At 33.4% G+C, this 71,159-nt stretch overlaps 7 protein-coding genes and 1 pseudogene across 11 annotated transcripts; 5 read left to right on the top strand and 3 right to left on the bottom strand.

Moving 5' to 3' along the window:
* The first annotated feature begins 1,539 nt into the window (after nucleotides 1–1,539).
* On the top strand, nucleotides 1,540–5,521 carry LOC118033298 (transcription factor MYBC1). Its single transcript, XM_035038227.2, has 2 exons — nucleotides 1,540–3,090; nucleotides 5,028–5,521. The coding sequence occupies exon 1, from the start codon at nucleotides 2,107–2,109 to the stop codon at nucleotides 3,082–3,084; it is 978 nt and encodes a 325-aa protein (XP_034894118.1). The 5' UTR covers nucleotides 1,540–2,106; the 3' UTR covers nucleotides 3,085–3,090; nucleotides 5,028–5,521.
* A 2,192-nt stretch (nucleotides 5,522–7,713) lies between these two features.
* LOC118033299 (uncharacterized) lies at nucleotides 7,714–12,319 on the bottom strand. Its single transcript, XM_035038228.2, has 4 exons — nucleotides 11,950–12,319; nucleotides 8,906–9,527; nucleotides 8,231–8,516; nucleotides 7,714–7,969 (listed from the first exon to the last, which is right to left on the bottom strand). The coding sequence occupies exons 1-4, from the start codon at nucleotides 12,053–12,055 to the stop codon at nucleotides 7,919–7,921; spliced, it is 1,065 nt and encodes a 354-aa protein (XP_034894119.1). The 5' UTR covers nucleotides 12,056–12,319; the 3' UTR covers nucleotides 7,714–7,918.
* Nucleotides 12,320–19,432: 7,113 nt separating this feature from the next.
* On the top strand, nucleotides 19,433–22,625 carry LOC118033300 (bZIP transcription factor 17). The gene is made up of 2 exons (XM_035038229.1): nucleotides 19,433–21,377; nucleotides 22,038–22,625. Exons 1-2 carry the CDS (start codon nucleotides 19,604–19,606, stop codon nucleotides 22,478–22,480), a joined length of 2,217 nt encoding a protein of 738 aa, XP_034894120.1. The 5' UTR covers nucleotides 19,433–19,603; the 3' UTR covers nucleotides 22,481–22,625.
* A 6,559-nt stretch (nucleotides 22,626–29,184) lies between these two features.
* Nucleotides 29,185–37,513, bottom strand: LOC118033334 (disease resistance protein RUN1-like; annotated as a pseudogene).
* A 5,100-nt stretch (nucleotides 37,514–42,613) lies between these two features.
* On the top strand, nucleotides 42,614–45,911 carry LOC118033329 (exocyst complex component SEC15A). Its single transcript, XM_035038266.2, has 2 exons — nucleotides 42,614–42,858; nucleotides 43,327–45,911. Exon 2 carries the CDS (start codon nucleotides 43,342–43,344, stop codon nucleotides 45,709–45,711), a length of 2,370 nt encoding a protein of 789 aa, XP_034894157.1. The 5' UTR covers nucleotides 42,614–42,858; nucleotides 43,327–43,341; the 3' UTR covers nucleotides 45,712–45,911.
* Nucleotides 45,912–51,964: 6,053 nt separating this feature from the next.
* On the top strand, nucleotides 51,965–54,403 carry LOC118033330 (protein NRT1/ PTR FAMILY 3.1). Its single transcript, XM_035038267.2, has 4 exons — nucleotides 51,965–52,184; nucleotides 52,266–52,483; nucleotides 52,855–53,414; nucleotides 53,504–54,403. The coding sequence occupies exons 1-4, from the start codon at nucleotides 52,067–52,069 to the stop codon at nucleotides 54,357–54,359; spliced, it is 1,752 nt and encodes a 583-aa protein (XP_034894158.1). The 5' UTR covers nucleotides 51,965–52,066; the 3' UTR covers nucleotides 54,360–54,403.
* Nucleotides 54,404–55,923: 1,520 nt separating this feature from the next.
* LOC118033326 (ubiquitin carboxyl-terminal hydrolase 5) lies at nucleotides 55,924–65,356 on the top strand. 5 transcript variants are annotated; one of them, XR_004684843.2, is made up of 16 exons: nucleotides 55,924–56,467; nucleotides 56,938–57,186; nucleotides 57,477–57,621; nucleotides 58,171–58,230; nucleotides 58,359–58,454; nucleotides 58,545–58,977; nucleotides 59,362–59,432; nucleotides 60,201–60,341; nucleotides 60,442–60,612; nucleotides 61,489–61,746; nucleotides 61,835–61,983; nucleotides 62,142–62,717; nucleotides 62,895–63,168; nucleotides 63,597–63,812; nucleotides 63,964–64,134; nucleotides 64,915–65,356. XR_004684843.2 is itself a non-coding variant. In XM_035038263.2 (16 exons), exons 1-15 carry the CDS (start codon nucleotides 56,322–56,324, stop codon nucleotides 63,774–63,776), a joined length of 2,841 nt encoding a protein of 946 aa, XP_034894154.1. In that variant the 5' UTR covers nucleotides 55,925–56,321; the 3' UTR covers nucleotides 63,777–63,812; nucleotides 64,915–65,356. The 5 variants fall into 5 exon arrangements, 4 of the variants coding, with proteins under 4 accessions (XP_034894151.1, XP_034894154.1, XP_034894152.1 ...); XM_035038263.2 differs by lacking the exon at nucleotides 63,964–64,134 and having other exon boundaries at nucleotides 55,925–56,467; nucleotides 58,545–58,575; nucleotides 58,684–58,977; XM_035038260.2 differs by lacking the exon at nucleotides 63,964–64,134.
* Nucleotides 65,357–66,344: 988 nt separating this feature from the next.
* LOC118033332 (cytochrome P450 CYP94D108) lies at nucleotides 66,345–68,139 on the bottom strand. Its single transcript, XM_035038271.2, has one exon. It carries the CDS (start codon nucleotides 68,039–68,041, stop codon nucleotides 66,542–66,544), a length of 1,500 nt encoding a protein of 499 aa, XP_034894162.1. The 5' UTR covers nucleotides 68,042–68,139; the 3' UTR covers nucleotides 66,345–66,541.
* Nucleotides 68,140–71,159: the final 3,020 nt, after the last annotated feature.

The raw sequence follows: 71,159 nt of genomic DNA, 5'->3' as shown, positions 1-71,159 counted from the left end.
ACTAATTTGAAAGTGATTAGTTTGACTAAAACAGGATTACAGTGAGATTTAGTGTATATATATATACCATAAATGAGAGTTAATGAGAGAATATTTGATTGTTGAGAAAAACTAACTTCAAAGGGTTTGTTTCATATATTGGTGAAAAAATTTATTTTTTTCTTTAATTTATTACATTTGTGATTAGTATGTTAAGATTTTATGAATATAATAAACTGATATGAATGCATGAATTTTGTTTTGTGAAAAGTGATTTTTTGAAAATTATTTTAAAAACTTTATCATGTTTATTTTCTATTAGATACAATCAAAGAAAATTTTTTATTTATTTTCTAGAAAAGTATTTTTTTTTTTTACTTGGGGTGAAATATGTTTTTTAAGAGTGGTAAGAAATTCAAGAATATCATTTTATTTGTTGATTATATGATATTTGATCCGCAATCTTTTAATTGCTATATATTTTATTTTGAATGTTTTTTTTTCCTCAATTGCATCCCTTAGAACTTGATTTAATTTGATTTTTATATCAACTTTGATTAATTTTTATTGTTATTTATGTTATCCTTTTTGTAATTGAAATTTTTTTATTTATTAGATTTGATTTCTCATTTGTTTTATTGTTATTTATTTTATCTTAAAATAATTTATGAAATTATTTTTTTTTTCAATTTCATCATTCTCCAACATTTTTATCTGTCAAATTTAGTCCTTATTCTTTTAATAAACTTGAAAAAAATAAATCAAAGCATTAATAAGTTATTTTTTAGTTTATTTTTCATGGCATAACCTAATATTAAAAAGTATTATTTAATTTATTTTCTATAATACTACCAAACATCAAAAAATAATTAAATTTTAAAGAATTTACTTTTTCTTAAAACTATTTTCCAAAAGAAAATTATATTTTGGCAAACTAATGAGTCATTTTAAAATAACTTAATCTTGATTACCAAATAAAAAAAAATAGTTAAAATATATATTTTATTTATTTTATTTTAATTTTAAAACCTGACTGAAAATAATCAACTCAATAACATGTTAGATCAACATATGTAATAATGCATTTTACACATTATTTGTTAGGGCAAAAGGAAAATTTAAAGAGCCCACCAAACAAAAAATTGAGTTATCATCACAGCAGAAAAACGGCAACAAAAGGGGATTGATTCCCTCATCAACAAACCCGAAGAAATCTATCTCTTACAAAGTGACCAAACTTTGCACTCTCTCTCTCTCTCTAATTCCATATATCCCCACTCTCACCCTAAAGCAAGTACACCTCACTCTCCTGTACGACCTGATCTACAAAGCATTGCAGACAACATTAATGGATAAAATGAAGCCCAGAGATTCTCTGCTTCAACTAGCCAGTCTTGCACACCAAACACCCACCTGGCTGAACAGCTCCACATTAACAGCTGCGCGTGAGAGTCACGTGACACTACCAAAAAGTTTGTGAAAAGGTTAGAAAATCCTTAAAAATCCAATCTTTGCAACACTCACTCTCAAGAAGTATGTTATGTATCATACAAGGAAAGAAAGTTAACAAATAAAGAGCCTCAAATCCCGGAAAAACTAAAAAATAAACACATAAAAATCATCATAAAACCTTTAAAGATAATAGATAAATAAAATTTAAGCATCAGCAACAGTACTCGTAATAAAAGCTGAAAAGAAGCAAACAAGATCCACCTCGAACCTCTCTCCACTTCTATCATCTCCCTCCTCCTCCTCCTCCACAATCCCTCCCCCTTCCCCCACCACTTCCACTTCCACTTCCACCTCCACCTCCACCTCCACCACCGTCTTTCTCTCTCTTGTCAATAATTTGTTCTAGGGAGATAAAAATAGGTGCCCATATCTTGAAAATCCAATATTTTTGCACTAAAACAAATAAAAATCCCGTCTTTGTATGGAATCTTACTCTATTCCTTTCTTACACAAGTTCCCACATCCTTATTTTCCTTCCTTTTTATTTCATTTTTGTTCTTGTTTGTGTTCCATTTAATATCTCATATTTTGTCATAAAGATCAAGTCTTTTTGTAGTGTTTTTTAGGCCAGAAAAATAAGTGGAAGAAAATAGTGAATTGGGTTTTTTTGAAAAAATGAGAGAGGATGATTCTAATTGGTTTTCAAGATGGGAAGAAGAGCTCCCATCACTTGAAGAACTCATGCCTTTATCACAAACCCTAATCACTCCTGATCTTGCTCTTGCTTTTGATATTACAAACCCCACTAATACCACCAATACCAATACCAATAACCATAACTCCTCTCTGCATCAAAACCAGCCTCTACCACCACCTCCACCACCACCGGCTGCGGTTTCTCCAACCCCAACTAATCCATTGGCCTCACCACAGCCTAATTCAGGGGATTTTGCAACGGATTCTGGGGAATTGGGGTCAGGGGCTGGTGGTGATGAGCCTGCAAGAACCCTTAAAAGGCCAAGGCTTGTTTGGACTCCACAGCTTCATAAGAGGTTCGTGGATGCTGTGGCACACTTGGGGATAAAGAATGCTGTCCCTAAGACAATAATGCAGTTAATGAATGTGGATGGGTTAACTAGAGAGAATGTTGCTAGTCATTTGCAAAAATATAGACTTTATTTGAAAAGAATGCAGGGTTTGTCTTCTGGTGGTGGTGGTGCTGGTAATGGTGCTGTTGGTGGTGGAGGTGGATTGACTGGTGGCACTGATGCTGCTACTGATCATTTGTTTGCGAGTTCGCCGGTGCCAGCCCATTTTTTGCATCCAGGGAGGCCTAATTCGGATCACTTCTTGCCGTTTGTGCCTGTAGCTGCATTGCAGCACCACCATCACCAGCAACAGATGGCGGCTGCAGCAGCTGCAGTGGGACATCCCCAATTGCAGGGTCAGTATCATAGGCCGATGGGGCACTTTGGGTCGCCAACAAATGGTCAGTTTGAGCATCCATTTTTGGCTAGGCAAACGCAGCAGCCTGTGCATAGAATGGGGGCACCAGTGCACAATGCAGTTCCTGGATATGTGGAGGATTTGGAGTCAGCGAATGGGAATGAAGGAAGGAAAGTTCTCACTTTATTTCCAACAGGGGATGATTGAATTTGGGTAATTGTGACTCCTTCATTGATCTTTCTCTTTATGGTTGATTTGGCTCCTGGGTTTTTGTTAAATTGGTATTTGCTGGTAGTTTTGTTAGAGTTCAATTTAGAAACTTTGTTGTCATTACTGCATTAGCTGCCGCCGCTGCTGCTGTCGTTGTTAGCGATCTTAATGGTAGATATTGGTATCGGGCTTCCATCTACAAATCCCAAAAATTCCTTCTTAATTCATTGTAATATCGGTGTCTCTTGGGGGTAACTGGGAGTGATGGATTGTGTCATTTATGGTGTCTTCAATTCTACGGGCTTCTACATGTGTAATTAAGATGTTGGTAGCAGTCTGTATGTCCTGTCAGCTCCTGTTGACAGATTGAGATGTCATTCTTGGCGGAAAATAATGTAAGCTTAATCCATGTCAACAGTTGTTACAGTCTTGAGATACTGGGTCAGCCTGGATTTCGGAGAGGGTTTACATCCCAAGGTTGTATGGGAGTCGGCGCGATGTTGTTCTATTTTTAGTCTTCTTCTTCATTGAGGCTCTATTGTCATTGTTCATGATGGGCAGCTAGAGCTTTTGTTCTTGCTGATGAGGATAAATAATGGTGGCAAGTGCATTTTATGATCTTCAGAAATCTAAGCATGGGTTTGGTAATTGATATCCTTGGTTGGCACATTGGTACTCGGTTTCTCGGCGAGGTCCAAAAATCTCTCTACTATTAGAGCCTTCGGCCTTTTTTCTGTTTATTACTCCTGTGTTGTAGAGTTGAGTGGTCTTGTTGTACATTGTGTGACTCCATAGAAGACTTAAGACCCTGAAGAGTGGTTCTTTTAAAATCTGATGTTCTTATAATGTTTAATTTAATTTAATGTCCCAGTTGAAGTGGCTGGAGTTTATTTGTGCCCATGACGATGTCTCTGTTTATTGTGTTAACTTGTATATGTTTCATGTTGCATGAATTAAGCACTCAGGTTTGTTCCCCATTTAAAGAATGCAACTGCTTATAAGCTAAGATATTTCTGATATGCCCTTTTTTACTCTTGTTGCTCTTGTTCACAACTGAAAGATGAACAGTAAAACAAGCAGTAGGTATGAAACAACTTAGCTAGTAATCTTTTCCCTTGTACTCAACTGAATTTAAAGAATTTAGAGAATAGATGATCGAAGATTTCGGTGCTGAGATTATGGATATTAAGGTAAGAGTCATTATTCAGTTTATAATTTTGCTAAGATTCATCTCGGATGCTCTTTCTGCTGAGTGTGCACTTTGCATCTCTATGGCATGGTTCTTTTCAGTTTCACAAATTTTGAATAACACCAATATTTCTTTCTATATAAACTCTCAGCAGCTGAAAGTTAATTTTCCATGGATTCTGATGTTTAGAATGTGGATTAAATCTCGACATGCATTGTTTAAACCATCAGCACAAATGTCCCCGGGTTTGAGAAACTTCCTTTGACCTGTTTTTGATTTTGATGCAAAATGAATTTTCACTCATATTTTTACCAACCAGCTCCAGGCTTTTTTGCTGGAGCTACTTCACAATTTCTTGTGACATGCCTGAAATTTTGTGCTCGCTCTCAACATCAACAAGGTTATATAAACTGTTCTTGGTGACCCTTAATTGGCTTGTCGAGACTGTACAGTCTAATATGTTCATGGATGTTGTCCCTCTCAATGGTTTTGTTTGTTCTTCTTTAGTAAATTTGACTCATTCTTAGTAGTTGTTCAGGTTTGAAATTGTAGCTATTACAATTTTCCACTTTTCGACACTCCATGTAAGAACTTCCTATTTAAATCAGTAGGTCAACTTGACAGGAAACTTTGCATCATATTTAAAGAGGGTTTCAGTTGAAGTGAATGTTAGCATTTCTGATTTCCCCTTCCCGCCCACATCTTCACACATACTTCTATGTTCCTTCATTTTTCTCATGATCTCTTACAGGTATAGTGCATCGGGATTTCAAGGTTTCTTGGATGATACTATTCTTGTATGAGAGACAGCAACATGCTTCTTTTTATCAAATTAGTTCTCCTTTCACATAGATTGTCATGCTTCCAACTTATCAGAACATTAAGAGATCTGAGATCCTGGTCCCTTAATAAGCTCCTCGGCTGCTGGTTGATCTGTTGGGGGATCTTATCTTCATTGCCTACCCTAACTTTGTTGCTCTTCTTTACTTCCAGTTGTCTATTATTTCATCCAAGTTGCCAGTTCATTTCTCCACTTTGTTGGATTTTGTTAGTGCATGTACTAGCATGTCTAGCTAGGCCTATATGTAGCTCACAAAACCGTGTCATTTCATGCTCCACCCTTTTCCCCCCATATTCCTTGAAACAGATGCCATGGAATCTTATTTGTGTTGGGAACATAATTGATATTTTTCTAATGCTGAGAATGTGAAGTGATAGCAGGCATAAAAGATGCATTTTGTTGAATTCTTTAATCTAAGATAGTGCCCTTTTTATTTTACTGCTGGCATTCAATGTTTCTATGTGCACTTGAGCATGCTCTCAGCTACCATGATTTTTTTATGGGGCACGTTGAGGTTCAGAGCAAGCTATATAAAAAGGAAAACCCTAAAGTATCTAGCTTGAAGGAAAAACAAGAGCACATGGACAAGCTGGTGAGAGAGGTCACGCGTATGCATTACCTAGGTTTGTAGTTAGTCATAGGTTTAATTGGTCTTTGTTTTAATTACAGGATTAATTAGCGGTAAAGTCAGCACTGTTTAGGTTTTGTGGTGTTTTTTTTCTAGTCTTGGGATCGGATCTGCTCTTCTTGAGGAAAAGACGCTTATTTGAGCTTCGTTTCGTGACTCGCATGATATCTTCACAGAGCTCAAATCATCCATGTTTTTTCCCTTAAAAATCTTAGGTCTTCTAAACCCCAAAATCTTATATTGATGATCATAAGCTAAAAAATATTCTTCATTTATTTTCTCTCATTTCTCTCTCTCTCTTTACCACACCATTTCTCAAATCCGAATCCAACCAAATATTTTAAAAGGTATTTTTATTCTATGTAGTGATGATCCAATTCAATATATCATGCTAATATGACTCCTTTACTCTCATCAGCTGCGAACAATAATCTCATAGCTGTCTAACCACTGATTATAAATTGCATGATTTAATCTTTGGCAAGATAAAAAAATAATCTGAGCAGGCTATACATTTGATTATAAGAAAAAGGAAAAAAAAAAAAAAAACTGGGATTTTTTATAATGAATTGTGCTAGAGAGAGATGTGGCCCACCAAATCATCTTTCAATTTCATGTGTGACTCCCAAAGCCTGAAGGCATGTTTCCTTCTCCTCCATGTAGCAGGTAAACAACAACCTGGATCCCACCAGATTATTTAGATATTATCAGAAACAGTGGTCCGGCCGGCCATTACTAGGTACCAAGTCCTGATCAGATGTGGAAAGAAAAGTTAAAGTATGCCAAAGACAGGCTGCCCCATTCTTGCTTTGTTCTTACCTCCCAGTTTCCTGGTCATGTTTTTGTTAATAAGAAGATTGCCACGTAGCCCCCCTCCCATACTTGTTACATTGGTGGTTGTGGCTTGGTCAACACCAAAAATCTTAAAATGTTCCAATTTGGTCCCTGCGTTCAGAATTATTTCATAATGATTTTGCATTCGATGCCCAATACTTGACGTATTTGTTTCCACCATTTCCTTACGTCGATTGGTTTTCAAGTTTACCTTGATATTTATATACCTCGAAGGACGTACTATACGATTTTTGATTTCCAATAAGTTTCTAATTATTTTTCTTTAAAAAAATAAGTCAATGAGGTTTTTAACCCAGATCAAATTATTACAAGTCAACTCAGAATTTTTATATAGTTGTACCTGTCAATTCTCCCTTTTATTTTCTTGTGAAATCAAGTTCTGGTTCAACTTGTTGAATTAACGTTTAACAACTGTGGTAAGAACTTCAGGGTTATCATTGTTATATAGCACAAAGCATGTTAGGTCATGAATTGAAGCAAAATAATGATGATAATGATAATAAAATAAAGAACTTTGTATTTAATTAATTTAGCTGCAAGAGGTTCTCATACATCATTCACCCGTTTTCTTTTTCTTTTTTGTGAGAAATAATTAGGTCACTTTGATTTGGATCATTGGCAAATGAAAGGCAAGTTCAGATACCCCTACATAATTTCAGAACTTTAATATTGGGAATATCTGATCTGATCTGATCTGATGGCAACTCAAGATCACACAACACTAATTCTTATATTGTATACTTGTCTGGCAGCAAGAGAGCACCTCCAACACCGTGACAGTTCAGAGTTCAGACTATTGATTAAAGCAACTAACAGTGCATTATCTACAAAGACGACATGTGGGATTTGTTTAAGACAATAATCATGGAATTAATTGGTGGTGATCAAAGCATGATGGGATTGGAGCTGGCAATGATGTCCCTAACCCATGTGATTCCATTACCTTTATTTCACTGGTCAACGTATTAGATATTTGGATTGGCTGATGGCCATCGCTTTAGACTTAAGCAAATCACCATATTGGTCATTGCCAGTGCTTGATGCCTAACCAATTATTATTAGATCTAAGCATCATCCCTTTTAAGTTTTTAAGTATGATGCTGGAAAGGTGAATGAGCAAATAAAATAAGTATCATCATTACACACACTCCTTACTAATTTTTATAAGATTCACAAATATAAGCAGAGACCACCTAGAACTGGAATTGAAAGAGGTTTATAACGAAGTCTTTGAACAATCCTAGCAACAGGGAGTTTCCTAGTATAGAGAAATCTGCATGTAAATCAGTAACACAGCAATTCCCACCTGGCTGTGACATTAATGGTTTTGAGAGTAATCAAAGCTAAGAGGTTGCTGACAGAATGGAGCCTGCAAAAAAAAAAAAAAAAAGTAATTTAGCGAGCCAAATATTTTGGCTGCGAGGAAGTGATTTATGGGGGATCACTTGCCCCACACAATAGCTTGCAGACTTTTCTTCCCCTTCTTTTTAATCAAATAAATATGGTCAAATTTGAGGTTCTACCCCTGCCCCACCACCCTAAGGGCGAACATAAGGGTAGAAACAAATAACAGAAATTCTAAAAAGAAATATTCAAATTCAAGATTGTAAATAATAAAGTATAGCCCTACCTGGAAAGTAGCATGTCTAAATTGATCGTATGAATGTGCATACATCATTGCAGTGCTTGGCCATTGAACATATGCAGCATCCCTTGAAGTCTGATTTGATCCCATTGCACAGAAGGGGCTCATAGCTGGGTTTGCAGCGGGGTGGTAGCCAAGGGAGGCTTGTGTCCTTGGCATCTGACCCAGCTGAGGAAAACCGGGATCATACTGCATATAAGGAAGTGGAATCTTCTGCATATTGAATGGTGTCAGGCTAAAGCTCTGATTAGCTGGAAGGCTCCTAACATACCTGCACAACGTTCAAAAGCAATTTAGTTTGAATAATAAAAAGCAACCTTCCATAAAATAGAAAATGCAATTGAGGTAACAAGAGATTCAATTGTTTCAAAAATAATTTTAAGAATTGAAATTTTTTTGAGAATCAATCTATGTCCGATCTCATTTTGGAGGAAGTCTTGTTCTCTCCATGTGTGATTGTTACAATTTGTTTATTGACAATTTTTCTACACGGCAAATAGGGAGACCAGCTAAGAATGCATCAAGGCCTCAAATCATCACAAGCTAGCAATCCATCATATTAAAATAAATAAGGGTCATCACTAAGGTGATGTTCAACACCATATTTTGTCAATCGTTTTCATGGCAATCAGCCCACAAATATAATGAAATATTCCTTACCTTTCATAACTCCGATCATAATCTGGGTCAGTGCGATCCTTCTCCCTATCTCTGAAAATGGCAACCCGAGATGACATACCATCCCTTACAAAGACATTTTTTTCTGGATCAACTACAGAGATCCTGCACTCTTCATTCTCATCCTTGCTTGAACTTAAATTTTTGCTATCTGTAGGGAGCTGGGGCACAGTATCATCTGCAGTGGGGCTGCTAGGGCTACTGAAGATGCGAGCTCGTGCCCTATCATAATCCTCCTTCCTCTCTTCCACACTTCTCACGGGACTCCGTTTGATCCCGAGCCCGTTAGGATCATTTATGGACCCTTTGTTAGGCCGAGGTTTAATTGCAAGCTTAATCATCTCAGGTGTATCACTTCCCGACTGTTTAGCAGGAATTTCAGATAGGCGAACTGCAGGATATCTGCATTCAGCTGTTTTTTGCACCAGAATCTTATTTGCCAGACCATCAATGCCATTATCCTGTACCATGGTTATCAGCCCATAGTGTTGAGCAACACGATGTGCTGCAAGCCTAAGATAGGAGGTAGGGAAATGCTGGAATTCAAATAGTTGTTGGTCAGGGTTTTGCAAAAACCTCTGAATATCAAGTTCCATCCGCAAAACTGATCCAGAAAATTGAGAAACAAAATAAATCTTAGAAGTCCATAAAGAATAACAGAAAAGAAAAGAGAACACCATAATAGTTTTCATAGGAAAAAAAGGAAAATAACTACAAAATACTAAAAAGCAAAATCTGACTACCACCAAGGCCCCCAGAAATAAGACTACAAATTAACCAATAAACTACATTAACTTCATAGAAAAGCAGACATTTTAGCTAGCAAAAATGTAAGCCAAAAGGCAAACTAAATTGAATTCATTTGGCCTTAATCTATAGTTTTGTTTTGATGCAGCTTGATAACAGAAAAAACTGTTGAATTAGAAAACCAAAATGCATGTGCCAATATGCTCATGGGTGCAAAAGACCATGCCCTATTCAAAACTTAAAAACAAGATAACTATTCAAAAGTATGCATAGAGAGGAGAGGAAAAAACTCTTCTATCCATCAAAAAAATAACTGTCATTGAATTGAATTCTGTACCTGACAAACACAATTAAACTATATATCCAACAATCCAAATCCTAAGAAAATTGCAAGGGTTTGAAGAAAAAGCTCAGGGAAGAATACAGGCTTTTTTCTTCAACCCCCGCTCTCTTGTCAATTGGAATATCAGAAGGGAGTTTTGATGCCTAGAACTTTCAAGTACAATGATTTCCCTAACATCATCTAGCATTTTAGGTTTTCATCCTAATGCATTGCTCCTATAGTTCTTGTCAGTGTCTTGATTTGAAAGGTTGCCATGGTTGGACATCCAACAGGCATATATGCACTCAACAAAAATGTCCATGTCTGTGTACAAAGGGTATTAATCCTGAATCTATCTTGTTTGAAACCCTATTTCCGCTATCTTAGTTGATTTTGCAGTGTTCTCGTTTTTTCCCTTGAGAGTTGGATCCTGGAGCACCTCTGCAGGCCATTGAAATATAGGAGTGCCCTTCATTCTATGACAGTTTCTCTGCTTTACCAGTGTCTAACCAAGACCAGTGGTGGAACTACATTGAGGCTAAGGGAGGCCCCCCACCCCCAACCAAAAAACAGTTGGGAATTACCATTTTATTCCTAACAATTCTGAAAATTTTAAGGCTTGGGTTATTTCATATTCAAATTGGCACTATTCTAAACTAGCACCCCACTCATGAAATTCTAGTTCCACCCCTATTTACAGGACCAAAACTGTGTTACACAGCAGCAACATCCACTTTTACTTAATAATCCTAAACAATCAAAACTGTCTTTCTTCAAATAGAATAAAATGCTCTCTTCTAGCCCAACCACAAAGGGTATTCTGAACAGCACCTAATTTGTTAAACATAACAGGCACATGAGATTTGAGAAAGTAAACGGAAAGTAAGGTTGAATCCTATTTCATAATGTGATATCAGATCCCCGATTCTGTCAAGGTCCAATGTGGATATCTTTAATCCAATCACTTTGCCTCGCATTTGAAACGTAAAAAAAATCCATAACACAACTTAATCCTAATCAAGGCAACGCATCCACTTCCAAAAATACACCAGGTTTACATAAGAGCAGGCACGTCCAGTGCTCCAAGGCCTCGGACTTTATTGGAGTCACAAGGTCTGACAACAAGGGGGATGTTAGTTGAAATACCATAACTCATGTCATTTATCAGTAATACATGCATTTAGTTAGTGGCAATAACAATGCCTTGATAACAGAGTAGTCATTTCCATATCTAAAATGCACCAAAGCCCTGTGAGATGCAGTAGTGAACTACAATAATAATCAAATCGCACTTAAATCCAGAAGACTAAGAAATCAACACCTGATCTATTCTACATTCAGCAGCAAACTATTCCCTTCTACAACATCACTTACCCCAAGTAAGTGAAAAGCAAATCTTATTAGGGGCATTAAGACACCCCGGTCAATACCTAATTCATTATAAATAACACACCTATCGTCACTAATTAGAGAACTATTAAAGAAGTTGGAACCGAATTTAAGCCCCATTCAGCACCAATCCATTCCCTTCAGCAGCACTTGCCAAAAAGAAATTATCACACCAAGACACTTAGGTTAGTAGCTGACAGGATTAGAGATAGCTAAGCTAAAGTTATAATTTTTGTTCATGTCACATTATACTTTCCTTAGCAACAAAACAAACCTATAATTCTCAATTATTTAGCAACAAAACAAACCTATAATTCCCAAAACTTAAAACGCAGATCTAATCTGTCTAAAAGCTCCTAGATAAACCAATTTCCAAATCAACCAAACCTCAATTCCCAAAGTCAAAGACAAAATCACAAACCCTAAAAAATCCATAAAAACGCAGAATTCACCAAACACATCAACAAAATTCCAGAAAGACAAATAGCCAAACAGATCCAAATAAGCTAAAAACTCAAATTTTGAGCAAAACCAACAAAAACCCAAAAAAAAGAAGCAAAGAACTAACTGGTGAGACGGTGACGTGGGTTCTGTAGAGCCTCAACTAAGAAAGGATCCATCATTGACTCCTTCTCATTAATAGCTGCCACTGCTTGTGGTGTTGTTGACTCCATGATGACGATAATAATAATATATCACCACTCCCTTTGATTCTCTCTCTAAGAACTCCTTTTTCGAAACCTCTTCTTCTCTTGCTTCTTCTTCCCTGTGTGTATAGAGATGGAGGGGAAGCGAGAAGTCAAAGAAGGGGTAGAGGTGTGTGTTAGAAAACAAAAGGTTTCATTGCTAGATTTTAGAGAGAGAGATAAGCCAACCCTTTGTTTTGTTGTGTTTTGTTTTATCTCTCTGTGTTTTCTAACCAAAGAGGAAGAAAGAGGATGGCTTTGTGTAGACTTTATATTGGTGTATTTATTTATTACTATATACTTTTTTATTGTTTTTTTTTAAATCCAATATTATTTACTTTATTTCATTTATTTTTATTTGTTATGTTTTCTTATATTATTTTGTGGAAAAGAAGGGAAAAAATCAAAGTCTTAAGCCTTAAGTTATAATGCAGAATTTGTTGCTTCTTGTTTTTTATTTGAAAATTTTAATTTTTAAAATTTATTTTTAATTTCATTACATCAATAATTTAAATGCATATATATATATATATATATATATATTATTTCGACGCCTAATCACTACCAAAGTTTTGGGTGTTATATTTTGGAATTTTTGGTTTTTTGCCACTGTTGGGAACTAATGGATAAAAAAAGTGTTTAGAGAGTTTGATAATAATATTTTTTATTTTTTTATTTTAAAATATATTAAAATAATATTTTTTATATATTTTTTTAAATTATTTTTATACCAGAATATTAAAAGAATATAAAATCATTAACAAAAAGTAAATTGTACAGGTCAGCCGACACACCCAAGAGTCACAATCCACAAGGCACCAAGATATCTTGCTCCTTCGGTTTTCATTGGATGCTCACTGGATTTTTATTTATTTTTTTATTTTTTTCCTTTGTAGTGTGGTTTGCTTACAAAATTGTATAGTGGGATTAGTTGATAAAAGAGACCGGGATGGGCCAAGTTGCATAATGGGCTTAAGGCCATGAAAAGTACATAGATCAGGCCCAATCCCTTACAAATATTGCTTGCAAACATCTGTGAATGCGTAATTTTGTATTGTCTTTTCTTGCACCGCAAGTTATACTAATCTTCCTCTCTTTCGTCACAAGGCTCGTAGGAGAGGGTAGGAGTTGCCACGCCTTTGGAAATACAAAACCCCCCGATGCCATATGGCTATTGTTTAATTCTAGATTTTGTTTCTTACCTTGCAATGCAAGTTTCCTAAATACATTTAGGTTTATTCCAAGATATATAGATGACGGTATAGATTCCTAAATTGGCTTGATTATTGTCTTCATTTTTAAGAGGAGAAGCAAGGTGAGATGGGAACATGCTTTGCCCCCTTTAAGAACATAGTGAAAAGGCAAAATAACATTTATAGAAGATTATGCTCCTCGTTGCAGCTGATGTAGATTTTAATTTTTATTTTTTGCTAAAATTGACTGTTTATGTCGTTTTGAAAAAAAATAATTTTTAAAAATAAAAAAAATGTAAAAAGTTTTTTACATCTGGATTATCGAAAAAAATTCTGAACAATTTTTAGATTAGTAAATTTAAAAAGTTTTTTAAAATAAATATACTTTTTAAAACCCGTGAGTTAGATTAGAAAATAATTTTCTGGTTGTTTTGATTGGCTGACCAAGGGCCGGGATGTTTGGATGATTATTTTTTAACTAGTTTTATATGGTGTCTGAATTTTTTTTAGAGAAATTCAGAAATCGACTATTAAATTGAACTGAAATTTTACAAGGAATCTTAAAATATATTAACTAAAATCTGGTTAAAATTTTAGGATAAACAGAGATTGATAATGTTAACAAATAAAATAATCGTGTTAAATAAAAGCAAAATGACTTATTAAGAATAAAATGATTATTTTCCAACAGAACATAAAACAAAAATGAGAGAGAAAAAGAGAAAAATAAGGGGAAAACATATAAAAAAATTAAAGAAAAAAAATAAAAAAATAAAAGAATAACCTTGTAAACTTACAAAGTTCAACTTATAAAACACTAATTTAAAGAAAGAATCAAGTGAAGAATGAGGAATTGAGAGAAGAAAAAAAATTTAATTACTTTATTTTTCAGTTGACATGAAATTGTTATTTTATATTGGTTAAGAGGTTGTTATAATATCGATTCAGATTCGATTATAGATGAATTATATTTCACAAAACATCAAATGATGTAACTTTAATTGTGAATTTATTTTTACTTTCATTTTAATTTTATGTACTTTTAATTTTATTTTTTTAATATTTTAGATAATGTATTTGAATTAAAATTTTACTGTTGACTTTAAAAATTTATATACATAAATTAATAATTAATCTTGAAAAAAAATCAGAATTTTTTTTTTGATTCCGCTCTTGGTGGCGATTTGGGCCGTTATGGTTGATTTGGATAATGGTGGAGGTTGCCTGGCTGGGAGGCTGAATGGCTGATGAGAGAAAGAGGTTGTGCTGCCGTGAGAGAGGTTTTTTCCAAAAGATAATATCTTGACTACAATGAAGGCCACAACAGCTGCTAAATATTTCCAAAAGGTTTCATTGACTATAAAGTCAAGCTCCTCCACTAATTATTGACCAAACACACACACAAAAAAAGAAAAAGTCTTTGCTTACCAAACCTTTCAAACGGTGGTAGAAAACAGCTAAAAGATTTCAATGTTAGTACTGTACTCAAGCCCCGTGTTTTTGAACTATTCTCCCCAAGAATACTTATCCCATATCTCCTTACCTCTCTGCTCAATACAGAGTTTTATTTGAAAATAAAAAATCTAAGTAAGAGATTTCAATTTCAAGCATATTATTTGATTTAGGTTTGTTTATTGTTAGTCAATTAAAATATATGAACATAATTAATTGTATTATATTTTAAAATTACTTAAAATATTGAGAGAGAGAGAGAGAGAGAGAGAGAGAGAGAGATGGCTTACAAATTTTATCTACAGCTCTGAAAGTTCTAGCAGAGGACCAAGAACCAATATCAGTATAAGGTTGCATACTTGCATCCATGAACATTTAAGAAACTCCAGTGTAAGCACAGCATTTATCAGAGAAAAAAAGAAACAGCCTGAAGAAGAAGAAGAAAAGGATGCAGCAGGGCAGCATAAAAAAACCCAGGAAAGAAAAGGCAAGTGAAAAGGGAAAAACTTGAAGAACAAACAACTGATAAATATAATTGCAGACAAACCGAGCACACAAAAAACAGAATCACAAAGCTCAACTGAAGAACAACAAAAACAGAGCAGCACAGCCCAAACAGAGCTTTCTGGACAGACAACAAACCTTCAGAGCAATCCGAGCAAGTTGAATAACACCAGAACAAATGTTGAGATTATAAGAGAAACAAACGTTATCGGACTCCATGAGTATAATAATAATCTTTACCTCGCAAATCTTTAAGATGCCATTAGAATATAACAGGTGCACACAATTTCATTTCTTGTTAGTTCCACCATCTATTGGGGTTGCAGACCCTTTAATTTTCTGGGTTTGATAAGGAAGACATCGAGGATGAATTTTCTTCCAGAATGTATGGGGATAGAAACAATATTGGCCAGTAGCTTTCAAGTTTCAGCTCTGATTCCGGATCTTACCAAAGTGAAGGCTTGAAGCTATAAAGACAATTAATGTACATAGAAGCTCTGTACTACTCCAAAAGTGTTCGTGCACCCACCCAACCCCGAGCCAAAATCCCGGTTTCCTTCTATCTATATACTTTCTTGTTGATGCCCCTTTTCATTCAACAGTGATTATGGTGAGAATCTCTACTTTCAATTTGATTCTGCAAACAGAATTGAATCCTTAACCTCCCACTCAGTGCTCACCCACCCTCCTGAACTAAAATTTCTTTGTTTTGTAACTTGCAGTTGTCCTTCCATCACTTCCTGGCAAGGCACCACATTCATATTGGATTTTTGAAGGCTGCCCTGCTCCTACTTCAATCTATATGAATGTTAACCCAGATGCATTTGCACACAAAAACGCAAGCATATAGTTGATGTAAAGTGCATGAACAGAGCAATATATCCCCGGCATGTCCCATACGATGACCTGGTGGCGTTTTGGTGCAGCAACGAAGGTCATAACAGGCTTCCCAATCCCACTTTCCTCTCCATAATGACAGATGGTTTTGAAAGTGTAATTATAATTGTTTTTTTAAAATATTTTTTATTTAAAATATATTAAGATAATATTTTTTTTAATTATTTTTAATATCAATGCTAAAATAATATATATTAAAAAATATTAATTTGAAAAAAAAAATTATTTTTTTTTTCAAAAACACTTTTGAAACGTGAAAAAAACAGAATCTTAAAACTCATAAACAACATCTCATTATTAAACTATCTTTTATTTTAAAATATATTTAAATAATATATTTTTTTATTTTTAAAAAATTATTTTTGATACCAATATATTAAAACAATTTAAAAATATAAAAAAATACTTTTATACAATAAAAAAAAATTAAAAATATAACTTCAATCATGTTTTCAAATACTACTAGAGAAAATTAAATAGTCATGTGCAAACCGAGAATGTACATTTAGTATTATCATCATTGTATTTTTGAAAGATATTTTTGAAAGTATAAAAGAGAGTGGAATCCTCTGGATTATAGTATTTAAAAAATAAATAAATAAATTGGACCGTGCTTATAATTTTGCAAGTCATGATATCTTTGCAAACAATTGGATCACTCAATACTATGATCTCGATTTCTAGAAAGGGAGAAGGTGACTTTGTTTTGTTTAATTTTGTTTATAGCTAGCAATATCCTTAAATCAACTTTTACCCACTGAGATTAAGGTTTTTTTTTTTTTTTTAGTTTCATCCAAAAATAATTTTTCAATCAGCATCTTGACTATATCATTTATTTATGAGATTTTTTTTAAACTTGTTCTATGGTTTGAACTATCATGATTAATAAAGGAGTATACCCATTAGTCATCATACCAACCTTTAAATTATTCACATTGCTCAGTATCTTGCATTCAAATTGGAGAATTAAATAAAATATATAATTTAACTATATTACTAATTATTAAATTTAATTTAATATACCGGGTTGATTCGAATTATAATTTAAAATCTAATTTAAACTTGAATTTTTAATTAAATCAAATAAAATGTTATTCTAACTAAATTATTTAATTTCCCTCGATGTTTAGATCAAACTTGATTTTATTAAATGAATTAAAAAAAAAAATATTCTTATTTTAATAAAAATAACTGACGCAATGACTTAAAAGATAGTTAAATAACTCAATGACTTATTTTTATTTTTTTTTAAGATCAATATTCGTGTGGGTCTCACAACTATGATTGGCTCTAAGAAGATGTTAAATATTACAAAAGAAAAAGAAAAAAGTGTAAAGTTTGACGTGACGGAAACGGGACTCAACGACAGGTCGGAGGCAGAAAAAAAAGCAGAAGGAAGTGGTCCGCTATGATGACAAAGAAAGAGGTTTCCAGACGCTGAGTGAGCAATTGCTAGGAATCTCCCGTTCTAAACGTGTCAAACAAGCCCCACGCGTGCCTCTCTTTCTCCTCGTCTGTACACTGCACGAATGAAATCTATCCACCAGTATCCTTCAACAGGGCCCCACTTCCTCAGGTTTTCCTTTATCTACTACCACGTGTATGGGCACGCGCTCTCAGCGGGTTTTATCTGTTTTAGCCTCTCGATGACCCTGACTTTTCTAACAGAAGCAGGTACGTGTTTGTAGGTTCAATGGCGCGTGTAATCACGCTTTTACAAAAGACGGACTAGAGTTATTTAGGGCAAACTTCGAGAATGGGACTCGACTTATCCATAATAAAGTTTTGATCTGGTACCCTTACTCTTAATAGCTCCAATGTTACCCTTGCCCTAACAAGATTGTGACGAATTTCTCTCCTTTAAAGGATTAATTTCAAACAATAAAATATATGTCATTCTTGTATGTTTGTGGGCCCAGAACTAATCTAGAAAAAGGGTACGAGTCATAAGGATTACTAAATCAATCCTACTAAATTATTTTTGCTAAGATTTAGTCCATATGTTTTTTTTTTAAATAAATTATCGAATTTAATTCTAAATAATTTTTAATTATATTCGATCAAGTCAATTATTTGAGAACCTTTTAGAGGTTACGACCATGCCACTTTAAACAAAGAATTGGCAAGCACTTTTCTAGCATATTTTTGTAACTTTCGACAAGTTTTTTAAAATATTAATTATTGATGCAATTTATGCTCTCCCTCCACATGACACAATGCATCAAAAACATAATCATCCTTTCTAACAACATATATGATATCTTCAAAATAATTTATTGAATCAAACTAGAAAAACATATAATGGCTTTTTTTTTGTTCTTGAAACGATATTTTGTGTTGTAATTGATATAGCTTTAATTATTTTGCATAGTATATGACATTTGAGCTCTCGTTGGGGTTTAAAAAAGGAATATAAAACATTGATTTAATATCTACCTTTTGGATTTAATGCTAATGTAAATGGACTCTTACCACGTCCTTTTACTTTCACCCCATGAAATCATTTCTAAATCTCTTTTTTTAATTATGATAATTAGGGTATTTTTAAATTAGTTTTCACCATCAAAAACTAATTAAGTGATTATTTTTACGTTACAACTTATTTTTAAAATTATTTTTTATTTAAAAATAATAAATTGATATTTTTTAAATGTTTTTATATCAAAAATAAAAAATATTATTTTAATATATTTTCAATTGAAAACACTCATAAAATTATATATCATAATATCAACCATATATTAAATCTAAATTTACCTGGATTAAGGATAACCCATTCACATTTTAATGAGTGCATTTTTTAAAACAATTATCATGTTATTCTAACAAAAGTAACTTGATGTTTGTAAGTTCATGTCGTTGAAATTTTTATGAATATTATCTTTTAATGTTTCATTTATTTATTATTTCTTTCTTTCCTTTTTTTTTTATCCCTCTTTCTCACTCATGCTTCAACCTCCTTCTTGTTTTTTCTTCTTTATTTAAAATGCATTTCGTCCCTTAATTTGTACAACTAGTAAATTTTAGTTTTATCATTATGACAATTTAATCAATTAAACTTATTGTTATTTAAGTTGAGAAAAACGTAATAATTTATTTTGGAAAATATTAAAATTTTTTTTGGCAATCTCATTAAAAAATAAATACTAGCTTTATTTTATTTTATTTTATAAAAAATAATAAATAAAACCATCATAATAATAAAACTAACATTAACTAAATATAAAAATAAAAGGACCAAATGAAGACATGAGCTAGAAAAAAATAATCCTAGATTTCCAAAATCTACAAAAGGAGCGTGTGACCCCCACTTTCCTTATCCAAACGTGGAAACAAAATCCGAGTCTTCGCCCCGTTCAAAACCTACCGAAATTAAATCCCACAGAAACTCCTCTTCCTCTTCGATAAAAACCCCAAACCCAACCCCTGTTTTCTTATTGTTATTCAGTAAAATCAGCCACAGCAGAATCAAATTCCTGCGACGTAGAAGATGGAGGAGGAATTCAATTCCCAACTCCCAATTCCTCCTCTCGATCCTCTCTTTTTCAATCAAAATTCTGACCAAAAAGACAACTTAAACGTTCCAGATCTGTCCTCTGATTTCGAGGGTATGTCCGATTTTGACATCACCTTTGATGATCTCACTGACCTTTACTTCCCTTCCGAGAACGAGCAGTTCCTTATCCCTGACAACAATGCGGTCAGCCCGGACACGGGTCGATCAGATAACCCGGGTTTTGAAACCGGCTCTCTTGAAGGTTCTTTAGGGGTTTTTGATTCTAATCCCGTGAATTTGGAGTCGCCGGAGTCTGGTGGATCTGGGATATGTGGTGATCAGGGCGGGTTGGAGGTTGATAAGTATCTTAATCCTTCGCCGTCGGAGGCTGGGAGTTGTGATTCGGGTGGGTCTGATAGTCGAAGCTCTGATTTGGGTCCTGCTTCGTCTCACGGGTCTGGGAATTCTGGGTCGGGTGTGTTGAATGCGGGCTCGCCGGAATCAGGTACGAATGGCAATCCCTGTAATTATGTTGTTGATCAGAAAGTTGTGAAAACTGAAACTGAAAGTGCCAGAAACTTGAAAAATAATAAGATTGCGTTGACTAAGAGGAAAAAAGAAATGGGTGATGGAGAAAATGGAGACGTTATGCGGAACTTGAAGTCCCGGAAAGCTGAGGGTGAAGATGTGAGTGTTGATGTTAGTGGGGGTGTGGTTTCGAGTGAAGAAGAGGAGAAGAGGAGGGCGAGGTTGGTGAGGAATCGGGAGAGTGCGCATTTGTCTAGGCAAAGGAAGAAGCATTATGTTGAGGAATTAGAAGATAAGGTGAGAGCAATGCATTCGACTATAGCTGATTTGAATGGTAAAGTTTCCTATTTTATGGCTGAAAATGCTACTTTGCGACAACAATTGAATGGGAACAGTGCGTGCCCGCCACCAATGTACGCACCCATGGCGCCTTATCCATGGGTGCCGTGTGCGCCTTATGTTGTCAAGCCTCAAGGGTCTCAAGTGCCATTGGTTCCGATTCCTAGATTGAAACCGCAACAAGCTGTTCCTATGGCAAAGACTAAGAAGGTTGAGAGTAAGAAAGGCGAGGGTAAAACTAAGAAAGTTGCTAGTGTTAGTTTGATTGGTTTGGTATTTTTTATTTTGTTGTTTGGTGGGCTGGCTCCTATGGTGGATGTTAAGTTTGGAGGAGTTAGAGAGAGTGGAATTAGTGGGTTTGGTTTTGGTAGTGAGAGGTTTTTGGATCAGCATAAGGGAAGGGTTTTGATTGTTGATGGGCACTCAAATGGGTCGCAAGAAAATGTCGGTGTTGGGTTGTCTAATGATAAAATACATTGTTTGAGAGGTCGTACAGGGTGTCCAGAGCATGATTCTGCAAATAAAGGGGCTGCTGAGCATGTACCTGGATCAGATGAATTTGGTCAGTTTGGTAATGCTAGTGAACAGCTCGTTGCATCTTTATATGTGCCAAGAAACGATAAGCTTGTGAAGATAGATGGAAACTTGATAATTCATTCTATTCTGGCAAGCGAGAGAGCTATGGCCTCTCATGAAAGTCCTGAAGTGAATATCTCTAAGCAGACAGCACTGGCTATTCCTGATGTTGGTAACAATAGAGGGAGGCATTCTCATGTGTACCGAACTCATGCTGAGCGACAGAAGGCCCTTGCTTCTGGATCTGCTGACACTTCGAAGGACAATGTGAAGTCCTCTGCAGCTAAAGGCAAACTGCAGCAGTGGTTCCGTGAAGGCCTTGCAGGTAATTATTATGCCTGTCACTCATTTTATTCCCTTCATGTATGCATATAGGCTGCCAGTAAAATTGCTATTTTTTACGTTTTTAATATAAACTGTCCATTGAAATTTAAAATTTTGTTTTTGTCAGCGGCATTCTTGGTTAATGTATGTTTCTTGTCATTGTTCACTTAGTAAACAATGGATCAAACCTAATTTTGGTGGTTTATGGACATTCAAAATCATTTATGCTTTTACGGCCTCTTAAGTTCAAAGATACCAATAGATTCTCACTCATCAAAAAGAAGTCAAAAAATGAAAAATGGATGTTATTAGAGTTTCGGCTGTAGTAATGGCAGATGATGAGTTGAATAGAAAACAAAGAATGTGAGAACGGCTGCATGGGAATCCTGGAAACTTGGGAGCTCTAAAGGAAATGTATTTGCAATTCCGTTGACTGATTGACTGAAATTTGGATTGTTGGACTTGAGTGTTTAGTTACTGCACCTTTGCTCTGCCTTCAAATCACAGCTTATTGATTTAAGATTGTTTATTTCCTTTTTGACAATTCTCTGGACATTATTTATTTGCACCTTGCAGGACTAAAGAAACTGGAGTTTGTAACTCCATTTTTTGGTTTTATGCTACTTATTAACAGCGCGTGATTGCTTAATTTTCTTCTCAGGGCCATTGTTGAGTTCGGGTATGTGCACTGAAGTGTTCCAGTTTGATGTCTCACCAACACCAGGAGCCATAGTTCCTGCTTCCTCAGTTGCCAATGTGACAGCAAAGCACCAGAAGAACAATTCAACTCGCCTCAACAAGGGGAGGAATAGAAGGATCCTCCGTGGCCTTCCAATTCCTCTCGCGGGATCGGATCTCAATATCACTGGAGAACACGCGGGAAGGAACACTCATAAGGAGAGCTTTCAGGGTAATAAATCGGTTTCTCCAATGGTTGTCTCTGTCCTTGTTGATCCTAGAGAGGCTGGCGACAGTGATGTTGATGGCGTAATCACCCCAAAGTCACTTTCTCGGATTTTTGTAGTCGTGCTCGTAGACAGCATCAAATATGTAACTTATTCGTGCGTGCTTCCTAGCATTGGTCCTCACCTAGTTACAACTTGAGGATGGCAAGAAGTTGGGTTTACTGTAAACTTACCCCACTTCAGCACCCAGTTTTGTATATAGGAGAATAACAGTATCAGTAGCCACTCTAACCTCATGTACTCTCAAAAACTTATTTATCATCCTTAACATTTCCTTGCCATAACTGTACTGTTCTCATATATGGTCGAGAATCCGATCCTCAATCCTATAATACCTTTCAAATGGTTTGTGACTTGGATGTATGTTTTGTTTATATGCCATTTAATGGAAGGCAATCAAGGGACTAGAATGTGAAATGCTCTAGGCAGCGTTACCAAGTTGGACAAACTTTTATATCTTGAGGATAAAATTACGATCGCTTAGCCAAACTTTTAGGGCAAGAGAGTGTCTGGTTACAGTCTGGTTCAAAAATAACCTGGCTTGTCATCATTTTGAGAACTACAAAGAATCAATACCCCACAAGTTAATTAAGCTTGTCTAAAGACTCTAAACTGACAAAGTTATGTAATTAAACTATATTGATGAACGAATAATTGATTTATCCAAAAACAAATCACTGAAATTCAATTACGTCAGCAGCTAGTAACTAAAATAAACTAGGAATAAATTGTCTGTACAAAAGAATTACATCTTGTATGAATGTTGGGTTACAAGCAACAATGGCCACAATATTCCATAGGATCCACTGATTTGTGCTCTTGTTCTGCGTTCATCTCCTTCCACAAAGATTTCTTCCTGATTTGGTCATTGTCGAATTGCCTTTGATTGCTTGCCATCTCTTCTGCTGGTATAGAGTGTTTTTTGTATTGTGGTAGTTGTTGTGGTTGTGGTTTGAAAAAAATTATTTTATAAAAAATATTTTTAATTGAGGTTGATTTGGAAAAATATATATTTGGTTAAAACTGTAGTTAAAATTGAGGTTGAACAAAAAGTAGTTTAATTTGTTTGGTTAAAAAAAATACTTTTCAAATTGAGGTTATAAAATAATATATATATATATATATATATAATATATATTGATGGTTTTTAATTTAAATATTGTAGATTTAACTACCACAATTACATCATTAAATAAATCATATTTTATATCAAATATTTTTAATTATTCCATTAACTTATCTATAATTTCATCACGTATGAAATTCATCTGATAAGGACTATAATTTTAATGGTTTTTTGAGCGTGCAACAAAATCAGGTAAAATATCATCAGAAATAAAATTGGAATTGCAATCAAATTCCATAAATATTACGTCATCATGTAATCTCTTTTCAATTTATATAGTATTATTAAATAATATTAAACAATAGTTTTTTGAATAAAACATAATTTTAAAAAAATTAAATTTTTTTTTAGATCGGACGCGGTTTAATGAACACGGTTTTTTTCTCTCGTCATAATTCAAACTGTATTGCAATGTAGTGGGACAACTCCACTTAGTCATTCCCATTTTGCTTCACAGAAATCGCAAGAATGGCGGCTTGGTTTTCAATGACGGACGAAAATTTCCTCCTTTTTAGGTTGGAGGAAATTTTATTTTTTTTATTTTTTATTTTTTTTTTAGGTTGGAGGAAATTTATTCATTTTCATAGATGTCATTTGTTAATGATGAAAATATTTGAAAAAAAATAACACATAAAATTTTTAAGACATTGCTAATATATGTGATCCTAACAATGGTGCTAACAGGTAATCCTAACAACATTCATTGTTGCTATGCGGTGTAGCTTCTAACATTAGCAACTGCTAGTCCCATGACCCATGCACGCTATGTTGCGAGCTGAAAAACAAAAAGCTTTAAAAGAGAAAGTCAAAAGACTGTAATTGTATTTTAAAATAACAATTGGGGTCGAATAAGTTTGTCTTATATAAAGACATAAGATGCATCAAACTAAGAAAAAAAAAGTGATTATGATAAAAAAAATTATTGAAAAAACAAATCAACGAAGATACATTTCATTCTAACCAAGAGCATCACAAAGAAAATAAAAAGTAAAAGGGGAAGAAATGATCCAAGTGAACCTGAATGCGCTTGCCGACACACAACCCATGCATGAGGTTGTGATAAGTTTTAAAAAAACTGGAAAAAAAAGAAGATAGAATGTAAAGTATCGAAGGATAGAATTAAAAAAAAAAATCAATTTTTAAAAAAGGATAAAAAGGCAATATCACCCGGCTTAACATTTCAAACTTATTACCTTAGTCATGAGTTTGGTGTAACCCAATCGAAGAAAACCACAACCCTCAATTCCTAACCAACTCAATATTAGAGGATTAAATTAAAAAAAAATCTAACAAAAGACCAAAAACAATATTGATATAAAAGAATGAGGACCGAATGTTAAACAAAAAATAAAGGGGGAAATAACATTGATTTAAAGGTGAAATAAAAAAATCAAATATTTTACAAAAAAAGTCAAAATCAAAAGAGAGAATCAAATCTGAAACTTAAACAAAATAAGAGGAAAAATAACATTTCAATGTTAGAGGATGACATTGAAAAAAAAATTCAATTTGACAAAAAGCCTAAAAATAGAAAAAAGAAAAAAGAGGAGAGAATAAGGACCAAATACAAAACAAAAAAAAAAAGCGGGAAAATAACATTCGTTGATTCAATGGTGAAATTGAAAATATCCAAACATTTTACAAAAGAAATCAAAACAAAAATCTAAAATCAAAAGAAAAGGGATCAAATCTGAAACTAAAACAAAAAATGAGGAAAAATAACATTTCAATATAGGGAGAGCTTAAAAACAAATTTAAAGTTCACAAAAGGAATCAAGATGAAAATCATACAACAAATACAAAGAGGATTGAATCAAATATATATATATTTAAAAAATTAGAGGACAACATGAATTTTTTGATTGGGCAGTGCATTTTTCGAGACGAAGAGAGCGAAAAGGAGAAGAATGAAAGAAAAAGTCATCGGAGCCAAATTGCTGCATGTGCCACCTCATCTAAACATGAATGCCGAGAGCTTTCAAACACCGCTCTGATTGCATAATTTCAACCTTCTAATGTTGTTGCACACTCCACTTAAAGCGTACGAAGCGGTTTCTATGCGCCAACAACTTTTCTTTCAAAAACATTAATCCTTACTTTTAAAACATGAAATTGCCCCTATCCTAACCCTATAATTATGAAATACCACAATGAAAAAACAAATAAGCCCCTAGACCTAAGTTTAAAAATTTATGATTCTAGAGTTAACCAAGTAAATTCACTGTGCATTTATTTCTAAAATATCAATTATTCTTTTTAAAATACATATTTGCCCCTATATTTATCCCCTAATTACAAAACGACCACATTGAAAAGACAAATAAGTCATTAGACCCAAGTTTAAAAATTTCTAATTAAAGGAGAAATCAAGTGAATTGACATTGCATTTTAAACAAAAAGATGAATTCGCCCCTTTATCAAAGGTAGATTTTATTTTGATTTCAAGGGTAATATAGCCATTACACTATGTAATTAAAAAGTAAACAGACTTATTTGACTCAATAAATATTATAATGACTAATTGGTTCTTGTGCAATTACACATTACCACAATCTTTATATTTATCGATGAAATTTTCCATCAGTATTTGTACTATCATTTTGTTGGTAATTAATTTATCGACAAAATCACAACAAAAATGCTCCATCAGTGAATCTTTTGTTGGTAATTTTTTGTTTGTCGGTAAGTCCATCAGTAATAAAAAAATATATTATTACCAATGGATTTACTGACGGGTGCAAAAAAAATAAAATTACTCGCTTCATTCCGTCGGTATTTCCTTAGGGAAAATACCACATGTAATTCCATCGGTGATTATTTAAAAATATTTTTTTAAAAAATCCATTTTACAAAACTATAAAATAATTAAATTAATATAAAATCAACACTCTATAATACTCAAAACTGAGTTGCTTGGAAAAAAAAGAGAGAAGAAAATCAACTCAAACAAATTTGCAACAAATAAATAACAAAAAAAAAAAAAATTCAACTAAAAAAAATTCATATGAAAAAAAATGAAGTTGCGATTGCTAAAAATAAATCAACTAAAAATTGATCTCATATGAAAAAAAAATCCTACAACAACATTCATACAATTATTAAGAACAAAAAAAAATATAAAAATAAAATAAAAAAACAAATATAGTGAAAAAAAACACTAAAAAAAGAAAAATCTTACTTTAATGTAGTTGTAAGTGAAGTTGAGAAGAGAAAAATATTTGTAAAGTATATTAATTAAAAGAAACTGAGAAGAGGAAAGAAGAAATGAGAAGAAGATATACTTGAGCATGAAGAGGAAGAGAAGGAGTTGAAGAGAGAAGAAGGGATGCTAATTTTTTTTACATGTGAGGAAGAAGAAGAAGAAGAAGAAGAAAAAGAAGAAGAAGAAGGGAGGTCTATCTGTTGTGAAATTAGAGATTCTAGGCTTTTTATTGGGACGTTTTATCGAGGATAATTAAATATTAATATTTTTAATCATTCCGTTGGTGATTCTTTCTGTAATATTTAATTTAAAATTTTAATTTAATAATTTTTTTCACAAACAACCTAATATCACCGACGACTTTTCAATCTGTTGGTGATTTCATCTGTAATATTTAATTTAAAACTTCAATTTAATCAAAATTTTTCAGAAACTTGCCAAATAACACTAACGACTTTTCAATTCATCAGTGATATTTGCTGTAAAGAACAATAATTAATCGTGCAATTGGAAAGTGAACAGTTTTAGAGCTCTCTGGAAAATATTGATGGAATTTTCCGTTGGTGATTCCATTTATAATTGACATGATGAACAGTGTTAACAATTTACCAATGATTTTACCGCCAAAATAAATCCCGTCGGTAATTCTGTTTCCATAAATGACATGTCATCATATTTTTTGGCTTTGTTTTAATTTTTTCCCACTATGATTTTCTCGGTATATACCTAGAAAATATTTCTATTGGTAAAATTCATTGCAATTTATTAACATAATATTTTCGTTAGTATTTCCGTTTGTATTTATTAATTTTTTGATAGTGACAATACTACCCCAAAAGCTAAGCAACTGAATTTTTTTTGGAAGTACAAAATAGTCATTATACTATTCTTGCACGCAATGTCCAATGTACTACATTTAGATGCATAGTAAATTTACCACCTCAAGTTTGTTTGTTTGTTTTTTAATTTTAATATGCTATGAATAATGGAAAAAGATGACTAGTAAAATGACTACATTACCTTTAAAATCATAATCATATTGATAGGGGGATAAATTGGTCTTTTTGCATTTCTGATGCATAGTAAAATGACTATATTACCTTTAAAGTAAAAAAATTTAAAACTTATGCCTAGGGTATTTTTGTATTTTTAATTTTTATACATAGTAAAATAACTAAGCTACTTCTAAAAAGTAAAATCTCATTCACGGGTAGTCAAGGGCATTTTAGTATTTTCATTATGGTTATATATAATCATGTTGATATAGGAGCGCCTTAGTAATTTTAGAAGTATAATATTATTTTTTAAAAAGATAATGTTGTGTGCAATGCAAGTGACAACTCGTGGGCTGCTCCTGCTCCCTTCGAGCATTGTGTGGAGGGGGTAGACAAATGGTGGCTTCTAGGTGACATTCAAATCGTTTTGGTGGCCTTTTTATTGTGCTTGTGGCTTACTGACCTTCAATTTGGTGTCGACAAGCATTCCCTCTCTCTCTCTCCTTGATTTTTGCAACTTACCTTGCTAAATTTCAAAGCAACCATTCATTTTGTTTTTCCTTCATATTTGGTTAATGATCTTTTGATTACTATTTATTTTATTTGAAATGATTTATAAATTTTTTTTAATTTCACCCTCTTTTATTTTTTTTTATTTGTCATATGTGGTCTCCTTTCTTTTAATTGCTATTCATTTTGTTTGAGATAATTTTTGTAATTGAATTTATTTTATGACTTCATCCTTTAATTTTTTTTCCTATCAAATTTAACTCTCATTCTTTTGATTGTTATTTTGTTTTTGCCTAGGCTAATTTTTAAATTGATTTTTTTCAAGTTTCATTTCTCTACACTAAATTGGTTGGAAATTGAATTTTTTTGATTGAGTTAGGGTCTAGAATTTCACGGGTTGTGATTTTGAAAAATTAACCCAGGTTTAGAAAGTTCACCCAAGTTTCCTTGTTTTTTTCTCCTTTTTTTAAACTCAAGTTTTTTTACTTTTATCATTCAACATTTATTTAATTAAAGATTGGACTTTGTTATTTTTTTTATTTGTTTCTTATAGGATTTTGAAAATAACCCGGGTTATGTCAGGACTTTTTTTTTGTTTTTTTTTTTGTTAAACTTAGTTTTTTTTTTCAAGATATTTTGTTCTTTTGATTTAATTTAATTAATTATTTAAATATAAACATGAAATACTTATTTTATGATATTTTTTTATTTAATTAAATATAAATAAAAACAATACGGGTAAAGGGATTTCAATAGTGACCTATTGGCCATAAAAAATGATTTTTGAATAACCTTGGCTCTTCGTCTCCCACTACCTGGACAATCCCAAGTCGCTGCCTATCCTCCTCTTCCTCAACCTGGTAATCCTCTTAGCAATTCGGTAGACCAAGTCAAGAATCGAGCTGACCACCGAGTCAAAAGCTTAGTGAAGAACCAAATCGGCGTGCTTAATTGCAAAAAAAAGATGCAAACCAAAGACAGTCTCACTACTAGACCTAATTGAAGAAAAGAGAAATTAAAATCTCTAAAACTCTTATTGCTTAAAAAAGCTTGAAGATATATAATAATACCAAATCTCTAATTGTTCAATTCCACCGTATCATTACTCTCTTCCCTCCCCCATTTATTTCTTTTCAAAAAAACACGCATATACGTTTAATAAATCATAATTACAACGGGTAAAGCAAAAATAATGTCTAAAAAGTTGAGAAGCTATTCCTGCTTTTGCTACATATCCATCACCGAGAGTTCGATTGTCCCAGGAGGAGCTCCTACTGTTTGCTGTGATAGCCTTACTGTCTGATGAGCTGCTGCAACTGCTGCTATGGGCTTCATTGTATGATTGGATAATATTATAATCATTCCTTGATCCTTCCTGTTCATGCAGTATTCGTACACCAATCCTCTTTATTTGAACACGTGGATCATCCATCAACACTGAAACACTGAATTCATCACCATCATCAAACCCAAGATCATCGACCGCGCTTTTACAGTGGCTTATCCATAGCCATCCTTTTTCAACCCATAAATCTAGGAGAAAACCAAAGCAGTCAAAAACCATGCTTCTTCCCTTGGTTTTGTTTTTTATTACAAGACTAAAAGGATCAGTTACGATATTTAATTCTGACGTGGAAGAAAACCATGTGAATATATTGAAGCCACATATCCGGTGCGCAGCAGGAGTGGATACTTTGAATGACAAGTGCTCTCCAAACTCATTCTGGATCAGCCACTCCTCTCCTTCCTCATAAAACCTTAACATCTCATTTCCTTCATTGTAAATGAGAACGTGGAATATGTTGTTCCGAAGCTGTATCTGTTCCATCAAAACAAAATTTATAGAAAGAAAAAAGGCAAAAACTTTCTAGATATTCAAGTAGAAAAATGTAGAGTTGAAATACAATAAAACGGGTGAGGGAGGACCTTAAAAAGCCTTGGCTGCATTTCAACGCTGACCATTTCCATTATTCTGAAATGTGTGTGTCAGCCTTCTGGATCAATTCCAGTTTAATCAAATCTTGGAATTGAACTAATTGATCACAATCACGTGCTCTGGTAAAAGGGATTTGTTTTACAAGTGCTTGCAGTGAATAACAATAGGACACATCTAAAACAACCAAGTTGGATGGAAGCTCTGGGAGGATCTGAAGCATATTGCATCTTTCTAAAACCAGGAATCTGAGTGTACTGAGGTCCTTAATGTTTTCTGGAAGAAAACGAAGTGGAGTATCACTTAAATTTAGTGACACCAAGGATGGTGGCAATGGAAAGGAGGTAAATCTCGATTTTTTTCCTTGCTGAAAACATAGAGGGAACGAATAGCTTCAACAGAAGAGATGCAATGTATGATGTACTTGCAACAATTCCATCACTTTGAAGCAACCTACGCCCCTGATGATGATCTAACCCCATATTCAAGCCATCAAGATTTGAGCAACCATCTAAATGAAGCAATTGAAGTGAACTCAAACGGCTTATTTCTTCTGGTAGCTCTAAAAGACTCTTACAGTTCTTCAGATTTAAGATCACCAGACAATGTAAATCTCCAATAGATTCATGAATCTGAACTAAATGGACACACCCTTCAAGTATTAGCTTTTCAAGGACTGGGAGACCCGAGAAATTTGGGGTTGTAATGAGATCACGCGAGTAACGGAGATCAAGAATTTTTAATTTTGGAAGAGACTGCAAAAACACTTGAATTTAGTTATTATCAATTGAAAATAGGAGAGAAAGATGTAGGGAGAGAGAGAGGTGATATACATACCAGTTTGCCTTTCCAAGCATCAACTAGACTGCTTTTGGATAGATCAAGAACCACAAGCTTCTCTAAGCAAAAGTGCCTTGGCATGGATCTCAAAGAGAATCCATGCCAACATAACCATATCAAGTTCTTGGGGAAGTGTTCATAACTTCCATAGAATTTCATGTAATTTAGTTGGAGGAATTTTACATTTTGTATCTTTCTGAAAACATCCGTGCTGGGATGGGAAATAAACTTGTTTGGCCAACTTGTACTTGTTCCCTACAGAAAAATTCGGAAATCCATTCTGAAGAGAGGAATGTAGGTAGAGGACAGTGTTGAAACAAGTCATGCTTGTGGCGAACCATTGAATCAGTACAAATAACTTCTGTGCAATTATCTTTCTTTAATGCATTCATATCTAGGATAAGGCCACGCAATTTCTCAGCATCCTGCTTCAAAAATAGTAAAAGTAGAATAAAAATGAAAGTAAAAGAATGACCAACATGTTAAGATGCCTAAATATCATGTAGACATACCAACAAAACAAGGTACTTACAATTGTTTCTTTCAATATTGTAAAAGCTTCTGTGTGATGCCATATTCTTTGACATTTGGGTGATTCTTGGCGGGCAATTTGCCGTCCCATGTCTCTTATGAGTTGATGGCATATACAACCTTTTCTTTTGGTCTATTTCCAGAAGACATCTATCGATGAGATTGTCAACCCTATACGTTGCACCTACACCAAGCCCGTCTAGTATCGTAGATACATAATCCTCATCCATGCCATTGAAGAAACATGCAATATCAAGGAATAAGTCCTTCTGATAATCATCATCGAGAGAGTCATAACTTATTCTAAGAACCTTTTGAACTTCACAGTTAGGAATCACTTCCATTTCTTGTAATATGCTTTCCCATACTTGTCTTCTTTTTCTAGATAATGAAGAACCAATAACACGATGGGCTAATGGAAGTCCATTACAATGATTTACTATTCTCCAAGAAAGATCAGTAAAATCCTCAACAGGGTGAGCTTGTCCAAAGGTGTGCCAACTGAAAAGCTCAAGTGATTTTTCGTTATCTAGAGGTTTAACTTTGAACTCGACAAACTCATCATCAGCCACAATCCAACTCTTATTTCTAGTTGTTACAATGATTTTACTTCCTTGACAAAACCAGTTTTGCATGTCAACTATTGCATTGAATTGCTCCCTTTTGTCTACATCATCGAGAGTAATAAAAGTTTTTCTGCAATATAATGCATCTTTAATTTTTATAATCCCTTCATCAACATCATGTATCTCATCAACAATCTTGTTTAGGATATCAGAAAGAAGTTGCCTCTGTAAGCAAACTACACCATTGGATTCTTTTGACCTTTCTCTAACATTTGATAGAAAGCTCGTGCCTTCAAATTTATGAAAGTTTTGGTTATAAACACTCTTTGCTATGGCTGTCTTCCCAACCCCACCAATTCCACAGAGTATAGCAATGGCAGCACCATCAGAGCCATTTTGCAACCATGAGTTGATACAATTTATTAGAAGATCTCTTCCAATGAAATGAAGGGGGACCTGAAATATTTTTCGATCCAATTTCATTGAGACCTTCTCCACAATAGATTGGACAAATTGTGCCTCATATCTACAACAGAAAGAAAAATACAGTATATGATAATTAGTAGTCTCTCTTTAAAGTATAAAAATAAACAACATTTGGCTAAAAAATAATTATCTTGGACAAAAGAAATTAAACCAGGCTGCGTGTCAATGATTGATTGCTAATTTTATAGTTTCGTTATCACCACCTATTAAAACCAAATCATGAATGGAAAAAGAAGAAGAAAAGGAGGAGTAATGTATATATAAAACATTACCTTTTCAAGTATTTAAGAAGGAAACGAGAGAAAAGTATTTTTATTTTATTTTTCTTCTATGTTCTCTTGAGTTGGGGGAGGGGTATAGTTTCTCTAAATTGAGAGTGGTATTATCAGGCATCCTCTAAATGCTTAACTCCAAAAAGTAAACAAATTAAGAGTTCACAACCAGCATTCTATTGTTATGCTATGTGTAGTTTCATCAGAAGATACAACTTACCCATCTCCTAAAACCATTCCTCCTACATCTGCAACTTTCTTCAAAGCAATCCTCCACCCATTCACCCGGTCCATCTGCTCCTTGAAATGCTTTTGATGTTCCACAAATGCTGCAGCAAAGCTCCCTGTCTGCTTTCTGACTTGGGATGGATCCACATCATAGAATACTGGAAAAACTATGCAGCTACCAGTCCTCACTCGCTCCATGATCATTACAAGTTCATCAAGGCACCATCTTGATGAAGCATAGTTTTTGGAGAACACGATTATCGCTATTTTTGATTGTTGTATTGCCTGTTGGAGCTCCAAATCAATATTTTCTCCTCCCCGGATTTCATCTTCTCTAAATGTGCGAATCCTTGCTTGAACCAGAGCTGTATAGAGGTGATCGGTAAAGTTCTTGCGGGTGTCTTCACCTCTAAAACTCATGAATACTTGATATTTACAACGAGAAAACCGTGAGGACGAGGATTCTTGATATTTCCCAGAAGCCATTTCGAATCCAGCAAAGCAAAAAAATTTCAAAGATCTGAAACAAATGAGAAAAAAGAAGTTATTTCCCAGCAATCAACTCCCCCCACGCCCTTTCCGATAAACATCTGTACATGTTTTATCAGTATTTGATACCATGCATTTACAAGCACATTTTACATAAGGACGCCTATGTCGCTATACATGCCTAAATTATTTATAAAAGCACATCTTGTAATGTTAGGCCCACGAAAGTGAATTTGTTAGTTTATAACTTGTGATCAATCCCTACGCTGAATCCGAATCAATTCAAAACATTTTTTTTTGGAGTGGCATGATGAGATCAAATGATCAATAAACAGTCCCTAACTGTGGTTTAATTCATGTGATTCTCAAGAAAGAAAACAAGACAGTTGGAACTAAAGTAAACATCATTTACATCAGAGTCACATTCCATAATACAATATATACAACGTACAAAAGATACGAAAGAGAGACAAAGAGAGTTGTTGACAGGAGTAAAATTATCAATCAGAAAATTACATATTAGAAAACCTAGAAATCGTGAATAAATTTACTAAAGTCCTTTTTTAGAATTTCCATCCTTAAAAGGACTATCATTCTACATTTATAAACATATGTTCTATACAATAAAATATAAGACTTTTGATCCATCATGGTTTAATAAACAAACCATTCGCCCAGGCTTGGTCCACATGAGCTAAATTCCAACAGGTCATCTTTTGCTAGAACAAAAGCCCAAGGGGTGGGTGCACTTATTGTGGAGGAAATAAGCACACCAAAAATATTTGTTTTCAGCTGTATGAGTATCTAGAGTGGTGGTATGAACTCAAAGGAAAAAAGAAAAAGAAAAACAGGATGGCTAAGCAACATGTGTCATTAATATATACCCAAACACGCTTGTGCCACTAGACGGTCAGCCTCCTTTTACCACCCGAGACCTAGGTACAATTTGTTCCATAAATTTAGTATCTAATGATGACCATATAAATGATTGGATTATTGATTCACAGGCAATAAACCACATAATCTATGATCCTAATGATTTCAAAACCAAGTCAGTTCCTTAATGACAAGCTATATCTAATGCTAATGGTGATATCTATCTGGTAATAGGGGGAGGAACAATGGAATTATCAACCATGTTCACTCTCCACGATATTCTTTTTGTCCTTTCACTCTCCACTAAATTGTTACCAGTGAGTCAAGTAACAAAAGATTTAAATCGTTGCGTGCTAATATACTCCTTATTTTGTTTGTTTTAGGATGTTCTCATGAATATGATATTTGGTCATGGTATTAAGAGAGAAGTGTTATATTACATGGATGATTTGGACCTTGGTAAAGTTCATTTTGCTTAATTATCACAGCAGCAAGGATGAGACATTTGATTATGGCATTATCGGTTAAGACATCCATTATTCAATTGTTTACAATATTTACTCCTTACTTTATTTACAAATGAACTGCCGTCTAGTTTCAAATGCAAGGACTGTATAATAGGTAAAAATTATCAAACAACTTACCCTATCAATTATAATAAATGCAATGCACCTTTTAAGATTATTCACTCTAATTTATAGGGTCCTGTATTTGTTACTACTATTGTTGGTTTTAAAGGGTCACTTGGTTTTATGGGTTAAGACATAAGATAGATGTCCTACTAGTTTTTCAGAAGTTTTTCACCCTTGTACAAACTCAATTTTCTATGAGCATTAAAACTCTTTGGTTTGATCATGGAGGCAAAAGTATATCGGTGCTATGATCCTATCTCACGCAAACTCTGTGTTACTATGGATGTAACCTTTCTTGAGACTGAATAGTTTTTCGACAAACCATCCCCTTCTATTCTTTAGAGGGAGAATATAAATGAACAGCAAATATGAGATTGGGTTCATACTAACCATACTAAAGGTCACACTCAAACAAAACTAGATATTACTAAGCAGACCAACCACACCAACTTACATACTTTGACCACATTAAATAACCCCCTCTCTAATATACAATACAACCAGGATCAAAGTCACAAGGACATTCTTGACACTATAAATGAGGTAACATCTCATAACTATCTTATTTTATCTAATCGTATAAAGTGCAATTTACCTCACAGGAATAATTAGGGGATACCCCCGAGTTGGTACTCACTAGAAACAAAATAAAGGAAGTTCAAATATTTCATTGCAATTTTTATCTCAACCTCTAATATATCTGATGCAATAAAAGTCTTTATGGGAAAAGTATCTTCAGAATAGGTCCTACAAAACATTGAAGAAGCCATGGTAGATGAACACTATAAGATGGCTATTTATGATGAAACGAAGGCTCTCCAAGATAACAATACTTGAGAGCTAACTACATTGTCAACTGGGAAAAAGATAGTTGAATGTAAATGGGTGTTACTGTGAGGTATAAAGTCAATGGGACAATAGAGCAATACAAGGTGAGATTAATGGCTAAAGGATACACGTATACATATGTGGACTATCACGAAATTTTCTCATTAGTAGGCAAATTGAACACAATTCGAATACTCCTATCACCAACAGTAAATTTGGATTGGCCTTTACATCAATTTGATGTAAATATTACATTTCTTTATTGAGATTTATAGGAGAATGTCTACATGGATGTCCCCCTAGTTTTACCAGAAGAAAAGCAGAAAATGTGGTGTGCAGGCTTAAAAAATCACTTTATAGACTGAAACAGTCCCCTAGGGAATGGTTTAGAAGTTTTAGTATAGCAATGCAAAAACATGAATTTAGCCGAAACAACTCAAACCATACACTATTTCTAAAACAAAATGAAGGGAAAACTATGGCTTTGATTATCTATGTTTATGACATGATAGTCACAGGTAATGTAAAGAAGGAATTTTAGAATTACAAAAGTATCTAGCAAGTGAATTTGAAATAAAGGATCTTGATGGGTTGAAGTATTTTTTAGGCATTGAAGTCTATAGATTAAGACAAGACACATTCCTATCACAAAAAAAGTATGTATTGGATCTATTAGTTGAGACATGTATGTTGGATGACAAACCCGTGGATACACTAATCGTACAAAATCATCGTTTAGGTGAACATCCTAATCAGGTTCTTATAAATAAAAAATGATATAAAAAATTAGTGGAAAAACTCATTTACCTATCACATACATGTTCTGATATCGTATATGCAATCAGTCTAGTCAGTCAATTCATACACAACCCAAGTGAAGTACACATGGAGGCAACATTGAAAGTGCTTAGATACTTAAAGTCTTTTTCGAGAAGAGGAATCTCTTCTTAAAGAATGATCACTTTAATATCATTGGTTATACAGATACAGACTAGGCTGGAAATCTCACTGACAAAAAATTTACTTCATGACACTTTACTTTTATTGGGGGAAACTTGGTAACCTAAAAAAAATTAGAAGCAAAATGTAGTTGCTCTATCTAGTGTTGAATGACTAAAGAATTATGTGAAATACAATGGATAAAGGGGTTACTTGAGGAGCTGAGATATCCTATAGATATTGAAATTAAAATGTATTGTGACAACAAAGCTACAATTGTCATAGCCAACAACCCAATTTAACATGACTATATTAAATACATGGAAGTACATAAACATTTCATCAAGTAAAAACTTATTAAATCTGAAAATCAGCTAACACATATACTTATTAAAGTATTCAAGTAAAATATTTCATTATTTTCTCAGACATATAAGATATCTTTGTACCAACTTAAAAAAAAAAAAGAAAAAAAAAAGAGGTGTTGATAGGAGCTAATTTAAAAATAAAAAAATATAGAGATAAAAAAAACTAGAAATCAAAAGTAAATTTAGAAAATACTATTGCATATTTTTAAAAAATTTCCATTCTCAATAGACTTTCATTTATTTTTCTTGACAAGAGTACCTGCAAGAACAAAAGGAGCACGAAATGAAAGAGAGAAGAAAGAGTACCCGCAAGTTTCCTCATCCCTTTTGTCTAATTTGTGGCTGATGTTCTGTACCAGTTAATCAATACTCAGCTCCAAGCTTTTAAGTCAACCCTATAGTACATTTCCACGTGCCTTCTTTGTTTTTTGCGACTTGTTAATTAAATGACATCCACATAATTTATAATTACTTTGTATGTTTGTGTGGTAGTAATTATTTTTAAAAGTATTTTTTAATTTTAAAATATATTAAAATAATATATAATTTTTTATTTATAAAAGCTTAATTTTTTTACAAAAATAAATCGTGCAATTCTGACATGGCCCAAGAAAGTGAATTTGTTAGTTTATAACTTTTGGGATCAATCTCTATGCTGAACCAATTCGTAACCCTTTTTTTGGAGTAGCATGATGAGATGAGATGAGATGAGATGATCAATAAGTAGTCACTAACTGTAGTTTAATTCATGTGATCCTCAACAAAGAAAACAAGACAAAAAGTTGGAACTAAAGTAAACATCATTTACAGCACAGTTACATTCCATTCCAGTCCATAATATAATATGATCCACAAGCCACAAGTTCAGAAAGAGAGACATAGAGAGTACCTGCAAATTTCACTTTCCGTTTTCTCTAAGTTTTGAATGATGCTCTGTGTCAGCTAATCAATATTCTTCTCTAAGCTTTTGTGTTAACCTTTCAAGTCTATGGCACGTTTCCGCGTGAGGACTTTCTTGCTTCAAGGATAAAGATCGATTGTTTCGAGGATTTGGTGAAGAGCTCTTCCACAAAGGCTGCTTTCTTTTTGTTAAACTAATTGAGATAAAAAACAATAAGGAGGCTAGAATTCTGAATAATCTGTATATTATAAATGCATAGATTTAACCTAAATACAAATAAAATATATATAGGTTGAACTGAAAGTACTATTCTACCCTTAACAAATAAGACTACGTAAATATTATTTATCACTTTTCAGGTAATTTTTCATGTTTCTTTGCTCTTTGGTGTTGGTTTCTTCGGTGTTTGTATATGCATACACTTGAAGAGTGTGGAATCTGGTTATTCAAAGACAAACTGTATTGACCACTTGAATTCTTGACGTGCTTACTTGTTCAAAATATTAAAAATGGGAAAACAAAATTAAACTTGTATTCATTTCATATGCATGTTTGGAAATTCAAGAATTTTTCAGAAATGAAGTTTTGTTGCCAATTCGGTGTGATTATTCAAAAGAAAATTGAGCTGGAATAGGCAATCCTAAGCATACAACCAAGGTTATCTGCCCTGTTATAACTTCAATGGATTCTGGTGCTATATATACAGATCACGGAACTATAAAGGGATAAAAGCCTGCTCCTAGTCTCACTGTTCTTTGCGATCACATGTGCATTGGCAGCTACAATTAGTGAGTTTGACTGTGATTACTAGATGGTTATATTCTTCATTATTGTTTAATCCTGAGATGTTCAAAATTTATGTTTCTTATATATGAATTTTCCATAAGTTGCAAATGATATCATAGCCCCTCATAGGGGGAGATGATATTTACAACGAGAAAACTGTGAAGATGAGGATTCTTGATATTTCCCAGTGGCCAATTCGATTCCAGCAAAGCAAAAACTTTTCAAAGATCCGAAAAAATGAGAAAAAAAAGTTGCAGGATTAACGTTGTTCTTTATAATATTTTTCAAGTTATTTCCCAGCAAATCAACTCCCCCAGGCCCTTTCAGAGAAACATTTGTACATATTTTATCGGCACCTGTTACCACGCATTTACAAGAAGAGAAGGAGCAGGAAATGAAAGAGAGAAGAGAGAGTACCAGCAAGTTTCACTTTCCCTTATCTCTTGAGTTGTGGCTGCTGATGTTCTGTATCAGTTAATCAATATTCTGCTCTAAGCTTTTAAGTCAACCCTGCAAATCTATGGTTCGTCTGCGCGTGCGAACTTTCTTGGTCTTAACTGCAACTTAATTACCAAAAGCGACATGAGACACACACATTATCCCTCTCATCGACTCTCACCCTTCTTACTTCACCAACAGTTTCGTGGTATTTCCTTCCTCTCGCAGCCAAAACCAGAAATTTACACGAGGAATTTCTATGGTACATTTACAGTAGGAGGAATTTTGTTAGATGAGGTCTCGTGTTCGACAGCCTTGAACTTCGTTGAGAAATTTGGTTCCACTATTTTAGAAGATGGTGTTGGTGAAGTTAGAAAAACTTCCAAATCTCCCTTTCAAACAATGAATGAATGGATTCAATTCTTGATTAAAAAGACGTAGCAGAAACACTAGAGTGCGGGTGCCAAACTTTATGTCTTTGGCGTCCGTTGTGAGCTGAAGTGTTCTAAGCTGAGATCAAATCACATTCTTTTCCAAACTTCATGCTTGAAAGAATAGATTAGTTACTTGTATGTTGTGCCTACAAGGATATTCTTGGTAATGAAAGCAACCCAATGAGCAAAGCTGTTATGTCCAAGTGTCTGTGTGTTCTAGCTTCTAACATCAGCAACAATCTGTAATAAATCAAGATCCTTCTACATAACAAGTATTTGACCACCTGAAATTTATGACAATAAGAAGAAAAGAAAATGGATCTCTACTTTGTTTCATTAAGTGCAAAAAAAGAATAATCTGGTGTAGCATGGACTATTTGTCTTAAATTTTTGACAGTAACAAATTTAAGATCAGAAAAGAGAAATATGGTTCTTAGGGCAACAAACAAGCTTAATCATGTATGCTCACGTTCACTGGATTATAACTAGTTAGTACCGTGAGAAACCTTTTTAAATTCAATCTTCAAATTGGATTGGATTTTGAATTAAATTGAGCGAGAGTAGAGGCATGAACGGGAGACTGAAAATATTAGACACAGGTCAATTCAATCCCATAAATCAAGCATTAAGCCAGCAAGCAAGCAAGGCCAGTCCACATAATCATTAGATGCTGAATCTCTCTTCTCTGACCAACATCAAGAAAAAACCCTCATTCCATAGCTTCTATGAAAACTTGCATCGAACATTGGATCTTCCAACACAAGAAACTAGTTCAAGCAACCCCAGTTTACTAAAATTTTATGAATTGTTTCATTAATAAAATGCTACACAAGCAAAATTTACAAACTACAGATTTGAGGAAAACATGAGACAGTCAAGAACTCTAAAACTGAATTGATTTTTCTGTACAGAAGAACCAGTAGTTGTTTAAAACTATCTGCCACCCTATTGCATGAACCAAGCAGTCTTGACAGAATCGAGTTAGTAAAACAAGGCAAAAGCTACCAAATAATATCCATCTCCTTGTATTTGTGAAATAGAATGTTACAGTATTGCCTTTTATTTAATATCCTTCATCAATCTGTTCTTGACGGCCGTTGTCTTTATGACACCGATCCTCCTTTTACATGTGCGTGTCAGCATTGCAACAACACTCTCTCTGCATAATACTTTTGATGTTATTGATTTTTCCGAATTCTGCATAATATAACAGTCGTCTGCCCAGGATTAACAATACAATAGTCACTTCGATTCTGAATAGATATGCATATACGAAATGTGTTGAGATTGATTCTACACACACCCCTGTTCAGTGCTGTAATGAGTTTGATTCTGCAAATATTTATCGTGTAAATATATAACCAATACTGGGCTATGGTCCAAAAGTTGAAAAATAAATAGATAAAGAAAAATGTAAATTGCAGTGCTGAATAGGAAAAAAAGAAAAGAAAAAAAGTTGCTTTTATCTGTGCATATATCTGTGAATTTCTTATTGTTCCTGTTCTGTTAACTGCTGTACAACTTGCATTTGGCTGTTAATTCTAAGAGTGTTAATTGTTCAACTTACATACATTTTTATGGATAAGTTCAGAAAAAAATCTATATACAAAAAAAATTGGTTTAACTCTGATCCAATGAAAATCCGATTCAAATCTTGGACATGAATATTCATATTATTAGATAATAATATAAATTATATTTTGAAATTGCATCTAAAAAGTTAAACTTTTGGGTTGAGATAGTTATTTAATATATTTAAGTAAGTTTTAATGTCTAAAATCTTTATACATTGATGTAAGGAAAAAACAATACATTGAGTGCACTGAATAACTTTCTTGTAAAGAAAGAAATATGAAGAAAGCAGCAACTGACAGCATATTGTTTTAATCTTGCATGAGAAACATGAAGATGCAGCCAAGAGTTTGAGTAGCTAAGCAAATATGATTATTGCCTTGAAAGGGAATGCTGGTGACCGATTAGGTACTTTGATTGTTTTTTGAAGAACAGTGATGGCACCGAAAACCAACACAGGTGGTGGTTAGATTGTACGGTTGTATTTTTTTATTAAAAAAATAGATTTTAAAAAATATATATTGGTTAAAATAGAAGTGAAATGAATAAAACATAAATTTTTAATGAATAAAACATAAGTTATTTTAAATTTTATAAAATCAAATTTTAAAAATATAATTATATACAAGATCCAATAAAAAAAAATACAAATTATTTAATTAATCATACAATTTTTTCTCTAGATAAAAAGAAAAACATCACCTTAAACCCTTGTATACAAATATTTAAATAGAAAATTAATTTAAAAATTAAAATAGAATATTGCATGGTTTGCTTAATAAATATCGAAAAGAATAAAAATCATTTGATTATCAGACCAGGGACATGATAAAACAATATTAAAAAAAATATAATTATTTTGATTTTAATTTTAAATATTTTAATTTTTTATCCTTTAAAAAATATTTAAAATTAAAATATTTTAGATAGTTCATAACTATCAATAATTATTTCATAACTCGCTCTTAAAAAAAAAAAAAAAAAAGAAGCAAACATAGAGAAAATCATGATAAAAATATTTACACTCAAACTCAATAATTATTTTTATTTGTCTCTCATAATTATCTCTTCTCTAGTTTCTATCCTTTTTTTAATGAAGTAAATATTTTAAGTACTCTAAAAAATTCTTTTTTAAATTTAAAGAATTAGGATCATTTACGTTCCCATAATTACGTCCTTGAAAAAACTCTAATCAACATTATACGGCCACGTCACCAATTCAATAATTAAGCCAATAAAAAAGAAGGTGCATGAGAGTAGTAATGCACACCAAAACAAATTATCACACCCCCATTTCGTGGAAGAATCAAAACAAACCAAGGAGTGGAAATATCAATTCCCTATAGAACAAAGGACAGACGGCGAAAGAAAGGAGACAAGACATAATTTTCTAACACGAATTGTAACTAACAATAAAAGTACTTTAATTGATCACAAATTACATTGAAAACAACAGTTTCAGCTCAAGGAGTGGAGAATCCAAGGAAAACCCATTTCATTTCTTGTATAACATTGCTGAAAGAGAGCAATTTTGACCCGAAAGGAAGGCCTCTCTGTAACTCCTTGTAAGTATCAAGTTTTGAAATTTTTTTGATTTTTTTATCTGGGTTTTCGTTTTTGCTATCTGGGTCTTTTTTATTTGTTTGTTTTGATCACATTTTTGTATCTGGTTGATTAGTTGTGAATTTAGCTAAATTTGAAATGTGGGTTTGTTTTTTTATCTTCGTTGTGTTTATGAATTGAAGAAATCTGTGTTTAGTGGATTTATTTGGTTATAGTTTATTATATTTGATTAATCATAGATTGGTTTTACAATTCTTTAGATGTTTTGCATGGTTTGCTGTCTTTGAATATTTATTTCTGTTTGAATCTTTATACAAGAATGTTTATTGAAGGAAGCATTTGGATAATTAGCATAAATTTTGTTAGATATGATTTATTGTAGTTTTTTTTTTCTTGTTTGTCTAAGATGGTTGATAAGGACCTTTGTGGGTGTCTTTTTTGTGTTTGTGTTTTTGTTTTGATTGTTTCAGGGTTTAATAAAAGCAATGGATGCGAAACCTAAGAGGAGAACTTATGTAGAGAATGGGGATGGAGGAGAGGACTTAGTGCTTGCGACTTTGATTGGAAATGGGGAGGATTTGGGTCCGATTGTCAGGCATGCATTTGAAATGGGGCGGCCTGAATCGCTGTTTCATCAGCTCAAGTCTGTTGTGAGGAAGAAGGAAGTTGAAATTGAGGAGCTGTGCAAAAGCCATTACGAGGAATTCATTCTTGCGGTTGATGAACTTCGTGGTGTATTGGTTGATGCTGAAGAGTTGAAAAGTGAGCTTGCAAGTGAGAATTTTAGATTGCAAGAAGTTGGGAGTGGTCTTTTGATCAAACTCGAGGAACTCCTTGAATCTTATTCGATTAAGAAGAATGTGGCTGAAGCTATTAAAATGTCAAAGGTATGCATTCAAGTTCTGGAACTCTGTGTCAAGTGTAACAACCACATGTTGGAAAGCCAGTTTTACCCAGCATTGAAAACAGTGGATCTGATTGAGAGGACTTACTTGCACAACATCCCTATGAAGGCACTTAAAATGGCCATAGAGAAGACAATTCCAGTAATAAAATTGCATATCGAGAAGAAAGTTACTAGTCAGTTTAATGAATGGCTAGTTCAAATAAGGAGTTCTGCTAAAGATATTGGACAAACAGCAATAGGTCATACTTCATCAGCCCGTCAAAGAGATGAGGAAATGCTGGAACGTCAGAGAAAAGCTGAGGAACAGAACATTCGAGGGTTAGGAGATTTTGTATATACTCTGGACGTTGCGGAAACTGATGAAGATTCTATTGTGAAGTTTGATCTTACTCCTGTTTTTCGGGTTTATCATATTCATGCTTGCCTTGGAATCCAAGAGCAGTTCCGTCAATACTACTATAAGAATAGGTTATTGCAACTCAATTCAGATTTGCAAATCTCTACTACTCAACCATTTGTTGAATATTATCAAACATATTTGGCTCAAATCGCTGGTTACTTCATAGTGGAGGATCGGGTTGTAAGAACTGCTAGGGATCTTTTGTCAGCAAATCAGGTTGAGACAATGTGGGAAACGACTGTAGCTAAAATGACATCTGTTCTGGATGAACAGTTTTCCCATATGGATTCTGCAACTCATCTTCTGCTGGTGAAGGATTATGTCACTCTTCTCGGAGCAACTCTTAGACAATATGGGTATGAAGTTGGCCAAATTCTTGAGGTTCTTGATAGTAGTCGAGATAAGTATCATGAGCTTCTTTTGGGAGAATGTCGGGAGCAAATTGTTAATGCTCTTGGAAATGACACCTATGAGCAGATGGTAATGAAAAAGGATACTGATTATGAGAATAATGTCCTCTCATTTCATCTTCAGACCTCCGATATAATGCCTGCTTTCCCATATATTGCACCATTCTCCTCCATGGTACCTGATACTTGCCGCATCATTAGATCTTTCATCAAAGGTTCTGTTGATTACTTGTCATATGGGGTGCATACTAATATTTATGATGTTGTGAGAAAATATTTGGACAAGCTCTTGATTGATGTGTTAAATGAAGTTATACTTAGCACAATCCACGGTGGTGCAATTGGTGTGTCTCAAGCCATGCAGATTGCCGCCAACATATCTGTTCTTGAGAGAGCTTGTGATTTTTTTCTTCGACATGCAGCCCAACTATGTGGAATCCCTATCCGATCAGTTGAGAGGCCTCAAGCTAGTATGACTGCCAAGGTGGTCCTAAAAACTTCAAGGGATGAAGCTTATATTGCTCTGCTGGATCTGGTGAACAAGAAATTAGATGGATTGATGGCACTTACTGAAAATATCAATTGGACCTCAGAGGAAACGCCACAAAATGGGAATGACTATATTAATGAGGTGGTTAATTACCTGGACACCATTTTGTCAACAGCACAACAAATTCTGCCCTTGGATGCCCTACACAAAGTTGGGAGTGGTGCCCTTGAGCACATTTCCAATTCCATTGTTGGGGCATTTCTTAGTGATAGTGTAAAGAGGTTCAATGCTAATGCAGTCCTATCTCTCAACAATGATTTGAAGTTGTTAGAGGATTTTGCTGACGACAGATTTCATAGCACTGGGCTGAGTGAAATACACAAGGAAGGTAGCTTTAGAGGCTGCTTGATAGAAGCACGACAGTTGATTAACCTTTTGTCAAGCAGCCAGCCAGAGAACTTCATGAATCCTGTGATAAGGCAGAAAAACTATGATGCTTTGGATTATAAGAAGGTGGGCAGCATCTGTGAGAAATTCAAGGATTCCCCTGATGGAATCTTTGGTAGCCTTTCAACCAGAAATACAAAGCAAAGTGCACGGAAGAAATCAATGGACGTGCTGAAGAAAAGATTGAAGGACTTCAATTGAGAAGGCTTCAGGATCTGTCTGCATTAGAAGTAGCTTCTCTATGTTAATTTTCTAGCCTATCTCCTTCGAATTACACGTTCTCTTCTTTCTTCTTCTTTTTTCCCTTTTTTTTTTTTTTTTTCTTTCTCATTGTTGTGTTTTAGAATGAAATGGATTCTTTAATTTTGTACTGATTAAATTCTTATAATAAAGCTTCTATATTTTACCTTTGACCTTGTGAGCGAGGATGTCTATACTTGTTAACACAATGTTGCATCCATGTCTTATTTATATTATTTCCTTGTTGAAACAAAAATGAAACAAAATAGAGTCAATTGTTTTGAGAAGCACCAGAGCGTTCTGCATTTGCAATTCCACATTCTGAATTCTTCAGGTTTGCCTTCTTACCCTGCGATGTGTTGCATTTGCTTGGCTCTTCATCAATTAATCAGAGATCTCTACGTAAGTATTTCCAGATTATATCTACGGTACGAGCTTCTTGTGTGTCATTCTAACCCTTCATTACATTTGTTTTTACTCCTATCGCTGTATTTTGTTGCAGAATTGCTGGATTTGCTTTTTCTTAGGTAGAAAGCTTAAGAAACAATGCATGAGTGGTTTGCATGCTAAAGGGAGTTTGCAAAAAATCTTCTGAAGAACATGTGTTCTGTTGGTGCCGCAGCTGCCCATACTTCAACATGGATCTTCTCAGGGCCTTTACGATACTGAAAGATCTTCTGCTCACCACTTTTTCTCTGTTTCTCATTGAAGGTACGCTCGTTTTATTCGAGCGCAGACAGTGCCTGATCCATAGTTATCAGAGGAATCCCCCAGAGTTTGCAATCCAGATAGCTCTGTAATAATAACAGGCAACATCATTTTTATGTCCTAAAACATTGTTTATGAACTACGAAAACTATGAAAAACTGACACAAAAATCTTGATTCATAAAAATTCTGATCTTAGTTAAAATTAATTCAATATTCTTCCTATGATCTTTTATTAAAAAGTTTTGTATCTTTCTCGAAAACAAAAAAGAAAAGGAGAAAAAGAAAGAGATCTTCATATATTTATTTATTTTGCAACAAAAGTAAATAATTAAAAAAAAAAAATGGAGTTTCAGGACAACAACAATCATAAATGTGACACAACCCTTCCCTCAGCTTTTCATTTGTATTGAAATGACAAATATTGAAAAAAAGCCATAAATGTGACTGCTTATCAACCTAATAGCTCACAAATTACGAGACAACATTAAATTCTCAAGTGTATGATGAGATAATCTGAGGAAGTGAGATGCCATCCCTAGGCAATAATACCTCAAAATCCGTACAAATATAAATACAGACATTGATAGTATAAATATCCTATAATTGAAATCAATATATGGGATCCACCTCACCTATAACTAGCCCCTTGTAGTCTCCACTACAGTAGCCTGCCCACAATTCCATTTTCTTGGTTGGATTCCTGACATAATCAATATATGGGACCAGAAATGAGGTTTTAGGGCAACAACATATCTCATGAAGCTGAGAAGCAGGAGGCGGTGAAGATCGAGGAAGATGATAAGAGTAAAAAAAAATTAGAGATGAGAATAAACATAATCAAATATCAGTAAAATTCTGATAAATCATAATCTAAAATTTTTCTTATATCTTATTTTGATAATTTATGTATTTAATAATATATATAATTCAAAGCTATTGAAAAATAATCTAAAAAAAATAAAACATTGAATCTAGTATACTAATGTTATAAAATTAAATTAGCTTTCTTTACCCAAAATAATATTATATTATAATATTTATGAATTATTTTTTAATAGATTTTATTGTTAAAAACTTCTCTTATATAATACAAATATATAAAGTATATGATGTGAATAAAAAAATTTTATTTAGAGCTCCATCAACTTTAATATAATAATATTATAATTATAATTTTTTTTTTTAGAATGTTTTTATTTTAAAGAGTTCATTGTAATTATTACATGTGAGGCATGTATTAAAAATTTACTAAGCAGACTAAAAAAGAATGTTTTCACTTTGAAGTTCAAGTTTGAATGTTGATAGAAAACGGGCAGGGATTTAAGAAAGGGGAAGGTGGAGAATCTCTCCCTGCATAACATTGACTAACTTGAGGTTAATTTAAGATTTGATTTGGGCTAAATTTTAAAAAAATAAAAAAAAAAAGGTGGATTCAGAATGATTTGATCAAAATTAAAATTTATTTTTAAAAAAAATAAAATCAACATTGTTTTTATATCAATTTAACTGACCCGGTTATGCACGAAATTCTTTTATGAACTATGGTCTATGAAGGAGGAAAGCCTTAGAAGTCCTGTCACTCCTTGTATTGGACCGAAAACAACTTGAAGGAGTGCATTAATTTTTTTTATTTGAGAGAAGTCTAATCTGATCTTCACCTAATAATTTGAACTCTTTGGTTAAGTTTTGAAAAACAATCATAAGAATTGCCTAAGAGGATGATGAATAATAGGACAAGATTTTTCTTTCTTTTTAAGATTGTCTTGGCATACAGATTGGTTAAGATGTTTTTCTTTAATCTTTTTTTATGCTTCTAAAAATATCGGTATTTATATAGACTTTTTAAAGATAAATATCTTAAATATTTATAAAGATATTTATGGAGATGTGTACCCTGTATAAAACATCATATAGGCCTGATTGAATTTGGTCTAATAATTAATATTATTGTGTAGTTTTTTCATGTATCATCAAACATTATACAATATGGTTCTAAAGATGTTTAGAATAATAATAAAAAAAATTTGTGTTTGATTTTTATAAATATGTAATTACTTAATTATAACAAGAGCTAAAAATATGTGGGGGAAATCACTATAAATCAAGAGAGCTTTTTACTATTAATTGTAATAATAGTTTTACTTTTAATTTCTCATCTTTTCACAAGTGGATAAACATTTCCTTAACTTTCTTTCATAAGAGTATTCAAGTTTTTTAAATTTTCAAGAACAATCAAATAATACTTTTAGCTTCATAAAAAATTAAAAAAAATAAAAAGCTTTTGTCTTTGGTAGTATTTTGGTATTTTTTTTACTGAAATACATGTCTACTGCAGTTATCCATGTTGTTACATGTCATCAGATTTGCTGTCTTTTGGAGAGGTTTTCTTTTAATGGATGCTAACGTAGTAAATTTTTTTTTGATAAAATAACAATAAATAAAAAATATTTTAAAAAATAACATAATTGAGAGAATTACAAATAATATTTGCAATTCACAAGTCACATATATTATTTATGACTCTCTCAAATTATAAAATTATTGATACAATACTTAATAAAAAAAAAAGATGAGAGAGTAAAGAGAAAAGAAAGCATATCGAAATTTTAATTACGACAATATAGAAGTTGATGAATGAAAAAGCATACTACTGTTGTTTCAGGGAAATGGATGTCTCTGTCAATTTAAGAACCAAGTGGCCATGCTTGTGACCTCCACTGTGACTGTGGATCAAGACTTCTGCGTGATTTTGTAGATGATTTTTTTAATAAATTAAAGATTAATAAACAAAAATTAAGTGAATTTTAGGGGGATGTGTGTAGTCAATATCTCAAAATAAAAAAGAAATATAGAAAAAATAAAAATATATTTGGTTTAAAAAACAAATGAAAATACAAAATAAATATATTTTTAGAACAATTATAATCGAAATTCCTATATTTTTTAAAAAAACATAGGGGCTTGGAGCGATTGCTGGACCTAGATACTTGAGTTTGACATAGTTACCAGACTTACATATCATAAATCTGGCAAATAGTTGAATGAAGTTTTAAAAATTAACCCATTTAATTAGGTTTAATAACATTATTAAAATATTTTATATACTCTTAATATTTCTTTTATATTTTATAAAATTTAATATTGATCTTTTATGGAACGCATGTGAATAAACTAGTTTATTGTACAAATTCTGTATCCTAATTAATAAACTAGTTTATTGTACAAATTCTGTATCCTAATTAATAAATATAGTTTTAATAATTTAATATGTCGCTCCTGAGGTGCATGTTTTTTACCCTCAGCTACTGCAGTTATCCATTATCCAAGTGGCTACATGTCATCAGATTTGTTGTCTTTTGGATATATTTTTTTTATGGATGCTAATGTAGGAAAAAATAATGATAAAATAACAATAAAAAAAAATATTTAGAAAAATAGTATAAATTTGAAAATCATAAATAATATTCATTCACCAATCATATATATTATTTATGACTCTTTTAAATTATAAAATTATTGGACACAATATTTAATAAAAAAAAGGAGAGAGTTAAAAGAAAAGAAAACGCATTGCTATTTTAATTACAACATCACATCACTAGTACCGTTATAAAAATATCAACAAAACATATTTAATTATTTCAAAAAAAAAAATCACCGAAATGATAATGGGCCACAAAAAATCCCAAAAACAAATGAGCCCTACAAAGTGGCGCAGCTGACGATGTAAAAGTTGATAAATTGAAAAGGGAAAGGCTGAGCCAAGCATGTATAGAAGTTGATGTCTCTGTCAATTCAAGAACCAAGTGGCCATGGTTGTGACCTCCATTGTGGCTGTGGATCAAGACTTCCATGGCAGCTACTCATCAAGAATTGGAAAAAGAAAGCACGATAAGGTCCTAACATCCAGAAGGATTCCATTTTTTCCCCTAGGCGATAATGCCATTTTTTTTTTTGGCTCATCGGACTGTTCAACGGAGTCTCATCGATGTCTTTATCAGTCTATTTTGGCATTAATGCATTTTATATATCTTGCTGGAGATGTTAAAGAAATGAAAACAGTTGGGACGTGGATAATATATTTCCTTGTTCTTCCTGTTTTAAAGGAGAAAAAAATTCATTCTAAAATTATTATAAAAATATATTTATTTTATATATTTATCTTTGATCTTCTAATAAAGCATGTTTTTATCACTTTTATATATATATATTTTAAATTTCAGGACACTAACCAAACATAAACTAAAATTTGAATAAGAAATATAACCTCAAGTGTAGAATCAGAGTTTCAAAATATGTAGGTTATTAGATTTGTTTTATTAGTTTTTTCAAGCATTTCTTTCATGTTTACGTGAAAAACAAGATGATAAAGAAAACGTAATCACTTAAAAAATATATATAAAATACTAACAAGAAACTATCACAAATTTACAAAAAAATATTTATTTATTTCAATCCAATTATGATATACAACGTGTAATATCAATTTGGGAAAATCTAATAAAATTAGAAGGAAGATCATACCTAATGAATTCCGAGTTTATCATATGGGTTTGTGGGCTAAGTTGGTATCGTTATATTTGTTAATTTCACAAGGATCCATTTATTCTTAGTAAGGTAGTTGGTGGATCATGTTTGATATCTATAAAAAATTTCAATATTAGTTCATTTGGAGTATAAGAAAATCTAATATTAAAGAGTGAAATTGAAAAAACTAATAAAATAATAAAAAAAAACCCAATTAAATTAGGTTACCACATCACTTGGTGACTATTAGTAGAAGATTGAGATAATCTCATTGAAAGAAAAATAAGAAAAAAAAGATCAAAGATGAGTTCCTAATAAATCAAATGAAAATATAATAGCTCCATAAAAAACAAAATGAAAATAAAATAGTTGAAAGTTAATCTTTAGCAAAAAAAATAAATAATATTGTAGGTCAAAAATCAAGAAAAAAAAATATAATTAAAAAAAGATAAAAAAAACTTGATTCAAGTTCACCCGAGTTAAGATGCAAATTTTTTTATCCAAATATGATACTAGAGTAACTAGGTTTAAAAATAAATGGAATAAAATTATAAAACTCAATTATCAAATAATTTAATGTTGGAGAAAAAAATAATTTTTAAATCAATATTTCTTTAAATCACTATTCTCAATATATAGTATAAAGAACAATTTTTTAAAATCACTATTTCAATAAATAATGATTTGGTCTTGTAGCTACAGTAACTTATCATTTCTTCATTAGCTTTTTGTTTAATTTTTATGTCACGCAAACCTTCCCTATGCTTTTTATATGTATTGAAAAATAAAAATATTAAAAAATAATAAAAAAGCCATAAATGCGACTGCTTATCAACCTAGTAATACACGAGTTTTAAGATAAGATATGGAAATAAATTCTCAAGTGGAGGATTAGATAATATGAGGAATCCCTAAGAAATAATGAATACAGACAAAAATAGTAAAAAAAACTATACAATATATAAGCCTCGCCTCGCCTCACCCATAAGTAGTCTCCACTACAGTAGAGTCTCCACTACAGTAGCCTGCCCACACATCCATTTTCTTGGTTGGATTCTTGACAGGGAATTGGACCAGAAATGGAGTTTCAGGACAACAACAAATCTCATGAAGCTGAGAAGCCGGAGGAGGTGAAGATCAAGGAATATGATAAGAGGAAAAATCTTGGAGGCATGAAGACAATTCCCTTCATCCTTGGTGAGTTTGTTTTGGACTGCAGATGTTTACATTACCTTAAGTGCTGAACTGTCTGTTCATTAACCTTCATGTTTTTGGCAGTAACTGAAGTTTGTGACAGATTTTCCACCATTGGTTTTCACGCCAACATGATAACATACCTTACTCAGCAGCTGAACTTGCCTCTTGTAAAGGCCTCTAATATTGTCTCCAACTTCAACGGAACCGCCAGCTTAACACCCTTGATCGGTGCTTTGATCGCCGACTCATTTGCTGGCCGATTCTGGACCATCATCGTTGGTTCCATCATCTATGAACTGGTTCATCCCTCTCACTCTCTCGGCATATTTATTTTCTATGATGTTGCAGTACAGATTTCGTATCTCAAGGTCCAGATGATATTAGGGTTCTAATGCATCTGTAATTAACATGCATATCCTGTGGCTTTCAATACAATCTTCAGAATAGAATCTTCCTCGAATGTGTCGATATATAGATGTGGTTTTGTTCTCGACATCGTCATCTCTCGGGTTTGAATTTAAGGAGTCTTCAAGAAAGAAAATTAGCTTGAATGCACTAGTTCAAATACGGACTCGAGAGAGGCTTTTATATGACACAAAGTCCAAACCAGTTAGTCCTGGGAGCTGAAAATTAATTCGACACTGCGATTGATTCACATCTGTTCTCGCAGGGATTGATTAGCATCACCACAACAGCACTACTGAAATCACTGCATCCTCCACCATGTCCATCGCTAGTGGACTGCAAAGAGGCTTCAAGTTTCCAACTAAGCACCCTCTACTTGTCTCTATTCCTCTTAGCTATTGGCTTGGGTGGCACCAGGCCTTGTGTCATGGCCTATGCTGCAGACCAATTGGACATGAGCAAATCATGTGTCGAGTCCCGAAGCTGGAACTTTTTCAATTGTTACTACTTTATCTTGGGATTAGCAAGATTAGCTGCAGTGACTATTGTGGTCTACATACAAGATAATGTGAGCTGGGGCTGGGGTCTTGGAATACCAACTATTGCCATGGCTGTAGCTTTCATGGTCTTTCTATCTGGTTCTCCACTTTATAAGAAAGTGAAACCAGGAGGAAGCCCATTGGTCAGAGTAATTCAAGTGATTGTTGCTGCTATAAGGAAGAGAAAAGCTGTGGCGCCAGAAGATCCAAGCCTCCTGTACCAAAACCAAGAGCTTGATGCTGCTATATCTGTCCACGGAAGGCTTTTACACACCACTCAGTTCAAGTAAGCTATGTTTTAAAACAAAAATTCACGACGTAGGATAACAAAGTAAGCTGCAGAAGAATTTATAAACTGGCCTTTTCACTTTGCAGGTGGCTTGATAAAGCAGCAGTAGAGAAGTATGGTGAGGCAACAGATTCCAGTGCACCAAATCTGTGGAAGCTAGCTACCGTGCATCGAGTAGAGGAGCTAAAATCCTTTCTCAGATTGCTTCCAGTTTGGGCAGCTGGGATTTTACTTGTCACTGCAAATTCACACAGTAGCAGCTTCAATACACAACAGGCTCGCACCATGGATCGTCGGCTGTCGAATTCCTTCCAAATTCCTCCTGCTAGTATGTCCTTCTTTGGCATCATGACCGTGATCATAGGGCTTGTTCTTTACGAACGCCTCTTCGTGCCCCTTGTGCGTAGATTCACAAGAAATTCTGCAGGCATCACATACCTACAAAGAATGGGCATAGGGCTACTCTTCAACATTCTCTTTTCCGTTGTTGCTGCATTGGTTGAGAAAAAGAGAAGAACAGTTGCAGAAAATCATAACTTAGTGGATAACCCTAAAGCCACCGTTCCTATAAGTGTATTCTGGCTGGTTCCTCAGCTTTCCCTCCATGGAATGTCAGAAGTCTTCATGGCTGTTGGACAGTTAGAATTTCTATATGATCAATCACCAGAAAGCATGAGAAGTATTGCCTTGGGATTGTTTTGGATAGCAAGTTCTGTTGGAGATTACTTGGGCACATTGATGGTGTCACTGATTCATGAGCACACAGGACACAAGAACAATTGGTTACCTGACAGGAACCTGAACAAAGGAAAGCTGGACTATTATTATTGGCTTGTAACTGGTATCCAAGCTGTAAATTTTGTGTATTTTGTGGTTTGTGCTTGGTGTTACACTTGCAAGCCCTTGGAAGAGGTCATGGAAGAAGATTCAGTTTCAGTTTAAGAAAAAAATGAGAATGAAAATAAAATAATCATCTTCTTTTCAAATTTCTTGGTACTCTTTTGTGGTTTAATTTTCTTAAAATGTTACAGCATTTGGGCTCAATAGGGGTGTTTTATATGGGCCTAATGGATATATTTTTAGCAATACTATGTTGGGCTTTTTATCAAACTTTCATAAAAACCTAAGGGTTCATTTAGAGTTACCATTCAAATTTGAAAACCCATTTAGACATCCGAAACCTCCCTTAATGGTTTAAATTATGGTGTATCCTGGCTTCTTTGTTTGCTGAAAAGTAGTGTTTTTTTAGAAAATAAATTCTGGAAAAAGTAAATTACAGTAAAGTATTTTTGATATTTGGTAGTGTAATGAAAAATGAGTTGGAAAACACTTTCCAGTGTTTGGTTATGTCATGAAAAATAGGCTGGAAAATAACTTATTAATATTTTATTTTTCTCAAGTTTATTAAAATAATGAGGAACAAATCTTACAAATTAAAAAGTTGAATAAGAATGAAATTGAAAAAAAATATATAATTTCATAAATTATCTCAAATAAAATAAATAATAATCAAAATAATAGAGATCAAATATAAAAAATTAAAAAAAAAATGAAAGATGAAGAAATTAAAATAATAATAATCAACATTTCATAAATTATTTCAAATAAAATAAGTAACAATCAAAAGAATGAGGACCAAATTTGATAGATAAAAAATTTCAATAAAAATATGATAAGGAAAAGCAAATAACAATTATAAAAATAAAGACCAAAGTTAATATAAAAATAAAATTTTAAGAGATGAAATTGAAAAATAAATATTTAAAACAAAATATATATAGCAATCAAAAGTTTGAGGATTAAATTTAATATAATAAGCAAATAATGACATTTCTAAATTTTTCATAACTTCCGGAAAGTGTTTCCCCCCAAATTTTTCAGGAAAACACTTTCCTGAAAACCAAGCTAAATTTTTCTTTTATTGGAAAGTGTTTTCCATTGACCAACTTTCTTACTGGCAAACAAACACAAGAAAGTTTGGAAAGTGATTTCCTGGAAACCACTTTTCGGAAAACAAACACAACTAAAGGGAAAACACTTTTCTGAAAACCAAGTCAAATTTTTCTTTGACTGAAATTGACTGGAAAATATATTCTATTGACCGGAAAGTATTTTCCGTTGACTAGAAAGTGTTTTCCGTTGACCAACTTTTCTAATGACAAACAAACACAAGAAAGTTTGGAAAATGGTTTTCCGGAAATTACTTTCCGGGAAACAAACATGGCTAGTTTTCCATTTTTTATTTTTAGTTTTAAAAAAGTTATTATTTTTTATTTTTTTATTTTAAATTAATATTTTTTAATATTTTCAGATTAAATTTTAAAATATAAAATTTACCCCCACTCATTCAAAACTTATTCTATAAATTCATTTATTAATTTGAAATTTAGCTCAATGAATCATTACTCATTAATTCAAGATATTAGAAAAACTCTATTTTTTTTTTATGATTTTGTTTTAAGTGGTTTTTTTTTTTTTTAAATACTTAGGTTCATGGTATCCATTTTTTGAACTAGTCGATTTCGAATGAGTTTTATAACAAGGTTCTAATAAAATCGAAACTCTTCATCGTCCCATCCCTAAAATGCTGGTTTTCACATGAATCAAAACGATGTCAGCTGCATTTGGATCGGGTGTAATACTGCTCGTAAACCATCCACTCTAAACCGACCCATTTAGAACAAAACTAAACCATTTAGATATCCAAACAAGTTTTCTAACAACCTTAAAAAATGAATTATCAAGGGTTTAGCTGAGATATTACACTAAAACCACCTGATTTTTTTCTCCATCCCTGTTTGGTTTCCGAGAAAACACCAAACAAAATTCAGGAAAACCAAAAACAAAAGAGAAAATTTCACAAATCTGTAGATCCAGGAAAAGAATCACTTCTCTTCTTCTCTGATGACGGAGGTGAGGGTGGCGTGCAACAACAGTAGCGGCGGTGCACGGCTGACACCAGAAGAAGAGAGGGTTTTGATTAGAGACATTGCGATTACTTCAGAATCTAAGAGTAAAGAAGGCGATAGCTTTTATTTAATCACTCAACGGTAACATTAATTTCTTTATTTTTCTTTCCTCTGTGTGGGTTTTTCGTGTCGAAAGGTTCGTGACCTCAAAAAATTCAAAGTTTTGTTTTTAGAGTGAAAGTTGAAGTCTATTTGAGTTTTCCTTTTCTTTTCTCTCATGTCTTGATTTTTTAGAGTGTTAACAAGTTTTTAATGTAAAAATGCAAAGTGGGTTTGTTTAGTTTTGATTTTTTCTACTGTAAAGAAAGGTTTTTAGTTGTCTGAAATCTTTAAAGAATGCAAATCTCAATTCTTGTTTTCTGAATTAAGAGACAATTATTGTTCAAGTTTCAAGTGGGAACTAAGTAATTTACTCAGCAATTCTGTTCATTGTGTGTGTGTGGTAGAGAATGGAAGTTATTATTATTATTATTATTTCTTATTTGAGAATGAGCTGTTAAAATTTTAAATAATAATTTTGGTGATATTTTTTTTTTGCTGGTTTATAATAGATGGTGGCAACATTGGATTGATTATGTGAACCAAGACCAGACAAATGTTACTAATGATGGGTCATCTATGTTAGAGAATTGTCATACAGTTAGCTCTTCAAAAAGGCCTGCTAGTATTGATAATTCTGATTTGATATATGATGTGAATTCGGAGGAGTCTAATGTTGGCATTGAGATTCATGATACTTTATTAGAAGGCCGTGATTATGTATTGCTTCCGCAAGAAGTTTGGAACCAGTTGTATTCATGGTGAGTTGTTTATGAAACTGTGGAAGAATAGAATTTATGACGTTACTTTCTCATTATTTAGCTTTTCTTTTTTGCATTTTTTACACAAGGACCGGTGGTTATAATCTTAATTTTTGGTAGGATTTTTATGCTCAATACCATATTCAATAGCTACTTCCAACATGAATAGAGAACATAGGTAGGAGTTTTCTTTATTGCCTTCTCGTCTTCACAGGCAATAAGGGATTGCTAAATTATATCTTTGAATGGGGGAAATGCTCTTATAAAAGTGATGGTATTGTTGGGTACAGGTATGGAGGTGGTCCAGCATTGTCACGGAAAGTAATCAGTTCAGGTCTTTCTCAGACAGAGTTTGCTGTAGAGGTATATCCTCTCCGTCTTCAGCTACTGGTTATGCCGAAGGGTGATCATTGTGCAGTAAGAATTAGCAAGAAGGTATAACTTGAAATCTGTCATGATTTGCTACTTTATTGAGCAGCTTATTTTGTTGTAACTTGACCCAAGGACATGGTTGATGACTCAATTTAGCATTGACTTAATAAAATCTCAACTCTTAACCTCTTAAGTAACTTTGAGAATGTTTCCGCAATCAGTATTGAGTGTGTTTGAGAAAATAAGCTAATCATTACCACTTCCCTAACACTGCTACCCTAAATCTGCCACAAAATTGCGCTCTCTCCATCAAATTCATCATCATGACAACCTCAACAGCTACCATGCTGGATTGTTTGCAGCCATATTGGCATAAATCTGAAAGTGGTGAAATTGCATCTCTTGTTCACCAAATAAATGCAGTTTCAACCACGAGTTATTAAAACTAACCAGTAACCAGGGCCGCTGTATCAGCTCTAAATGGTGTTTAGAATCTGAATACTACAATTTGAGTGGTGATAGTTTAAAGTTTCAACTGTAAGTTTCCATTTTATGAAATGTTCTCCAAATATATCTTGTGTTTGCTCATAAAAAACTGAATCATTTTTGCAGGAGACAGTTGGAGAGCTTCACAAAAGAGCTTGTGAGATTTTTTATCTGAACTTAGAGCAGGCAAGGCTTGAAAATACCTCAGCTATTTATTTTTATATTTTGAAATATAGATTGAAAGTTTCTAGTTTAAAATACGTTGAGCAATTCCTCATATTCAGTTTCTTATCATTTAGTAATTTTTTTTACAGGTATGCATTTGGGATTACTATGGCCACCGTAAACATGCTCTGATGAATGACATGGATAAAACACTTGATGATGCCAACTTACAGATGGATCAGGATGTAAGTCTTTTTGTACTGTGCCATGGTGTAAATACATGTTACTTTCTTGTTTTAAATTTGAATTTTCTTTTGTTTTATAATGGTATACAGATTCTGGTGGAGGTTCATGACATTGCCAATGGTACTGCATTGAGTCGTTTTATAAGATCTGCTCAGGACAATGGACCAACTGTGAAGGACGCTAGTTCTTTTCATTTAGAGCCTTCTAAGTCAAGCTTATCAATTGCAGGAGGTTTATCTGCAAGCAAGGGTGCTTCTAGAGGCTGCAGTGCAGAGCTATCTCAAAGTCCAAATCTGACATCCCAGGGTCCAAATCTGACATATCAGGGTAGGGAGCTGGATAATGCATATGGGACCAGTACTGTTACTACAAGGGGGTCTTCTGGTGGCTTGATTGGGTTGCAGAACCTAGGGAACACATGCTTTATGAATAGTGCAATACAATGTCTTGTTCACACATCAGAGTTTGCCGAATATTTTCGAGAGGATTATCATCAAGAGATAAATTGGAAAAACCCATTGGGTATGGTGGTAAGTTTGATTATTGATGAACAATATAAATTATGCTTATTTTTTTTCCAAGTATGATTTTGAAACACTTGCTAAATGAAAAGGTACACTGGATAGCTAAAATTCTCTTGGTTTTGAGCTTATTCGATTTCATCTAAATGATATGGTCTTGGAAGTGTCTTTGTTGACAAATATTACAGTTTCTTTCATGCCATGGAAGATCTAACTTCAGATGTTGATTGAGGGACAATTTTTTGTTGGATCGATATAACTGTCTTTTTTTGGAAGTACAATCTATTTTTTCTTTCTCAGGTCTTGTTTACATTTATTATTCTTTCTTGAGTTTGTTAATCAGATCTCTTGTGGCACTGATTTGTACTTTGGTACTTTATGTCAGGTATAAAACTGATAAAACCTTTCATTTGTTACCGTTCACAAGTAGAGCTTGTAATTGATGCTGATGATCAGGCAAGCTGTTGTTAGGTCATTTCTAATTGGGTTTCAAAGATCTCAACTAGATTTGAATTCATTATATGTTAATTAATTTAAATCGCAAATTCTTGAATGAAATTACTCAAGCCCCTTTCAACTTGATCAGTGCAGCAACATAGAATGTTTTTAAGCATACAAACTACTCTTTAAATTACTTAACAGGCATTATGAAGGGAAATCATATGTTTTCACTCAAAATTTTGTTCGTGTATGTGCACTGCAATCTACAAGAATAGGTTTGAAGTTCTTTGTCCAGCCCAGATCTTAGTGTTTGAGCAGTATTTTTATTTGCATAAATTTTGATGTTCTGAGTCCTTGTTTTTTGATTGTCCAGTACACTTTTCTGGCTTGCTGAAGATATTGCACATCAATGATAATATAAAAGGCTGATTTTAAAAGCTGTAAGGATTCACCCTGGATTGAATTCTTTTTTTCTTGGCCTTTTCTACACACAATTGAAATGAACCTAGAAGAGCACATTCCTTTACATTGATATGGCTGCTGGAATACCAATTTACCTTACCTTGGAAATGAGTTGCAGCCAATCAATAGACCTCTAGGCCGAATCTTGAGATGTGAAGTTCATCTATCAATAAGAATGACTGAATGAAAATTATTTTAACAGATGGATCATATTTGGAGTGATTTTACTGATGGAAGTTTCATTTAGCTATATTAAGTATTGTAAGTCATTGTTCAACTTTTCTGTTTATATTCTGTTGAATTGAGTTAGCAATTTTGTAGGGTGAGCTTGCTCTTGCATTTGGTGAGTTACTTCGAAGGCTATGGGCACCTGGGCGAACAGCAATTGCTCCTCGACAATTTAAAATGAAGTTGGCTCGATTTGCACCTCAATTTAGTGGCTATAATCAGCACGATTCTCAGGTTCTCAAGGGCAACAAACTTTTCACTAATGGTCTGTGCTGTTGCATTTTGTATGGAATATGTGCAGTTTGTATAAGCTAAGTGGTCTGTATTGTTGCAGGAGCTTTTAGCATTTCTTTTAGATGGTCTTCATGAAGATCTGAATCGTGTTAAACATAAGCCATATAAAAAGTCAAAAGATGCTGATGGTCGCCCAGATGAAGAAGTTGCTGATGAATATTGGGCTAGTCATATTGCTCGTAATGATTCTATAATCGTTGATGTGTGCCAGGTGCGGATTATAATGATCATTCAAGCTTGCTTACATCAAATCTTCATTTTTTTGGGTCTTGGATGAACTGACTAGACATATTTAGGATGATGTTGGATGGTGCAAAACTAAAACACACATGCCTACCGCCCACCCACTCAGGCACTCCAAAAAACAGTGCATGTTTTTTTCTTATGAAATAGTTTTGATAACCCTGAAACCAAAGTTGGGGAAAACTAGTGATTTAGAGTTATGGAAAAGTACTTTAGAGTACAAGGTTTTATTTAAACATGACTAAAATGGACTGCATGTCTTGTAATCCTAGCAACATGAATGGAGGTGTTAGCTTGATTTAAGTAGAGGTGCTTCAGTGTGGTGAAATGAAGAAACATTACTGGGGTATTATGCAAGCATGGATCCTGGTTGGTTGAAGGGTGTTTTCTGTATCATTGTGGTGAGGCCTGTAGCTCGATTCTTGATATGGTAATGTATGCTTCATGGTGAAGAAGCAATTTGTTATGAAATATACATGCAGGAATATCAAGATGAATGTTTGAAATGGTCAACTAAGAGGTGATTGCAATTTGTAGGAAGAGTGAGAATATTAAGATAATATGCCAAGGCAACCCTCATTGAAGATAGGTTAAGACAGGGCCATATGAGGATGCACTGGTGCAGAAGAGTTATTGCATATGGTGTCATTCCAAAATCCACAAGATCCAACCTTTATTAAATTTGTGGAATTCTTTGACATGAAACTTGGTATTCTTGCTTCATATTAAGGATGTGCTGATTGTTATGCTTATATGTTGACACATTTACCAAAAGTGCCGTCATTCCACTGTTTTTTTAGTTCTGTATTTGTGCTAAAATTGTTGACTATTTCACTGTTCACAGGGCCAATACAAGTCGACTTTGGTTTGCCCAGAGTGCAATAAAATCTCTGTTACATTTGATCCTTTCATGTACCTCTCTTTGCCACTTCAATCCACCACTACACGTTCTATGACAGTTACGGTTTTTACATGTGATGGAAGTGCCTTGCCATTTGCTTGCACAGTGACTGTTCCGAAACAGGGACGATGCAGGGACTTGATCAATGCACTTAGCTGTGCTTGTTCCTTGAAGAATAGCGAAGAGCTTAAACTTGCTGAGGTTATGACATTGACTGTTGTCACTCATGTTCATAAACTTATGGATGTGCAATTCCTTGGCTTGACCTATTTGAACATGTTGTTCACAGGTACGGAACCATTTATTTCAAAGGTTTCTAGAAGACCCCTTAATATCCCTCTCCACGATTAAAGATGATGACCACCTAGCTGCCTACAAGATAGCGAAGTCGCTAAAGAAAACACTTCTGCTTAGGTTGATTCATCGCTGTCAAGAACAGTATGTATTATCTTATTTGGGTATTCATACCTTGCACCAATTATTGCCTTTGTTAGTTTGGAATGCACTGTACATTACATAGCTTTATATTTTATCTGTTTGTACATGCACCTGTACTTATCTGTATGTCGGATCTCTTATTTATTTTTGGCTGACAGGGAAACAGGTGATACAAAGGCTGCACAGAAGTTGAAACCCTTTGGAACGCCTCTTGTCTCTTTGATATTACATGATGATGTAATTACAAGAGGTGATATACAGAAAGTAGTTCACACTATGCTCTCACCTTTGTTGAGATCTGAAAGTTTGAGACAAGCTGACATTCCTGAGCCTTGCTCGTCATTGGCGGCATCAGATATGTGCCACAAGAGCAGCTCTGATGAAGCATTTACCAACCCTGTATCAGATTCAATGAACAAGGATAGTAGCGGTTCCAGGGCAGTAACATTATTCAAACTACCGCTTCAGTTGGTTGAGGAAAGTAATGCATGCATTGATCTGTCCGTGGGAGAAGACAAAACAATTAAATTATCCTCAACATCAACATCAATGTTGGTATATGTTGATTGGTCACAGGAGCTCTTAGAAAAGTATGACATTCATTATTTGGAAAACTTGCCTGAAGTGTTCAAGTATGGACCTGTGAATAAGAAAGCTCGTACTGAACCTCTCTCCTTGTACACCTGTCTAGAAGGTTTTCTGCGTGAAGAGCCTTTGGTGCCTGAAGATATGTGGTTAGTGTCTATTCTTCCCCAACATACAATTTTTAATTCCAATGCAGACCAATCCTTAGTGGATATATCTTTGGCTGGCATTTTCCTTGTGCATTTGGATGTCATAGAATTATTTATCCTTCATGTTGAAGGGAAAGGAGTTGCGCTAAAAGATTAGTGTGAATAAATCTGACACAGGTACTGCCCAAAATGTAAGGAGCGGAGGCAAGCAAGTAAAAAGCTTGACTTATGGAGGCTTCCAGAAGTGTTAGTCATCCATTTGAAGAGGTTTTCCTATAGCAGATCAATGAAGCATAAACTAGAAACTTTTGTCAACTTTCCTATCCGTGACTTTGATTTGACAAATTACATAGCCAACAAGAACAACACTCAACGTCAACTCTATGAGCTATACGCATTGACCAACCATTATGGTGGCATGGGAAGTGGGCACTACACTGCACATATCAAGGTGAGCATAGAAGGAACTGACAATAGGTGCATAGTTTAGAAGATTGGTGTGCAGCTCATATTATTGGCTAGTATTGACAGTTGATGGACATTTTGGATTTTTGCATGGATAACTATATACATGACCATGGATAGGTGGTTCCCAGTAATTATTCTTCGTGAAAAGCTAAAGAAGGGTTTGAATAGTTGGTACTACTTGTTTGGAGTTAAATAAAATGTTTGGGCATTGAGACCTTTCTACAACTCATTCATGTGTTTGATAAGTTAAGTCTGTTCTTGTCTTTATTTTTTGTGATAGCAGTTTTAGAAGCTACAGCTTGTTGAACATTACTATGTGTTCAATTTTAGCTTCTAGATCTGATATTGGGGCAGTGGGCTATCCATAGATTGGTTCATTTCTTGAACTTAATTTATACCTGTGTTGTGCAGCTTCTGGATGAGAACAGGTGGTACAACTTTGATGACGCTCACATATCACCAATAAATGAAGAAGATGTGAAGTCAGCTGCTGCGTATGTTCTCTTTTATCGTAGGGTGAAGACAGGTGATGCCATTAGCAATGGAGAAAATTCTAATACTGGTCATAACAATGGTTCATCCCTGAAGTGAACTTCTGTGGCCATTCCTTCTTGCCAAATAAGCAAGGTATGTGATTTGGGTGCAAAATACAACTTAAAGCACGCCTTTTGTAATTGAATTCCCATATTTTTAGATAGACATTCTAAAGTTTTTGAAGTTCTTAAATGGTATCTTCCATTGGAAAAATATCAAGTCATTGCTCAATGTGATCATGTAGGTAAGCAATAGTACCTAATATTTGGGTGAAGTTGATTAAGGACGATCCTGATACTGAGAGTGCTTTGCTTACTAGACAAGGAGCTGAAGTGGGCAACTAAATTCATTTAAATGGCTTATTACCCCCACCCATACCCCACTGAATCCACCTGCAATCAGATATTTGTTTGAGGTGGGCCTGAACTTACTACTGCCTCAGATGGACGAGAAGTAGAAGACAATGTCTTGGTTTCTAGTAATAACACCAGGATGGCACTGACTTTTTTTTTTTTTTTGAGCGAATGGGGGCTTCCTTTTCAGTCTATACTGAAGCACAATTCTACTTTTAAAAGTGAATTGCCAGTGGATGAAATACCTTATCTCATTTTCAACCAAAATAACTCTGAAACAGAAACAAGGGGAGGACCAAGAAGGGGTAAATAGAATTAGAAGGTCAACATGGCATTCTCAAAGTTTTAAACTATGACATTTTCTAGGTTTTAAGAATAATCAGGGGTAATAATAAGTCACTTAGTGTATTACCATGCAACACTTAGGGCAATTGCTATAAAACTATAGCATGCTAGGTAAACTATGCTTGATGTCAACACCTAAGGAGACATAAAACCTGGATTTCCATTTTTTGACAAAGGCACTCGGGGTTAAGGGGATTCTCATCATAAAAAGCTAGAACTTGAAATTTTGTATCTATAACTTATTTTTTGGTCATCTCCATATTTGTTGGATCACCAGCAGTCCATAATCTGAATCTCTATGGGTTACAAAATTATCTTTTGAGATCATTTGGGTGGATCTACTACTCAGTTGTTTTTTTACTTGGATTCCCACGTCCACTGCTTCATACCCATCATGTATTTATGTATACTCTTGTCCTTAACAATGAATTTTGTGTTAACAGTTAAAGCTGTTTCAGTTTAATATGGAAATTTTCTGATCATGATGGGTACTGCAGATTCCTAGGCTTTATTCTGTGTTTAACACAAATACTGGTCATGGAGGCATTGAAGTGCACCAAGTGGCAAAGCTAACTCTAAACGGGAGATGTCCTTGCTGGTTCTGAAGGTAAGGGCACCCAACAATTGATAGTTATGTATATCACCAAGCTTTCTGGACTTCAGTTTTGTAGACTAATTAAAAGGTCGCAAAAATAGGTCTAGGACAACTCGATTTTTCTGTAGAAAACAGTTAGCATACACCCTCTGTCATTGTGCTAACTCGGACGTTCTCTTTCATTCCGAGGATGTCTGATTTAGCTGCTATAATTTCTGCTATTCTCGCCAAACCTGTCTTGTTTCTTAAAGTGTTTATCGAGACAGGTTTGTGTAAAAAGTCAAGGCTGCAATACTATCATGCATTGTCTGCTTGTTTTTTTCTATGGTTATCCTTTATATCAACCGAATCCTCTTAACTTACGATTTTTCATTGAGCTTTATGATTTTGTTGCATAAAATCACATTCGAATTGGAAAACCTCATCTACAGAGATGAATCCTCAACTTGAACGTTCATCACTTTTAAGGGTAGATTGCTCAAGTAGAATTTGTATGCAAATGTTTGCGAAGAAAATAAGAGAAAAACAAAACTAACCTCAAATCATGAATCTGGAAATGGGAATCTGAAAGAGAGTATTTGAAGTGTGTTGTTGAGTAACTTGTTATGGGCAGGTAAGTGTCATTTGTCATCCGAAGCTTGCAAATAGTTTGGTTCCAAAAGGAAAATATAAATGATCTCATTGTCATCATCTTTAATCATCCATAATGTATCATATCAATAACCTGTTCAACAATGACATTTTGCTGTGCCATTTAAGAAATGGAATCATTGACGCTATAGAACCGATATCTGCAGTATCAAAGTTAAAACACGCATCTTTGATTAAGACCCATCTGTGAAGGATTTTTTACCCATTTAATTTCGCTATAGACGATTGCATTGTTATTAACGAATGATATGATTAATCGATGAGGAAAGTGAAGTTGACACTTAACTGTGTGAGGCAAAGTTATTAAACATCCAAGTTTCATGAGGGTTGGAAGAATTTATCAAAGTCATTTTAAAAAAAAATATATATAAAACAGTTAAAATAATATTGTTTTGAAATTTTTTTTCAAGTTAAATCAAGTTTTATTAAGGATATCAAATCGTGAATTTGACTTATTGGATAAAAAAAAATCAAACTTTTTATTAAAAAGCATGGCCTTGGCTAGTGGACATGATGATGGGTGACTAGTTTTTGTTTGTTTATTCGTTTCTCAAGTAGACTTTAAATCTTGAGATCTTTTCAAAGAGAATTACATTAATGATAATTACATTATCGTTCATTAGCAGCCGCAGCCCTCCTCTTGTTGCATGAGTCCAACATGGAGTGAGTTTAGATATCATATAAAAACATCCAACAACAAATATAAATTCGTCAGATTTGTATGGGTATAATTAAAGCATAAACACCATGAAAGGGAAAACAAACGAGCATAGGACTCGCTGCCAGTGCAATTGACCCAAATACTAGCTTGCCATGAAGCTGGTTAAGATTATTAATCATGCATGGAGAGATTTTGTTGAGCTCAACCTCATTTCCACTCATCTTCCCGTCACCTTAACCTGCAATCCACCTTTCATCCTTAGTGTCAAGGACAACAAATGCTCCGGGCACTTTTCCTTGTTCTGCACATCAATCTCAAATCGCTCAATCACTGATGCAGCAATGGATTTCATCTGGATATAGGCCATGTCTTTCCCTAGACACATTCTTGGCCCAGCATGGAATACTGGAAACTTGAATGGACTCTCCTGCCTGTATATTCCATTCTCTAGCCATCTTTCAGGAACAAAATCGCGGCAATTCTTGCCCCAGATACTCTCCATCCTTCCCATGGCGTACGTGTGATATGTTACAAACCATTTCTTTCCCACAAATGTACCGTCTGGCAATACATCATCACTTTGGCAAGCTTTTGTATCCACTGGCACTGGTGGATACAATCTTAATGCCTCTGAAATAGCTGCCTGCAAATAATGCATGTCTCGGAGCTCTTCAAAACTGTAAGTATCACCGAGATTTTTTCCGTTGCTTGACCGAATCGTTTCAAGCTCCTTTAATATGTTCCGTTCTACATCCGGGTTTAATGATAGTAGCCAAAAGAACCAACTCAAAGCAGAGGATGTCGTGTCCCGGCCTGCCAGAATAAAGCTTATGACAATATCTCTGAGAAATTCAGTTGAATCCTCATCCTTCCCTATAAACCGTGATAGCAAATCTTCATCATTCTTTTCTTTTTTTTGCTCAATTCTAGACCGTATCATCTCATCCGCAAATTCATGGACAATTTTAACTGATTCTCTCAATGTTTTCTCTGTCCCAACATTGAAAAATCTGTTAATTTTCCAAAAAACTGGAAGAACATACATGAATCTCCCAGAGCTAAGTGTGGCAGCATCTTCAAACGCACGCATAAACTCACCACCACTGGTCCCATCACCGCCAAGACAAGCAGGATCAACATTAAAAGCCACTTTACATATATTATCAAATGCAAACCTTTCCAATATGTCTTGCAAATCCAACACCTGCTTTGTTTTCGAAGCTTTGGCAAGAATGGGAACTAACCTTGTCGAAATTTCAACCTCAACATTCTCCATGACAAAATTTCGGAGTGACTTTGTATTGAACTCATAGCTAGCAGTTTTCCTCTGGACTCTCCATAGCTCTCCATCCGAGTTAAAGATTCCTCTACCGAGGAAGTCTTCAAGAAGGTTGATAAACCGGTCTCCTTTCGGGTAGTTCTCAAAGTTCGTCTTGAGAATATACTCAACATTCAAAGGGTTTGCAGTGATGATGCCATGGACTTTGCCAGGACGGTGAAAGACAGCAGAGTTGGTGGGGCAATGACTGAGTGTTTCTGTAGTCCACTCAAGGAACCGGTGTCGATTTCTTAAGAATTCCGGTAAGGCCCCTACTATGGGATAAGCCTTGAAGCCCTTGTTGGCAGGTTTCTTCTTTGAAGGGAATAGAGCGTAGAGGTAACAATAGAGCGAAAGAAAGAAAAGTATCAGCAGAATTTGAAGTGACAAGGCTTCCATGGTTAGAAAAGGGAGAGTGAATGCGGCAGCAACAGATTTTCAAGAAGACGTATGAGTTGTGGTGGGTGGTCGCTTACTACCAACTTGAAGATAAGTGCTCGATGATAGGCTTTATTAAAGCATCTCGAGATACTATTTGGAAAATCTAAATTGGTAATATAATTTTTTTTAAAGCGTAGATATAGTTTTTATTTATTTATATACATTCTAATTGTAAAAAAGTTATTTAGGAAAGTTAGTTATATTTTAATATATTTGATACTAAACTATTTTAAAAACATGATATAATTTAATTGACTTAAAAAATTTATAAATAATCTCAATAATTCTCAATCAATTTAATATTAAAAAATAAAATAAAATTAATTAATTAAATAAATAAAACAAAAAAGACTCATGTCAATTTAAATAAACTTACTAAATCTATGATACTAGTCATAAGATATAAAGTTTCGAAGCTTTCACACTAGTAATTGTGCTTCCTTAGATGTGGTTTTGATATATATATATATATATATATATATATATATATATATATATATATATATATATATATATATATATATTTATCAAGAATCAACATCAACCTATGAAAATATCAAAGAAGCAAGATATATATGGATGGTTAGTGGACACGAAAGGAAAGAGGTATGCTTCCAATTGTGTGTCCTTGATTTATTTCGTAAAAGTTTTCTATCGATTTAACTTTTGAAACCACCATTTGTTGTTCAGCACGTGTGTTCCAGGTTTGAACTTTTCTCACAATTGAAGTTGACAGTATTGTACAAGGATGCGGCTGAATTGCCAACCAAAAATCAAATCTCAATCCACTATTTTAATTTGTTGCTCATATTTTATATTTTTTTTATATATAAATTTTTTTAACTTAAAATTTATATAGATTCACACTACATTATAATAAAATTTAAATTCATAGCCATTTGGTTAACAAAACTTTCGATACCAAATCAAATAATTATTTGAATTTAAAAATAAAAATATAAACTGTTAGATGAAGTTTCAGAATATAATATATATTATTTTTTTAAATAAAAATAAAGGAACTTGTTAAGATTTGATATGAATGTCAAAGAACCATCTCAACCAAATAACTTAAACTATTAGATGAGGTCCAAGATTTGATATGATATAATTTTTTTATTAAATAAATAGAAATGATGAGATTTAAACTCATGACAGTTTTGTCATCAAAGCTCTAATACCATGTCAAAGAACCGTATTAACTTAATATCTTAGACTATTAGATAAAATCCTAAAATATAATTTATATTATTTTCTAACACAATAACATATATTAATGTCTTAATTTTAAGTTTATATTTCATATAGACTATCAAGTTTCAGTCTTTTCGTAATAATATATAATTACAAACATGCATGCATGATTATAATTAAAATCCCTTTATAAATGGTAAAGATTTTGCTATCCAAAATACCTTAAAAGACTTGAGTTGCAAGCAAATCGCAAATGAATCGCTTGCTATATCCTTAAAAACTGACGAGATGCGATTTATTCGTGATTTTATGCTAGAGAAGTAATGCAGTCGGAAGAGAGTTTATTAAAACTCAAAATCATCAATATTAAAAATATCATAATTATTGAGAGATATTTAAAATATTTTATTTTTATTTATACTTATCAAAAAATTATTACAATTTTTTATAGAGAAAAAAAAATAAAGTTCTATTAATACTGAATAGAAAAATAAAAATAGAAAGAAATTATATCTTTCAAATAAAAAAACCAGAAAAACCTAATAATATTAAATAGAAAAATAAAAATATTTGAAAAATAAAATTTCTATACTAAAAATAACTAAAAGTTTTTTTTTCCTCGAAAACCTTTAATAATTTCTTTTTAGATTGAAAAAAACTCATCATCAATTTCAGATATCAATAAAAACCTCTCCTCTACCGCAAACAATTTTTTGATGTACAAGCCGCTCGATCATGGATCTCTGACATCCTTGAGCAGATCTGTTGAGAATGAGAACAAGAAAATAAAGAACTCAAACACAAGACTGGATTGAATAATCTCATTCTTTATTAAATAACAATGGTTACTACATAGCCTTACACGAATAACTAACTAAAATAGCTAAAAAACAGCTCACGTCTATAACAACATGACAGGTGCATCAAGAAAGAGTTAAAATAAAAAATGCTTAAAGAATGTGTGAAATCTGCGAACAACTTCCTAAAAACTAGGGCCGACGCACACCACCAGTTATGGCAGTTTGGTTGTGGTTGTTTATTAAATAATTTTTCATGTTAAAATATATACTAATGATATTTTTTTAATTTTTTAAAAATTATTTTTGACATTAGCACATCAAAATGATTTGAAAACACTAAAAACATATTAATTTGAAGTTAATAAAAAAATAAAAAAAAATTTAAATTTTTTTAAAAACACTTTTAAAACGCAAAAATAAACAGGCAGTACCGAGCTTTTTCTCTTTGTTCTTTCTGAGTTTTTCCTTTTCTGAGAAGTAGGGTTGGCTGTATTCATATGTCTTGTATGGCTCTTCTGGTGTCGATATTCGTGTTAATTTTCATGCATACTCTCACTTTATATGGATCTTAAAGTTTTTGGATTCATCTGCTTGTTTTCAAAAGATAATAAAAAAAAGCATGATAAATAATTTTCTACATTCTATCTCTAGTGATGACAACTTATGGTTTTTTTTTTTATTTTTTTTTTCTGACAGATTTTATGGTGTTTTGGAGTTTAATAGGTTTTTTAGAATCTCAATTTCAAGCTGCATCTTCTTACCTTATATGAGCTTTTCATGGCTATAGATCAAGTCTAAGACTATGTTTGTTTTTTGAAAAGTGGTTTCTGAAAAACTACTTTTCAAATTTTTATGTGTTTATTTGTCATTAGAAAAATTGGTCAACGAAAAACACTTTCCGGTCAAAAAAAATTTGACTTAGTTTCCAGAAAAGTGTTTTTCTAAAAAATCTAGGCGAAAAATACTTTCCGAAAGTTATGAAAAAATTAGAAATGTCATATTATTTGCTGATTATATCAAATTTGATCCTCAAATTTTTGATTGCTATATATATTTTGTTTTGAATATTTATTTTTTAATTT

Source organism: Populus alba, chromosome 16, assembly GCF_005239225.2.
Source record: "Populus alba chromosome 16, ASM523922v2, whole genome shotgun sequence".
Lineage (NCBI taxonomy): Eukaryota > Viridiplantae > Streptophyta > Magnoliopsida > Malpighiales > Salicaceae > Populus > Populus alba.
This window is presented reverse-complemented; position numbering and strand designations above follow the sequence as displayed.

Bases quoted from the DNA above. Each gene is read 5' to 3' on its own strand.
- LOC118033299 (XM_035038228.2), bottom strand. From the start codon at position 12,055: ATGGAGTCAACAACACCACAAGCAGTGGCAGCTATTAATGAGAAGGAG. The intron at 9,528-11,949 runs GTTAGTTCTTTG...TTTCTGGATCAG, and splicing joins CCCACGTCACCGTCTCACCA to TTTTGCGGATGGAACTTGAT. The intron at 7,970-8,230 runs GTAGGGCTATAC...TTTTTTTTGCAG, and splicing joins TTAGACATGCTACTTTCCAG to GCTCCATTCTGTCAGCAACC.
- LOC118033300 (XM_035038229.1), top strand. From the start codon at position 19,604: ATGGAGGAGGAATTCAATTCCCAACTCCCAATTCCTCCTCTCGATCCT. The intron at 21,378-22,037 runs GTAATTATTATG...TTTTCTTCTCAG, and splicing joins GTTCCGTGAAGGCCTTGCAG to GGCCATTGTTGAGTTCGGGT.
- LOC118033330 (XM_035038267.2), top strand. From the start codon at position 52,067: ATGGAGTTTCAGGACAACAACAAATCTCATGAAGCTGAGAAGCCGGAG. The intron at 52,484-52,854 runs GTTCATCCCTCT...CTGTTCTCGCAG, and splicing joins GTTCCATCATCTATGAACTG to GGATTGATTAGCATCACCAC. The intron at 53,415-53,503 runs GTAAGCTATGTT...TTCACTTTGCAG, and splicing joins TTACACACCACTCAGTTCAA to GTGGCTTGATAAAGCAGCAG.
- LOC118033298 (XM_035038227.2), top strand. From the start codon at position 2,107: ATGAGAGAGGATGATTCTAATTGGTTTTCAAGATGGGAAGAAGAGCTC.
- LOC118033326 (XM_035038260.2), top strand. From the start codon at position 56,322: ATGACGGAGGTGAGGGTGGCGTGCAACAACAGTAGCGGCGGTGCACGG. The intron at 61,984-62,141 runs GTATGTATTATC...TTTGGCTGACAG, and splicing joins ATTCATCGCTGTCAAGAACA to GGAAACAGGTGATACAAAGG. The intron at 63,169-63,596 runs GTGAGCATAGAA...TGTGTTGTGCAG, and splicing joins ACTACACTGCACATATCAAG to CTTCTGGATGAGAACAGGTG.
- LOC118033332 (XM_035038271.2), bottom strand. From the start codon at position 68,041: ATGGAAGCCTTGTCACTTCAAATTCTGCTGATACTTTTCTTTCTTTCG.
- LOC118033329 (XM_035038266.2), top strand. From the start codon at position 43,342: ATGGATGCGAAACCTAAGAGGAGAACTTATGTAGAGAATGGGGATGGA.